The sequence below is a fragment of the Spermophilus citellus genome (assembly GCF_964194105.1).
Source record: "Spermophilus citellus genome assembly, chromosome: X".
Lineage (NCBI taxonomy): Eukaryota > Metazoa > Chordata > Mammalia > Rodentia > Sciuridae > Spermophilus > Spermophilus citellus.
In genome coordinates, this window is record NC_138190.1 from 133299769 (window position 1) to 133371857 (window position 72089).

Genomic DNA, 72089 nt, shown 5'->3' on the forward strand with positions numbered 1-72089 from the left:
ATCCACCAAACAAAGGTAGAGTGGAATTGCATATGGTGACAAACCATGCAGATGCAGACACAGCTAACTAGAGGAAATTTCTGGCAAACACATCCAGGTACCAAGGATTACTGAACTGGGCTGACTAAGACTGCCCTCCTGAGGGTTACTCACTGGTAGGTGACACACTGGTGTTTTATACTGGGAATCTACTTGAATCAATGTCCCAATCTAAAAGTGGAGGCTAGAAAATTATACATACACACGCACACACACACACACACACTCATAATGTATATATAATAATGTATATTTATGTATTAATGTATATTATGTATTATGTATAGTCTATTATGATTACTATTACTCTTGCAGTGTTGGAGATCGAACTCAGGGCATTACACATACTAGGCAAGAGCTTTACCACTGAGCTCACTACTTGTAATGGTTGACGTGAATTGTCAACTTGATTGGATTAAAAGATGCCAAACATTAAGAAGCTTCTGGGTATGTCAATAAGGGTGTGTCTAGGAATGATTGGCATGTTTGACAGCCAGCTGAAATGAAGACCCTCCCTAAACATGGACAGCACCTTCCAATAGGATGGTGGCTTGCATGGAATAAAAGTTGGAAGAACAAGGAAGCAGCAGCAAATGCAAGCTCAATTCTTCTTGAATGGGTTCTTGATTGCTGCTGGGATTGCCTGAGAACATCAGACTCTCTCTCCTTCACTATTCAAAAGGGGATTCTCCAGAAGTGTTTGGTCTCCAACTGGGGTAGCACAATTGGTCCTTTTTGTTCTGGGACTTCAGTCTCTTGGACTGCACAGCCACTGGTTCCTCCAGCTCTCTAGCCTGAAGATGGCCACTGTGGACTATCCAGCTTCTGGTTGTGTAAACCAATGTAAAATCCTCTTTTTATGATCATACTTCCTGTTGATTCTGTGCCTCTAGAGAACCCTAATACCTAGAAAAGATATTTCAGGATGGGGTAGTGAAGGATTATAATTACCATGCAAGGTTTTCTGCCACAGAACTTCATTACAAAGAACTGATTCTAGGTTTCAAGTCTCTATAGGGCCTTTCCCTTCTTTTCACCTTTTAATCCAGATATTCTCAATTTGGGAAGGAGGTGGGGGAAGACCTCACTAGGGCCTTTATTAGTCCCAGTGTTTACTTTAGCATTTAAAAATTACTTGTGCCAAGGGCTGGGCCTGTAGCTGTAGTAAAGCACTTGCTTAGCATGCCCAAGGCCCTGGATTCAATCCCTGGCACTACAAAACAACAACAACAACAACAACAAAACCCTGTTGTTGACTGTGGTGGCACAGGTCTGTAATCCCAGCTACTGGGGAGGTGAGGCAAGAGGATCACAAATTTGAGACCAGCTTGGGGAGTTTAGCAAGACTGTCTCAAAATAAAATAAAAAGATTGGGGATGTAGCTCAGAGGTAGAATGTTCTATAGAGGTGTTATGGTTTAGATGTGGTGTTCCCCAAAAGCTCATGTGTGAGACAATGCAAGAAGTTTTGGAGGAGAAATGATTGGGTTGTGAGAGTCCTAACATAATCAGTAAATTAATCCCCTGATAGCGATTAACTGGTAACTGAAGGCAGGTGGGGTATGGCTGGAGGAGGTGGGCATTGGGGGCGTGGCTTTGGGGTATATATTTGTATCTGGCAAGTGGAGACTCACTTTCTCTGCTTTCTGATCATCATGTGAGCTGCTTCCTTCCACCACACTCTTCGACCGCGATGTTCTGCCTCCCCTCCAGCTGGAGGAATGGAGAGACCTTCTGTGGATTCAGACCTCTGAAACTGTGAGCCTCAAATAAATTTTTCCTCTCTACAATTGTTTTGGTTGGGTCAGTAGCAAAGTAGCTGACTGAAACACTGGGTTAAATACCCAGTATTGGGGAAAAAAATTACATCCCACCAACTTAAAAAAATTTTTTTTCATTGTAAAAATTTTCTAAAATTACTTTGTTACCTTGAGACTTTGTCTCAAACCCATTCTCTGGAAGTAATCATAGTTAGATTGTTGTGTTGCCTTCTAGACATTATCTTTTCATTTACAAAATCATGACTCAGGGTCTCACATAGGCAAGGAAAATGCTCTGCTACTGAGCCATATCTGTGGCCCATAGTACAGTTTTTAAAATATAATATTGACAAAGTTGTGTTTTTTTTTTTTTTTTACTGTGCTGGCTATGGAACACTAGGTCTTGTGCATGTGGCAAGTGCTCTACCACTGAACCATGGCCCCCAGCCCTTTTTCTATTTATTTTATTTTGAGATAGCCTAAATTGGCCTCAAATGTGAGCTCCTACTGCCTCAGTCCCCCAAGTAGCTTGTATAATAGGCAAGGGTAAAATCAAACATTTTCTATATATTCTTTAATGAATAGCTTTTCTCATCTAACAATATATCTTGGATGTCTTTCCATGTTGCTACATTGTTCTTCTTCAAATAAACTTGTTCCATTTAAACTGTTGTTTAATACTGTTGTATTCCATTGTGTGGGTATGCCACAGTTAATTTTACCATTTAAATTTTTTTTGTAGTTGTAGATGCACACAATGCCTTTTTAAAATTTTTATGTGGTGCTGAAGATTGAACCCAGTGTCTCACACAAGCTTGGCAAGCGCTCTACCGCTGAGCTTCAGTCCCAGCCCCAATTTTGCCATTTTTATACTGATAGATATCTGTTGTGCTGAGGCTAAGGCAGTTGAAAGAAGGCCCCAGGCACTGTTGGGATGGTATTCATTCCTTTTTTTTTTTTTTTTTTTTTTTTTTTTGGTACCAGGAATTGAACCCAGGAGTGCTTAACCACTGAGCCCCATCCACAGCCCTATTTTGTATTTTATTTAGAGACAGGATCTCACTGAGTTGCTTAGGGCCTCACTATTGTCGAGGCTGGCTTTGAACTTGCCATCTTTCTGCCTCAGCCTCCCAAGCTGCTGGGATTATAGGCGGGCACCAACGAGCTGAGCTTTTATTTTTTATTTTGAAATAGTCTTACTAAGTTGCTGAGATTGGCCTTGAACTTGCCATCCTCCTGTCTCAGCCTCCTGAACCTAGTTTTGATAGATATGTAGATTTTTAAAAAATTGGTTCTTTTTAGTTATATCAAGAATCCAATTTTGATATTTGTTTGTTTATACCTGTAAACAATGTTGCAGTGAACATCCTAGACACTTGCCTTTATGCACATGGTGAAACTGAAGTATACATATTTAAATATTGCCATAGTTCCTGGACAGAGGGTGTAGCTCAGTGATAGAGTACTTGACTAGTTTGTGCAAGGACTTGGGTTTGATCCTCACCACTGGAAAAAAAAAATCTATATCATATCTATATGTTGTCATAGCTCCCTCTAAAGTGGCTGGATGAAATTATATCACCACCAATAATATGAGTGTTCTCTATATTTATTTATGTTAATATTTAGTTCTTTAAACCATCTGGAATTTATTTTTGCATATGGTGTGAGATAGCAATCTAAAGATTTCATTTTGTCAAATGAGCAGCCAAGTATTTCTATCCTGTTTCCTGAAAATCTCATTCCCCCCACTTATTTTAAGTGATAGTTTCACCATGTACTAAAATTTTCATGCATACAGGGTCTATGTTTTGACTTTAGTTTTCTGTGAAAAGGGCCTTATCCAACTACTATCACCACAGACATTGCATGGTATGTTGAGACAAATCCTGTTGATACTTTAATGCATATTCCATTTGTTCAAAGAAGGCCCTTTTTCTTTTCAGTATTGGGAATAGAACCCAAGGATGCTTTACTGGTGAAGTACATCCCCAGTCCTTTTTACTTTTTTATTTTGAGGCAGGCTCTCACTAAGTTGCCCAGACTTGTTTCACACTTGTGATCTTCCTGCCTCAGTCTCCCAAGTCACTGGGATTACAGGCATGTACCATGGTGCCCAGCTTCAAAGAACACTCTCAATGACATTTACTAAAGTTTTCTTTGTTAAACTAAGTAGTACACTAGTAAAAACATTTTGCATTGTGAATACTATATACACATGCTATAACCTCAGAGTCACTTTATTCTGATAAAAGAGTAATCATCATAGCAAAAGAAAATAACACTAAGATTAAATATTGGTACATGTAGTCACATTCTTATTTCTTCCATTAATATGAAAGCATATGCTGAACAGACTTTTTTTGGGGGGGGGATTACCAGGGGTTGAACTTGGGGACACTCAACCACTGAGCCACATCCCCAGCCTTATCTTGCATTTTATTTAGAGACAGGGTCTCACTGAGTTGCTTAGTGCCTTGCTTTTGTTGAGGCTGGCTTTGAACTCACAATCCTCCTGCCTCAGCGTCCTGAGCTGCTGGGATTACAGGTGTGCACCACCATGCCTGATGGTGAACAGACTTTTAATGTTAGAAGATAATTAACTTTTATAATTGATGAACTGATGTAAAGGACCCAAGATGGACCAAGAGTGTAGTTCAGTGGTAGAGCTCTTGCCTAGCATGCACAAAACCTTGGGTTCTATTCCTAGAACTGAAAAACCAATCAACCAACAAACCAACAACAAACAAAACAACAACAACAAATAAAAAGAATCTTAATTTAGGCACAGTGGTGCACTCCTGTAATCCCTGTGGCTCAAGATGCTGAGGCAGAAGGATCAAAAGTCCAAGGCCAGTCTCAGCAACTCAGTAAGGTGGTAAACAATTTAGCAAGACCCTGTCTCAAAATAAAATACCAAAAGGGCTGGGGATGTGGGTCAGTGGTTAAGTGCCCCTGGGTTCAATCCCTAGTAAAAATAAACAAACAAAACACTGCATATTATCTGGAAAGAGGACAAAGGGAGACAAGAAAAATAGCCAGGAGAAAAAATGGGGAGAAACAAAAGAGGAGGAAATTAAGCACAAGGTCCAAGGATTTGCCTCCCTTGTTACAAACCTAGCAATAGCAACCCTCCAAGTTGGCCTGTTTCTGCTGTACTGAATTTCAAGGAACTTCAGGGTGAAGAGAGGGAATTAGCACTTTCTGATTGTGTACCATAAGCCAAGTACAGTGTCTCATGCCTCACATACATATCTCATCTAGTGCTATCAAGAAATTTGCAAACCTGGATTTTAATCCCATTTTACAGATGAGGAAATTGATTAGTGAATGTTCTGTGCCCCCTACTGGCTAGCAAAAACAACATCAGTTGTTTTTCCACCTCTTTCCTAACTTTTTCCACCTGAGGGGTTTGAATCTCTGCATTTGTTTATCTTCTCACCTTTGATTGCTAAATTACATCTTGGGCAATCTTTCTTCCATACATATATACATATCCCCTACGCTGCTCCCCAAGGAGTCCATCTTGCTTTTCAAGAGGCTTCAATAGTGGGTGTGGTGCCTCTTGCCTGTGATCCCAGCAATTTGGGAGGCCTAGGCAGGAGGATCACAAGTTCAAGGTCAGATTCAGCAAGTTTGACTTCAACAATAGACCACTCGACCAGATGTTAAAAGTAAAGACACCATTTCACTTGAAGTGATGAGGAAAGACTTGTAAGGCTGTCTAATCAGAAAACTGCTTGGCTTTGTGTGCAACAATGAACTTATTTTTATGTAGTGTGAGGAGAAATGGCTGGTAGTGAGAAGAAATCTCCGTTTCAGAAAAGTGGTGTAAAATTCTCAGCAGCCATTTTGGTGTAGGAAAATTCGTGTTGTGATTCAGAGCTGCCTACCAGATCAACTCTTTTCTTTCTTTCTTTTTTTTTTTTTTGTGTGGTGCTGGGGATTGAACCCAGGGCCTTGTGCATGCAAGGTAAGCACTCTACCAACTGAGCTACAAAGATTTTCATAATGAAATCCTACAATGCAGAGATATTCTTGTGAGAAGAGGTATGAATGTGACCCACTAAATTTAAATGAAGGAATTCTGTGACTCACTAGGAAGCTGGAATTCATTTCTTAGGAACCCTCCTTAGATTCCACAAAAAAGGAGTGTGTATCTTTTCCTGGTCTTCCTTGGCCCATCCCTTATACAAAAGTAAGAGGTACAGGGGCTGGGGTTGTGGCTCAGTGGTAGAGTAGTTGCCTAGCATGTGTGAGGTTTTAATCCTTAGCACCACATAAATATAAAATAAAAAGATATTATATCCTCCTAAAACTAAAAAAAAAAAGTACAAGAACATTTCCCAATGTATTTTAAAATTATATTATCTGGTGCTGTGATTTCAGAGAGTCATTTTGGGGTAAGCATATATGAAGGAATTCAAGTGGCTGTGACTGTCTGTAGTTGATGTCTCTATCAAATTGAGAGGTCTCTGCAATATCTTCCATGTAAATGAGACACAAATACCCGTGACCTCAAGTGAACTAATGAGCTCACCATGAGGACTTGTAGTGTTTCATTATGTATTTCAATGGAGGAAATCTATTAAAGCCACCAAACTGAACTGCAATTAAAGCAAGGAAATGTATTAGAATGAAGACTGAGTGGGGGCGGGGCGAGGAAGCCCATGTTTCTGTTCTTTTCATTTTACTCTGTTTTCTTGTCTTAGATGCTTCTTTCCCCCCTGGCATAAGGCAGGTAAAAGATGTTTGTGGAGTTAAAAAAAAAATCAGGATCTTGACATTTATGATGATAAGAACAAACCCTTCAATCAGTGATACTAACGCCTTAAGTACCCAAGCACTCTATCATTAAATGCAGACAATTTTTTGCCGCAGGGAGTCAGGATGCTGGCCATACATTATTTAAGCAGTAAAGAAGACAAAGGGTTCTCATTTTATATCAAGTTCACTTCCTCATGATCTGCCCTCTTCCCAGATTACTCCAAACATGGACAGTTGCTCTTTTCAAATTGTGAGTGCTCCCTAAGCTTTACCTGCAAGGTATTTCCCTATAATAACAAGAAGAATGAAAATTGTGATACTGTTAATAAATAGAAGGCTATAGGTATAACTCGGTTGGTAGAGTGCTTGCCTTACATGTACTAGGCCCTGGGTTCAATCCCCAGCACCACAATAAATAAATAAACAAACAAACAAATAGAAACAACTTGCATGTACCATGTGGCAAGTGGCATGTCGGAAGCATTCTCTGGTATTTAATTTATTCCTCATATCAACCCTGGGAGATGAACTTATTTATTTCAATGTTATAGTTTGGGAAGCTGAAATTTAGAGAGGTAAAGTATCTTAACTGAAATTACTGAGCTAGAAAATTGGAATCTGGAAATAGGCTGAATGTAGAAGTGATCTCCCCCCCCCACCCCGCCCCCGGGCTTCACACATGCTAGGCAAATGCTCTACCACTGAGCTATACTTCCAGCCAGAGATGTGGTTTCTTCCCTCCCTCCCTCCCTCCTTCCCTTCCTTTCTTCTTCCCTCCTCCCCTCCCCCACCTTAGTGGTACTTAGGGTTGAACCCAGGGGCTCTCTATCACTGAGTTACATCCACAGTCGTTTTCCTTTCTTCCTTTCTTTCATTTTTTTTCTTTTTTCTTTTTTTTGAGATAGGGTCTTGCTAAATTGCTGAGGCTGGCCTCCAATTTGGAGTCTTCCTACCTGAGCCTCCCAAATAGCTGGGATTTCAGATGTGTGCCACCACAGCCCAGCTTAGATGTGATCTTAACTACTATACCAGGTATTGCTGCATAACTCCACTGGCCACATGGGTGCATGCATGTGTGTTCGTGTGTGTGTGTGTGTCCTAGAACATCTATGTATATCAGCAAGATAAAAAGGAAATAGCTTAATTTGACTTCACATCAATATTCAATTAGACAAAATAAAGGTGCATCAGTATTAGCACACGGAATGAATATTCAATGCCCTGAATCTCCCTGGAAGAGAGTTGCCTGCCTTGCCTGCTGCCCATCTGTTGAAACCCCACCCCAACTCCCTCCACCATGGGCTTTTTCCTTCAAGATTCCCAAACCTAAGACAGTGAACTCTTGGACCTCTTTGCCAAGCATGTGCTTCCCCTTGTGCCAACTTTGGGCTCTCTTGCCACTTACACTGACCATTCCCCAGAGAGATCAGCTATTCTTTACTATGTGAGTGCTATGGCTCTCTTCTCTTTCTCCAAATCTCCACCTTTCTTGGTCTCTCTCTAAATTATAATTTCCATGTTCACCATCTCTTATGTCTTTCCATATAGATATGAACTCTGTGACATAGGAAAACAGGTCCTTCTCGAGAATTTTACTGGTCAAATTCAATCTCCTAGACAAAGAAAGCCCATAGAAGCTACCTGTTGACCTGTTTCTATGATTTCCCTTGACGTGGCTTGAAAGATTGAATTTCTAGTGTGTGTGTGTGTGTGTGTGTGTGTGTGTGTGTGTGTGTAACTGGAAACTGAACCCAGGCAGGCCAGGTAAGTATTCAACCACTGAAGTACATCTTCAGGCCAACCTTGAATTTCTTTTTTTTTCTTTTTTAAACATTCATTCTCTAGGTGTAGTTGGACACAATACCTTCATTTGATTTATTTATTTTTATGTGGTGCTGAGGATCGAACCCAAGGCCTGGCACATGCTAGACGAGTGCTCTACCACTGAGCTACAGCCCCAGCGTCCCAACATTGAATTTCTATAGAGAGAGTGATATGGGAACAAAACAGTCCTAAAAATGGTTTTAAAATTTTATCAAGATAAATAATTAAAAATGTTCAAATAGTCTCAGTTCTCATTATAGGCTTTATTATTATTATTTTTTGCACTGGGGATTGAGCCCAGGGGTACTTTCTTCTAAGCTACATTCCTGACCCCTTTTTAATATATATATTTAAATTTAGAGACAGGGTCTTGCTAAATTGCCTAGGGTTTCACCAAGTAGCTGAGGCTGGCCTTGCATCTGCAATCCTCCTGTCTGCAATCCCCAGCTACTGGGATTACAGTTATGTACCACCACCAGCTCTCTCATTATAGACTTTAAAAAGAAAAGCTTTCATAAGTCATTTGGTGTGAACTGAGAAAAATACAGGAAAATAAAATTTTCTATTGAATTAACTATGGCAGGCCAAATTCTAAGATGGTCCCCAAGATTCCTGCTCCTGATGTACATGCCCTGTGTAATCTCCTGCCCCTGAATGTGGGCAGGACTTGCAAATATGAAGGGTTTTGATTCCTGTGATTAGGCCATTTTTCTATGGTAAAGGTGAAAGGATTTTGCAATCATAATGAAGGTCCCTAATCATTGTCTTTGAATTAATCAAAAGTAAGATTATTCTGGGTGGGCCTGACCTAACCAGGTGAGCTCTTTAAGGACATTCCAGGGCTTTTCTAGAAGAAGAGACTTAAAGCCAGAGAATTATTTTCCTGCTGCTTGAGGAAGTACAGCACCTCAGTTTTACAACCATAAAAACCAAATTCTCATATAAGCAGTAAATTTAGAAGAGGCCCCCAAGTCCTGTCATATATAATTATTTTTTAAATAATGTTTTTTGGGGGCTGGTGATGTGGCTCAGTGGTAGAGTGCACACCTAGCATGCATGAGGCACTGGGTTCCATCCTCAGCACCACATAAAAATAAAAAATAAAGATATTACGTCCACCGAAAACTAAAAAAAAAAAAAAATATATATATATATTTTTTAATATATATATATATATATATATATATATATATATATATATATATATATATTTAAAAAAATGTTTTTTGGTACCAAGGACTAAAATCAGGGACATTCAACCACTGAGCCACACCCCCAGCATTATTTTGTATTTTATTTAGAGACAGGGTCTCACTGAGTTGCTTAGTGCCTTCCTAAATTGGTGAGGCTGTCTTTGAACTCAAGATCCTCCTGTCTCAGCCTCCTAAACTGCTGGGATTACAGGCGTGCACCACCACACTCAGCCTGTGATGTATAATTAAAAAGAACCAATAAAAAATAAAATAAAACTCAAAAAAAAAAAAGAAAAGAAAAAGAAGACCTCAAGCCTCAAATGAGATCACAGTCCCAGTTGACATCTTGACTTCATCCTTGTGAGACACTCAATAAAGAACCCAACAAAACCATACCTGGACCTGTGACTTATGAAAAGCATTAGATACTATAAGGAAGTCATTTTAAGCTGCTTAAGTTTGTGGTAACTAATTATGCAGCAACAGAAAAGAACTACACTAACTTTGCCTTTCCTCTTATTCTTTTGAGTACTTTGTATGTGCAAGTAGATAGAGTTACCAGATCCACAATATCATTATCCTTTTCGAAGAGTGAAGTTTGATGGATATAGAGGTCAAATCAATGCAATATTAAAGATGAATCAGGCTGGGGATGTGGCTCAAGCGGTAGCGCGCTCGCCTAGCGTGCATGCGGCCCGGGTTCGATCCTCAGCACCACATACCAACAAAGATGTTGTGTCCGCCGAGAACTAAAAAATAAATATTAGAAAAAAAAAAGATGAATCACCTTGTTCAAAAGTAACGTCTCAGGGAAGTTAGTATTACGTGGTATATAACCCCTTTGCTTTAAATCAAAGACTCAGGATGTTTCAGGACTACACTACTTTTGTATTCCAATCCTATATGGCAGTTCCCTATCTGTTCTAAAATCCAATTTAAAAACATGATTCCAACTTTTAAGGATTCATGTGTGTTTGACATGGTTGCCACCCTTTCACAGGCTCCCTATCCTTTTGCCTCAACCTCTGCCTGCTCTCTACCTCTTCTCTTGCTTTCCCAAAGATGAACATTTTCCTTTCAGTGATGTGTCTATTATTTTAAATTCAATCTCCTGCCTACAGAGTTTTGTCACTTCCTCTCCTGAAGTTGTAAAACTTATCTTTCTGCAAAGGAATTACGGGAAAATAGTTGTATATACAGAATGCCAATTAAAAGTTTTAGACTATTTGCAGTTGCTGACTCTGAAGAAAATGAGCGAACCTCCATTTCCTCAAATCTCAGTTTTCCTCTAGATTTTGCTTTTGGAACTGCCATTTCATGTATTTTCTTTCTTTTTGGGGGGTACCAGGGATTGAGCCCAAGGTACTTAACCACTGAGCCATATCCCCAGTCTTTTTTATTCTTTATTTAGAGACCAGGCCTTGCTAAGTTGCTGAGGCAATCCTCCTGTCTCAGCTTCCTGAGTCATTGGGATTACAGGCATGCACCACCACACTCACCCACTTCATATATTTTGCTATGTAGCTCTGTGAAGTGTGTGATCAAGTCCTTCTGGAGATTCCCACCTAGCCAAAAGGAGTCTTTTTTGCAAAAGGAAGCCTATAAGGTCAGCTCTGGATGTGTTGACAAGATTGCCATCTCTAGTTCTCCCCAGTACAGGGGATGGAACTCATGGCCTTGTACATGCTGGGCAAACCTGCTAACAATGAGCTATATTCCCAGCCCAAGAATGCTTTTCCATTTTGTGTTTCAAAGACAGAAGACTGTCATCTGTATACTCTGATGTGTTAAGGCTTCAAACACTAAGCTACCATAAAAATGGTATGCTCTCTGTTTCCATTCAGTATAATTCTTTCAAAAGTTACTTGATTATAGAAATTTAAAAGGAAAAACATCAAGTATAGTGAGATCTTTGGATCTCAAGAAAAGCCTGTTTTTTCTTTATTTCTTTCTTTTAGTGCTTCAAGACTAGTAAAGAAATGGAAGTGTCAGAACAGAGTAGCTAGGTTGCTAAGGAATGAAGAACAAAATAAGACATCTATGCATTGAAAGGGAGATTGTCATCCAGAAAGACAATGGGATTCATCCCATTAATGGAAATATGTAATTAACAAGCTGCCGGATGTCAGTCTGTAGCGAGAGCCCTGGCTTGGGCTCTTGCCTCCTATAGAGTGGCAGTCTTGTCAGTGTCTTCTGGCCCCCAGTGGGGGTGGTGCAGATACAAGTGCAGAGAGGAAACGAGGCTCCCACCCTTGTAGAATATTACATTGTTTAAGACTACAGTCCAAGGGGAGCGGTTGTAGCTCAGGGGTAGAGTGCTCGCCTAGCATGTGTAAGGCCCTGGGTTCTATCCTCAGCACCACATATAAAGAAATAAATAAAATAAAGGTGTTGTGTCTGACTACAACTGAAAAATAAATATTAAAGACTACAGTTGAAGGTATGTGAATAAGTACATAAGGATGATGTTTTCTTCACAGAATATAATCTTTTTAAAAATTATTATTTTTAATTTTTTAAATTTAAATATGCATGACAGTCGAGTGTATTTTTAGATATGCATGACAGTCGAGTGTATTCTGACATATGATGCATACATGGAATATAATCTTTTGTATTTCAACTAATATGTTTTTATTGACCCTGTTAACTAAAACAATATGCACAAATGGTCTGCCAGTCTATCTTCTTATTATCGTCCATTTTGCTACTACATAATATACATGTATGATCGGGTTTCTGCTAGTACTGGCGTCATTTTGTATAATACATATGCTTTTTCACTTTCACGGGCATCATCTTATTTTAATTTTCACTATCAAAGCAACACTGAAAAATCAATATAATATGCAGGGCAGATATAATATTATCCCATTCGTGCCTATGAGGAAACAGGCTCAGATAAAGTTAGTAGTTTGCATAAAGTCATATAGCTATGAAAATTGAAGGAAGATAGACTTTAAGGGCTGGGGATGTGGCTCAAGCGGTAGCGCGCTCGCCTGGCATGCGTGCGGCCCGGGTTCGATCCTCAGCACCACTTACCAACAGAGATGTTGTGTCTGCCGAGAACTAAAAAATAAATATTAAAAAAAAAAAAGAAGATAGACTTTAAGCAGTTTTGATGAGCTAGGCACATAGGTGTGCACATCTGTAACCCCAGTGACTCAAGTGGATTACAAGTTCAAGGCCAGCCTCAGCAACTTGGCAAGACCCTATCTCAAAAAAAAAAAAAAAATAGGGGTATATCTTAGCTCAGTGATAGAGGACCCCTGGGTTCAATGCCTAATACCAAAAAAAGAAAAGGGTCTGGATGAAGAATGTCTGTAGTATACGTATACACACACTCTTTCTCATATACTTCCACACACATGCAGACTGTTCTCTTACCTCTTGTTTGGCAAACTAAAAATATTTCCCTTGGGGCCGCACAAATCCTGATGATGACTGGGCTAGCTGCACTTCCAGGAAAGGATCACCTGTGATATAGAGATAAGGCCTTCTTTGCCAGGTGATACTTAAAACATTAGTAACATTAATGACCTGATATCCTAAGAACTTTTCTGCTTTGGGGAGGACAATGCAGGGCTGGAAGGGGTGGAATTTGGGCATGGACATCTTTCCTTATGGATACCCATCCTTTTATCCCCTAGCCTGAGATGTCCAGGTTGACTTTGGTCTCAGGTCCAGATCAAAACTTCCCTACTTGACTATTGTGTGAATTAATTTAGTGATGTTACTGATATTCTATTTACAAGAGAAGAACAAGTCATATCAGTTTATTTGTTGTGGCTTGGGATTTGAGACATCCCCTTAAAGCTCCTGTGTTAATGCAAGAATATTCAGAGGTGAACCAATTAGATTATGAGAGCTGTAACCTAATCAGTGGATTAATCCATTTAATGGATTAATAATTTGAATGGACTACTGAGTGGTAACAGTAGGCAGGTTGGGCATGGATGGAGGAAGTAGCTCACCTGGGCCTGTGCCCTCGAGGATTGTATCTTGTCTCTGACTCTTAGTTCTCTCTCTCTGTCTGCTTTCCAGATGCCATGATCTGAGTAACTTTCATCCACTGCACCTTCCTGCCATGATGCTCTGCTTCACATCCAGCTCAGAGTAATGGAACCAACCAAGCATGGGCTGAATCTCAAACTGTGAGCCAAATCAACCTTTCATCCTTTAAGTTGTCCTTGCAGCAATGAAAACCCAATGAAAAGAAATTCATTTTCCCATTCTTGTCCTCAACCACATGGCCATCCATTATCCAACCTTTCCACTGGTTTCCAAGTACTTAACTAATAACTGAGAATAAAACCTTAAATAATATTTGATTCATGCTCAGGGATCATGCTATCAAGGGGCTTCCTCTGAAAGAGCCTACAAGAAATTAAAGTGACAAATAATGGGTTTGTGAATAGTCTTCTGTGCACTTCCTACTTTCCAATTGAAGTATCCCTAACAGTGGAGCACTGTAAACTCAACCCCCAAGAAGAGAGAGCAACACATTTCTTTAAAGGCTCTTTTTAAAATATTTTAAAATTAATTTATTTTTTATTAGTTACACATGACAGTACAATGATCTTGACATATCATACATTTTTGTGTGTGTGTGTGTATGCCAGGGATCGAACTCAGGGGCTCTTAACCATTGAGCCACATCCCCAGCCCTTTTTCATATTTTATTTAGAGTCAAGGTCTCTCTATGTTACCTAGGACCTTGATAGGTTGCTGAGGCTAGCTTTGAACTCACAATCTTCCTGCCTCAGCCTCCCCAGGTGCTGGGATTATAAGTGTGCACTACTGTGCCCAGCAAGACTCATTTTTTACCCTAGAGATTCATGAAAACATCTGTTTCATACTCCCAAATATGTGTGTGTGTATTTTGATAAACATTTTTCTTAGTGTCAATAAAAGTGCTGAGGCTTAGCTTATGGGCTCACATTACTCCTAGTGCATTGCTAGGGGAGTGAGTGCTCTAGTTTAAGTTCCTGAAAACTGTCATCCCAGGTCAATTCTAGGTGTAATGCTATGTTACTTTGTATGGGTCTATGGATCCATCACTATGCCCTTTTACCAGTATTTTATATCAATGTGCATTCCTCACCCCTATCCTGCTTATTCTTCACAATCAGTTTTTCTTTTATTGGAAATAAAAGGGGGTGGGTTTTCAAGATGATGGAATAGGTTTTTAGGAGGTCAAGTTCCTGGTGCTCTGTGGCATGAAACCAAGAAAAAGACAAGCAGCTTCTCAGGAAGGTGGGTGAACAAAGAAAAGTGGGGGAGACTTTACTGGAATTTAAAACATGACATTCAAAGCAGATCGGGGACTCAGGAAGTTGGATATAATAAAACAAGGCCAGCGGCCCAGCCACTGCAGCAGCAGGCTGGAAGCACTAGCCTGAATGGGTCCCTCTGTGAGCATAGTGGAGGAATAAGGAGGCCTGAGGTGTGTCTGTATACAGTGTTTAGAGATCAAGGACATTGCCCGACAAACCTGAAAAATGCCCTACACAATATCCATATGCAGGGAAAGAAGCCACCATCTCTCATATCAGTGTGTGGAGGACAAAGGAAGGAACCATTTTGCAGTTGTGACATGGGGGGCTGTAAATGAGGGAGCTAATCCCAGGCAAACCTGAGTTTGGCCAGAAATACAGGCCCAGTAAATACACACTGCATGACATAGAGTGTGCTTACGTGACCAGGAGAAAATCAAACATGGAGAGAGGTTTACACAGGGGACAACTGGTTGTGGAAACCCACCCAGCTCTACTTTTTCTCCTCCAACCTAACTGCTTGCAGGACCTGCTGAGAGAGACAAGTCTGGCTAGGAACACGGAAGGGTGGGGGCAGGAGAGATTGAGTTTACAGGACTGAACACAAGACCATGAAATGTGTGATCCACAAGTGACATAGTGGACCAAGAATTGGCTCCCCCACCACATGAGCAGAACTCAGGGAAGATCTTGGGATACAGTCTTCCAGCATGGACCAGCAGGTTTTAGGCACTGGAGGTGCACTGATTTAAAATCTCCAGACCAACTGGCATTCAGCAAAGAACCTGGAGCCAACCAAAGCCTAAACTCTGGCTCCAGGAATTCCACCTATGGGATTACCTCTCTCATTCTAGCAACCCCACCCTGAGGGTAGACCAACCATCATACTCTAGATGACCCCACCTAACATTGCTGAGAAGGAAAACTGAAAATCTTTTAAACTCCAATGGGAAGAATTTTTTAAACTTTTCATCAAGATTTTTTTTCCTCTCTTTTTTTACTTTTCTCTGCTTAATTTTGACCTTAATGGCACATGGACATTTATACATTTGTTTTTTCTTATTTCTAGCATTTTTGAAGCAAGTTATTTTTCATGGATCAGTTTTTTCAGGACTAGGATGGTTGATTAGTATATTTTAGTTTTGTTTTGTATTCTTCTATTTTTACTTTCCCTCTTTTTCCCTTTTCTTCTACTAACAGTCAATCTGTATTGTTTTCTCTTTCACTCTAATTTTTAATTCTATCTTCTCTCCTCTTCCCTCATAATCATCACATCCTACATCACTTCTGTTCTCTCCGTGTCCACGATTTGAAATTGTAAACCCTTTTGTGAACTTGCTGTTTTTATTAAAGGCAATAACTGATAATATCATTTCTGTTTATTATGATAATTAACATTGCAGACATCTTAGTAGGAACTATTTGATTTAATGCTGTATATTGTTTGCATTAGTTGGTATTATTGTTTGTCTCTCCCTAAACAGTGAGGTACTGGCAATCTTTAGGAACACTATAAGTCCACACGGTACACACTCTACTGACTACCTCAGATCCATACTGTTAGATGGGTAGACACAAAAATAACATGAAAAAGCAAGAGAACAAATCAACCCCAAACAAACCAAGATACTTCAATAACAAAATCTATTACACCACAATAGAAGAAATGTCAGAGAAGGAGTTTAAAATGTACATAGTTAAACTGATATGTGAAGTAATGAATGGTATGAGAAATAGAATCAGCGAGAAAATATAGAAAGTGAAAGATCACTTCAAGAAAGAGGCAGAGATTCCTAAAAAAAGGGAGAAATCCTTGAAATGAAGGAATCAATAAAACAAATTAAAAATTCAATTGATAGCATCACCAACAGACTGGATCACTTGAAAGATAGTTTCAGGCAATAAAGACAAAATATATAATCTTGAAAACAAAGTTGACTGTGGAGAAAAGATGTTAAGATACCATAAACAGAACTTCCAAGAAATATGAAATAACCTGAAAAGACCAAATTTAATATTTATAAGGATAGAAGAAGTCTTCGAGATACAAACAAAATGAATGCACAATGTATTCAATGAAATAATATCAGAAAATTTCCCAAACCTAAAGAATGAAATGGAAAATCATATACAGGAGGTTTACAGGATCCCAAATATACAAAATTATAACAGGCCCACACCAAGGCACATTACTATGAAAATACCTAACATACAGAATAAGGATAGAATTTTAAAGGCTACCAGACAAAAAGGACATATCATATTTAGAGGGAAACCAATCTGGACTTCAGCTGATCTCTCAACCCAGACCCTCAAAGCTAGGAGGTCTTGGAATAATATATATCAAGCTCTGAAAGAAAATGGATGCCAGCCAAGAATACTATACCCAGCAAAATTAAACTTCAAAATTGATGAAATAAAAACCTTCCATGATAAACAAAAGTTAAGAGAATTCACAGTTAGGAATACTCAATAGGATACTCAATAGGATAGTTCATGAAGAAGAAATAAAAAATAAAAGTGAAAACCAATAAATGGAGCAGCTACACTAAAAGAACAGTGAATCAATGGAGGAAAAAAATTCAAATTAAAACCAGAAATAGGCAGGTGGGGGTGGTGCACACTTGTAATCCCAGTGGCTTGAGAGGCTGAGGCAGGAGGATTGCGAGTTTAAAGCCAGCTTCAACAACTCAGTGAGGCCCTAAACAACTCAGCAAGACCCTGTCTTTAAATAAAATACAAAAAAAAAAAAAAGGCTGGGTATATGTGGCTCAGTGCTTAAGTGCCTTTGGGTTCAATCCCCTTTATTAAAACACACACACACACACACACACACACACACACACACACAAACCAGAAATAAATCAAGATGATGGGGAATAAAAATCCTATCTCAAGGGCTGGGGTTGTGGCTCAGCGGTAGAGTACTCGTCTAGCACATGCAAGGCCCTGGGTTTGATCCTTGGCACCACATAAAAATAAATAAATAAAATAAAGGTATTTGTCCATCTACAACTAAAAAATAAATATTAAAATCCTATCTCAATAAAAATATTGAATGTAAATGGCCTAAATTCATTAAGCAAAAGACATAGACTGGAAGATTGGATTAAAAAACAAGACCCAAGAGACTCTCCTCACTGGCAAAGACATCCACAGAGTGAAGGTAAAAGAAAGGGGAAAAAAGTATCATTCACATGGATCTCATAAACAAGCAGGGGTTTCTATCCTCAGATAAAGTGGACTTCAAGCCAAAGTTAATCAGAAGGGACAAAGAAGGACATTTCATACTGCTTAAGGGAATTATACATCAATAAGACATAACAATTGTAAATATTTATGCCTCAAGCAATGGAGCATCTACACACATCAAACAAACCCTTCTCAATTTCAAGAATCAAAGAGACCAGAACACAATAATACTAGGTGACTTTAACTCTCACCACTGGATAGATCCTTCAAACAAAAACTAAATAAAGAAGTTATAGAACTAAAAGGTACAATTAATTTAGACTTAACAGACATATATAGACTATTTTATCCATCAATGACTAAATATGCTTACTCCTCAACAGCACATGCATCTTTCTCTAAAATAGACTGTATCTTGTGCCATAAAGCAACTCTTAGCAAATAAAAAAAAATAGAGATAATACCTCGCATTCAATCAGATCATAGTGGAAAAAATTAAAAATCAACGATAAAATAAAAAATAGAAGTTACTCTAATACCTGGAGACTAAATAAGATGGTATTGATTTATGAATGGATAGCAGAAGAAATCAGGGTTGAAATAAAAAAAAAACCACTTGGAGATAAATAAGAATAGTGATTTAACATATCGAAATTTCTGGGACACTATGAAGGTAGTGCTAAGAGGAAAGTTTATTCCATTGAGCTCATTCCTTAAAAAAATAGAAAGTCAACAATTAAATAACCTAATATTATATCTGAAAGACCTAAAAATAGAACAAATCAACACCAGAAACAGTAGAAGAAGGAAATAATTAAAATCAGAGCTGAAATTAATGAAATTGAAACAAAAGAAACAATCCCCAAAACTTGACAGAACAAAAAGTTCATTCTTTAAAAAAAGTAAATAAAATTGATAATCCCTTAGTCATGCTAACAAAGAGAAAAACTCAAATTACTAAAATTTGTGATGAAAACAGAAATGTCACAATGGATACTACTGAAATACAGATGATAATCAGAACCTATTTTGAAAATTTATACTCTATTGAAATAAAAAAATATTGAAGACATCGACAAATTTCTAGAGACATATAACCTACCAAAATTGAATCTAGAGGACATGGAAAATTTAAACAGATGAATTTCAAGCAATGAAATTAAAAACACCATCAAAAGCCTACGAAGAAAGAAAGACCCAGGACCAGATGGATTCTCAGCCAAGTTCTACAAGACCTTCCAAGAAAAACTAACACCAATCCTCCTTAAATTATTCCATGAAATAGAAAAGGAGGGAACCCTTCCATACTCATTCTGTGAGGCTAGTATGATACCCAAACCAGACAAAGACACATCAAGTAAAGAAAATTTCAGACCAATATCCCTGATGAACATAGATGCAAAACTTCTTAATAAAATTCTGGCAAATAGCATACAAAAACATATTAAAAAGATAGTGCACCACAATTAAGAGGGCTTCATTCCAGGGATGCAAGGTTGGTTCAACATAAGGAAATCAGTAAATGTAATTCATCACATGATTATCTCAATAGATGCATTCATTTATGTTCAAAACATTAGAAAAACTAGGGATAGTAGGAACATACTTCAACATTGTAAAAACTATCTATGCTAAACCCAAGACCGACATCATTCTAAATGGAGAAAAATTGAAAGCATTCCCTTTAAAAACTTGAACAAGACAAGGATGCTCTCTTTCACCATTCTATTCAACATAATCCTGGAAACTCTAGCCAGAACAATTAGAAAAAGAAAGAAATTAAAGAGATATGATTAGGAAACTATTCATCACTATTTGCTGACCACATGATTCTATATGTAGAAGACCCCCAAAACTCCACCTGAAAACTTCTAGAACTCATAATTGAATTCAGCAAAGTAGCAGGATATAAAATTAATAATAAATCAATTGTGTTCATATACATCAGTGATGAATCAACTGAAAGAGAAATTAGGAAAAGTATCCCATTCACAATAGCCTCAAGGAAAATAAAATATTTTGGAATCAATATAACAAAAGAGGTAAAGGACCTCTACAATGAAAACTATAGAACACTAAAGAAAGAAATTGAAGAAGACCTTAGAAGATAGAAAGATCTTCCGTGCTCTTGGATAGGCAGAATTAATATTATCAAAATGGCCATAATACCAAAACTGTTACACAGATTTAATGCAATTCCTATTAAGGTTCTGATGACATTCTTAGTAGAAATAGAAAAAGCAGTCATGAAATTTATTTGGGAAAAAAGAGATCCAGAATACTCAAAGCAATCCTTAGTGAGAAACTGAATAGGAGGCATGACAATACCAGACCTGAAATTATACTACAAAGTTATAGTAACAAAAATGACATGGTATTGGCACCAAAACAGACATGTAGACCAATGGTACAGAATAGAGGGCACAAAGACAAACCCACATAAATACTGTTATCTCATACTAGACAAAGGTGCCAAAAACATATATTGGAGAAAAGTAGCCTCTACAACAAATGGTGCTGGGAAAATTGGAAATCCATGTGTAGCAAAATGAAATTAAACCTGTATCTCTCACCATGCACAAAACTCAAAATGGATCAAGAACCCAGGAATTAGACCAGAAACCCTGCACCTAATAGGAGAAAAAGTAGGTCCAACATTCCATCATGTTGGCCTAGGATCTGACTTCCTCAACAAGACTCTGAAAGTGTAAGAAACAAAATCAAGAATCAATAAATGGGATGGATTCAAACTAAGAAGCTTCTTCACAGCAAAGGAAACAATCAAGAACACAAAGAGCAAGCCTACAGATTGGGAGAAAAATCTTTGCCACCTGCACCTCAGAGCATTAATCTTCAGGATATATAAAGAACTCAAAAAACTTAACACCAAAGAACCAAATGGCCCAATCAATAAATGGGCTAAGGAGCTGAACAGACACTTCTCAGAAAAAGAAATATGAGTAGTCAAGAAATATATGAACCAAGGGAATGAGTAACCTGCTGAATGAAATAATTACAGAAAACTTTCCAGAAATAAAAAAGGAAACAGATATACAAATTGAAGATGCATACAGGACACCGAGCACACAAAATCACAGTAGACCAACGCCAAGACACATTGTTATGAAGATATCCAATATACAGAACAAAGAGAAAATATTAAAAGCTACAAGAGAAAGGAGACAGATTACATTCAGGGGTAAACCAATAAGGTTAACAACGGATTTTTCATCACAGACACTGAAAGCAAGAAGGTCATGGAACAATGTATTTCAAACACTGAAAGACAATGGATGCCAACCAAGAATTCTGTATCCAGCAAAATTAAGCTTCAGGTATGACAACGAAATAAAAATCTTTCATGATAAACAAAAGTTAAAAGAATTTGCAGCCAGAAAACCAGCATTGCAAAGCATTTTGAGCAAAACATTACATGAGGAAGAAATGAAAAACAATAACCAAAACCATCAGTGGGAAGTGCCTCAGTAAAGACAGAGGGCGAGGGGAAAGATAATCATGGAGAAACAAACTAATTTTTTTTTAAAAAGGATAAACAATCAAACATGGATGGAAGTTCAAACCATATATCAATAGTAACTCTGAATGTTAATGGCTTAAACTCTCCAATAAAGCGACATAGGCTTGTATCATGGATTAAAAAAACAAATCCAACAATATGCTGCCTCCAGGAGACACATCTGATTGGAAAAGACATACACAGGCTGAAGGTGAAAGGATGGGAAAAAATATACCACGCACACGGTCCTCGTAAGCAAGCAGGGGTGGCCATCCTCATATCGAATAAAATCGACTTCAAGACTAAGTTAATCAAAAGGGATAAAGAAGGTCATTATATACTGTTAAAAGGAACCATTCACCAACAAGACATAACAATTATCAATATTTACGCACCAAATAATGGTGCTGCGACATTCATAAAACAAATTCTCCTCAAGTTCAAGAATCAAATAGACCACAACACAATAATTATGGGTGACTTCAACACACCTCTCTCACCATTGGACAGATCCTCCAAACAAAAGTTGAATAAAGAAACTATAGAACTCAATACCACAATCAATAACCTAGACTTAACTGACATATATAGAATATATCAACCATCGTCAAATGGATATACTTTTTTCTCAGCAGCACATGGATCCTTCTCAAAAATAGACCATATATTATGCCATAGGGCAACCCTCAGTAAATATAAAGGGGTGGAGATAATACCATGCATTTTATCTGATCATAATGAAATGAAACTGGAAATCAATGATAAAAGAAGGAAGGAAAAATCCTACATCACATGGAAAATGAACAATATGTTACTGAATGATCAATGGGTTACAGAAGACATAAAGGAGGAAATCAAAAAATTCTTAGAGATAAATGAAAATACAGACACAACATATCGGAATCTATGGGACACAATGAAAGCAGTTTTAAGAGGAAAATTCATCGCCTGGTGGTCATTCCTCAAAAAAAGAAAAAAACAACAAATAAATGAGCTCACACTCCAACTCAAAGCCCTAGAAAATGAAGAGCAAAACAACAGCAAATGTAGCAGAAGGCAAGAAATAATTAAAATCAGAGCGGAAATCAATGAAATTGAAACAAAAGAAACTATTGAAAAAATTAACAAAACTAAAAGTTGGTTCTTCGAAAAAATAAATAAGATCGACAGACCTTTAGCCATGCTAACGAAGAGAAGAAGAGAGAGAACTCAAATTACTAACATACGGGATGAAAAAGGCAATATCACAACAGATGCTACAGAAATACAGAAGACAATTAGAAATTATTTTGAAAACCTATATTCCAATAAAATAGAAGATAGTGAAGACATCGATAAATTTCTTAAGTCATATGATTTGCCCAGACTGAGTCAGGAGGATACACACAATTTGAACAGACCAATATCAATGGATGAAATTGAAGAAGCCATCAAAAGACTACCAACCAAGAAAAGCCCTGGACCAGATGGGTATACAGCAGAGTTTTACAAAACCTTTAAAGAATTAATACCAATACTTTTCAAGTTATTTCAGGAAATAGAAAAAGAGGGAGCTCTTCCAAATTCATTCTATGAGGCCAACATCACCCTGATTCCGAAACCAGACAAAGACACCTCAAAGAAAGAAAACTACAGACCAATATCTGTAATGAACCTAGATGCAAAAATCCTCAATAAAATTCTGGCGAATCGAATACAAAAACACATCCAAAAAATAGTGCACCATGATCAAGTAGGATTCATCCCTGGGATGCAAGGATGGTTCAACATACGGAAATCAATAAATGTTATTCACCACATCAATAGACTTAAAGATAAGAACCATATGATCATCTCGATAGATGCAGAGAAAGCATTTGACAAAGTACAGCATCCCTTTATGTTCAAAACATTAGAAAAACTAGGGATAACAGGAACTTACCTTGACATTGTAAAAGCTATCTATGCTAAGCCTCAGGCTAGCATCATTCTGAATGGACAAAAGTTGAAGGCATTCCCTCTAAAATCCGGAACAAGACAGGGATGCCCTCTATCACCACTTGTATTCAATATAGTTCTCGAAACACTGGCCAGAGCAATTAGACAGACGAAAGAAATTAAAGGCATAAAAATAGGAAAAGAAGAACTTAAATTATCACTATTTGCAGATGACATGATTCTATACCTAGAAGACCCAAAAGGGTCTACAAAGAAACTACTAGAACTAATAAATGAATTCAGCAAAGTGGCAGGATATAAAATCAACACGCATAAATCAAAGGCATTTCTGTATATCAGCGACAAAACTTCTGAAATGGAAATGAGGAAAAACACTCCATTCACAATATCCTCAAAAAAAATAAAATACTTGGGAATCAACCTAACAAAAGAGGTGAAAGATTTATACAATGAAAACTACAGAACCCTAAAGAGAGAAGTAGAAGAAGATCTTAGAAGATGGAAAAATATACCCTGTTCATGGATAGGCAGAACTAACATCATCAAAATGGCGATATTACCAAAAGTTCTCTATAGATTTAATGCAATGCCAATCAAAATCCCAACGGCATTTCTTGTAGAAATAGAGAAAGCAATCATGAAATTCATATGGAAAAATAAAAGACCCAGAATAGCAAAAGCAATTCTAAGCAGGAAGTGTGAATCAGGCAGTATAGCAATACCAGATTTCAAACTATATTCCAGAGCAATAGTGACAAAAACAGCATGGTACTGGTACCAAAACAGGCGGGTGGACCAATGGTATAGAATAGAGGACACAGAGACTAATCCACAAAGTTACAACTTTCTTATATTTGATAAAGGGGCTAAAAGCATGCAATGGAGGAAGGATAGCATCTTCAACAAATGGTGTTGGGAAAACTGGAAATCCACATGCAACAAAATGAAACTTAATCCCTTTCTCTCGCCATGCACAAAAGTTAACTCAAAATGGATCAAGGAGCTTGATATCAAATCAGAGACTCTGCATCTGATAGAAGAAAAAGTTGGCTCCGATCTACATATTGTGGGGTCGGGCTCCAAATTCCTTAATAGGACACCCATAGCACAAGAGTTAATAACAAGAATCAACAAATGGGACTTACTTAAACTAAAAAGTTTTTTCTCAGGAAGAGAAACAATAAGAGAGGTAAATAGGGAGCCTACATCATGGGAACAAATCTTTACTCCTCACACTTCAGATAGAGCCCTAATATCCAGAGTATACAAAGAACTCAAAAAACTAGACAATAAGATAACAAATAACCCAATCAACAAATGGGCCAAGGACCTGAACAGACACTTCTCAGAGGAGGATATACAATCAATCAACAAGTACATGAAAAAATGCTCAGCATCTCTAGCAGTCAGAGAAATGCAAATCAAAACCACCCTAAGATACCATCTCACTCCAGTAAGATTGGCAGCCACTATGAAGTCAAACAACAACAAGTGCTGGCGAGGATGTGGAGAAAAGGGTACACTTGTACATTGCTGGTGGGACTGCAAATTGGTGCGGCCAATTTGGAAAGCAGTTTGGAGATTCCTGGGAAAGCTGGGAATGGAACCACCATTTGACCCAGCTATTGCCCTTCTCGGACTATTCCCCGAAGACCTTAAAAGAGCATGCTACAGGGATACTGCCACATCGATGTTCATAGCAGCACAATTCACAATAGCTAGACTGTGGAACCAACCCAGATGCCCTTCAATAGATGAATGGATAAAAAAAATGTGGCATCTATACACAATGGAGTACTATGCAGCAATAAAAAATGACAAAATCATATAATTTTCAGGGAAATGGATGGCACTATAGCAGATTATGCTTAGTAAAGGTAGCCAATCCCTAAAAAATAAATACCAAATGTCTTCTTTGATATAATGAGAGCAACTATGAACAGAGCAGGGAGAAAGAGTAGGAAGAAAAGATTAACATTAAACAGTGACATGAGATGGGAGGGAAAGGGAGAGAAAAGGGAAATTGCATGGAAATGAAGGGAGACCATCATTGCTATACAAAATTACATATAAGAGGTTGTGAGGGGAATGGGAAAATAAACAAGGAGAGAAATGAATTACAGTAGATGGGGTAGAGAGAGAAGATAGGAGGGGAGGGGAGGGGGGATAGTAGGGGATAGGAAAGGTAGCAGAATACAACAATTACTAATAGGGCATTATGTAAAATTGTGGATGAGTAACCGACGTGATTCTGCAATCTGCATTTGGGGTAAAATTAGGGGTTCATAACCCACTTCAATCTAATGTATGAAATATGATATGTCAAGAGCTTTTTAATGTTGTGAACAACCAATAAAAAAATAATAATTAAAAAAAAAGAAATACATGAAAAAATGTTCAACATCAGTAGCAGTTAGAGAAAGGCAAATTAAAACTACACTGAGATTCCATCTTGTACCAGTCAGAATGGCAATTATCAAGAATATAAGCTGGATGCGGTGGCACACACTTGTAATCCTAGCAGCTCGGGAGGCTGAGATAGGAGGACCATAAGTTTAAAGCCAGCCTCTGCAAAAAGCGAGTCACTAAGCAACTCAGTGAGACCCTGTCTCCAAATAAAAAATACAAAGTAGTGCTGGAGATGTGGGTCAGTGGTTGAGTGTACCTGAGCTCAATCCCTGGTACCAAAAAAAAAAAAAAAAAAGAATACAAGTAACTATAAATGTTGGTGAGGATGTGGGGAAAAAGGTACACTCATACATTGCTGGTGGTACTGCAAATTGGTACAACCACTCTGGAAAGCAGTATGGAGATCCCTCAGAAAACGTGGAATGGAGCAATCATTTGACCCAGGTATCCCACTCCTCAGTATAAATCCAAAGGACTTAAAATCATTATACTGTAGTAACACAGTGACATAAAATGTTCATAGCACCTCAATTCACAATAGCTTAGTTATGGAACCAACTTAGGTGCCCTTCAACAGATGGGTAAAGAAAATGTGGTACATACACACAATGGAATATTATTCAGCTAAAGGCCAGATGTTCTCTCTGATATGCGGATGCTGACTCACAATAGGCAGTGGGGGGGTGTTGTGAGGGAGAGTGAAGGTTCACTATATTGGACTGGTGGGAGTGGGAGGAAGAAAGGGCAGATGGGAATGGGAAAGACTGTAGAATGAGGCTGTATAAATTTCCTTCGTTTATATATGAATACACAACCAGTGTAGCTCCACATCATGCACAACCACAAGACTGGGAAATTATACTCCATGTATGTATGACATGTCAAAATACACTATATGTCATGTATAACTAAAAAGAACAAATAAAAAAAGAAAAATATTGACTGTTAATTGAGTGCTTAGTACCTGGTTGGTACTATGCTCAGTGTTATATATAATATTTATATATATATATATAATTATATATAAATATAATTTAGTCTTTTTTTTTCTTTTTGTTACCAGGGATTGAACCCAGGAGTGCTTAACCACTGAGCCACATCCCCATCCCTTTTAATATTTTTATTTAGAGAGAGTGCCTTGTTAAGTTACTTAGGAACTTGTTAAGTTGCTGGGCTGGCTTTGAATTTATGATCCTCCTGCTTCAGTCTCCTGAGCTGCTGGGATTACAGGCATGCACCACCGTGCCTGGCTCTGGTTTTATTTTGAGACAGGATATCACTAAATTGCTAGCACCTCACTAAGTTCTTGAGGCTGGCCTTGAATTTGGGATCCTCATGTCTGAGCCTTCAGAGTTGCTGGGATTACAGGCATGCACTACTGCACTCCACTCATTTTATCTTAAAATCCATCTTATGGGGTAAAGGAGACTATAATGTTCATTTTCCAGATGAGAAGATTAAGACTCAGAGGTTAAGTACATGTTAGAATAAAGTAGGGCATTTCAAAAAATGTTTTAAATAAACTACTGGCCTCTGAGCTATACTCCCAAGTTGCTGGGGGCATAGGAGCATTTGGGTGGAATATTTGCAGAAACAATAAACTGGCTGATATTTAAGGTTTTCTTCAGCTCTGACATTCTGTAATTTCATTGATCCTCTTTGCATTTAATTATGTTGCTTTTTCTTTCTGCCTCTTGCTTAGCTCAAAAATATATCCCTCCTTTGTCCACACATAGGAGATGGACTGTTGAATAGTCAGCACCATAATAAATACTTGTGATTATTCAGATGTCACTCTAAAATATTTATCATCTAAGTAAATTTAAAGCTATCACAACAGCTCATAGTACAACAATGAAGATTGTACTAACACCACTAAAATAGATACACCCGAGAATGATGCTTGTTAAGCTTATAATGATTCCATTCTCAAAGGACTTGCAATTCATGTCCTTTATGCTGCTTGATTGCCTCCCACATCCTGCAGGTTTGGACTGACTCCTCCTCGGTCTCACGTACTACATGATATTCACAAACTGCAATGTAGCCCTCATCATGCCAATCAAGAATGCAAATAGAGAGCCAGCTTACTGTGTGATCTGAATTTTCTGCTTGTTTAGAAAGATATAAACACAAGGAGAGCATGAATGTGCTGTGTAATGGCTTAAAAGTAATCAGACTTTTCATTAGAATTAATTCAGAAAAGGTTATTTCAATATTTCACTATACCTTTCATATAACCAGGTTTTTCATACATTGCTAAGTTTACACTCTGAGAAACACCTATAATTTTTTAAGTGGGAATAATCAGTAATTAGAATCATTTCAAGCCAGGCATGGTGGCACATGCCAGCAGCTCAGAAGATGAGGCAGGAGAATTGTGGGTTCAAAGCTAGCCTTAGCAAAAGTGAGGCACTAAGCAACTCATTGAGACCCTCTAAAAAAGAGCAGGGGATGTGACTCAGTAGTTGAGTGCTTATAAGTTCAATCACTGGTACCTAGAAAGCAAAAAAGAAAACAAAAGAATCCTTTTATTTGAAAAATTTTCTAAACATAAGATTATAGTACTTAGACATTCCAGCCTTTAAGCCTTTAATAATCTATGCTGTATATTGTAAAGACTACCCATGGTGGGTGGGCATGGTGGCCCATTCCTGTAATCCCAATGGCTTGGGAAGCTGAGGCAGGAGGATCTCAGGTTTAAAGGTAGCAATTTAGCAAGACTGTAAGCAACCTAGTGAGACCCTGGTTGAGATTATCACTCACCATGGACTTGGGAGACAATGGAAACAACATGATCTAAACTAGGCATAATTCCAAAGTTTTTTCTCTTTGGTGAGTTGGGAGATATATCAGCCTCTCGTGCTTAGCTTTGTAAATCTGAATTTTCTTTGTACACCAGATGTGGGAAGTTGGCTTGAGGATATATTGACCTGATGACATGGCCAAAAGTTGCTTCTTAGAATGAGTCCTGAGCATCAGTTTATTTATGTATCATTTATCTCTCTCAAAAGCAGAATGTATGATGTCCAAATTGCTAACCTCCTGGGTCACATCATGTGGGTGCCTGTCTGCAGACTGAATTATTGCCTCAAGGCTGAAGTGGGACTTTGCCAAGTTATTTGTTTCCTGCCAGTGTCCTTAGCTTGTCTTTTGACTTTATACTATTCAGAAACAATTTTTTGGTTATTATTTTTACATCCAGAGAATTTTTCGAGCAAATCAACTCTACTATTTCTCTAACCTGCATCAAGTTCATTGATTAGACAATTTCAAGAATTTACACTATGGTGTTATTTATTTGTTTTGGGTACTGGGAATTGAACCCAGGAGTACTTAACAACTAACTCGCATCCACAGCCCTTTTTACTTTTTAGTTTGAGACAAGGTCTCACTAAGTTATTTAGGGCCTTGTTAAGTTACTGAGGCTGGCTTTGAACTTGTAATCCTCTTGCCTCAGCCTACCAAGCAGCTGAGATTACAAGTGTGCACGACTGTGACTGGCTCACCATGGTGGTTTAGAATAAGAATTTATAATACTACACTAAAATCAGTATTTATTTGTTTATTTAATTTTTAGGTATTTTTTTAGTTGTTCATAGACTTTTATTTTATTTATTTATATGTGGTGCTGACAATTGAACCCAGTGCCTCACACATGCCAGGCAAGTGCGCTACCACTGAGCTACCACCCCAGCCCCAGTATTTATGTTATGTATGTATGTATGTATGTATTCTTTTTTTGCACTTTTGGGGATGGAACTCAGAGCTTTGTGCATACTAGGCAATGCTCTGCCACTGAACTACACCCTCGGCCCTGCAATCAGTTTTTGATGATGACATCTCTATCACCTACCTAGTGGTATATGGTCCCTTTATCTGAATTGGAAAAGGAACCCCTCCCCACAGACACAGCCCCTTGCTAAGGTGATGGCTTGGCGAATGGAGGAAGGACTGGGTTTCAGCCTATACTTGCCAACTTTGCTAAGTACCTTCATGTACTGAATAATCTGTGTAGCCACAAGAGGTGATTCATGCTCTGAACATCAACTAGCAGCTCAGAATTTCTCTAGTCCTCTGTATTAATCCATTTTTGGTTGCTACAAGGGGGTACTTGAGGCTAGGTACACAGAATAATCTCTTGGAGACAAATGTAGTCATATCCAAACCAGAGTATCCTCATTAAATATTTCTGTTTAAATAGAATGTTAGGTACAAGTGACAAAGAATAACTTCTTTGTGCTTTATTAGGACTAAGTACTGAATACTTCAACTCAAAGTCTTTTCTGCTAAACATTTGCCAAAATAAATAAAATCCTGGTCCAAAGCTTGATTGAGTCCATGACTAATCTTGCAGGCCAGGAGATGATAAAGATTATTTCTGATGGGAAGACCAGTGCTCCCTTCCTCTAAATGCTAGAGTAGCTCTTTTCTTAGAAACCTTTTATTTTTTTTAAGCAGTCCCTTCTGTAAAGGTAGTAAACATGATTAAACAATTAAAAAAAAAGTCTTGGTTTAGTCATGGAATTACATTGTAAACTGTGCAACACTTCAAGTAGTTCTGAAATTATTCTATCTGATAATTACCAAAGCTTTTTTCTTACATGAGTCTGTGACAGAAAGAACAATCAACCAAACTTTCTCCTGTCTTTATTAAATCCTCAGTGCTAGGCACCATGGTCCACACCTGTAATCCAAGGGATTTGGGAGCCTGAGGTAGGAGGATTGCAAGTTCAAGGCCAGCCCCAGCAACTCAGTGAGACCCTGTCTCAAAATAAAAAACAAAAAGGACTAGGGATGTAGCTCAATGGGAAAGCACCTCTGCGATCAATCCCCAGTCCCCCCCAAAATAAATATAAAAATATATTCTCAATAGTAGAATTATCTGTATTCTCAGTTTTCAAAGAGATAACTAAAATCTAGTTAGAAAATGTCACTAATAATCACACAAAAGAAGAAGAATGTGCCAGTGTGGTAGTACATGCCTGTAATCCCAGCGGTAAGGGAGGCTGAAGCAGGAGGATGGCGAGTTCAAAGCCAGCCTCAGCAATGGCGAGGCACTAAGCAACTCAGTGAGACCCTGTCTCTAAATAAAATACAAAATAGGGCTGGGGATGTGGCTCAGTGATGGACTGTCCCTGAGTTCAATCCCTAGTACCAAAAAAAAAAAAAAAAAAAAAAGGAGGGGGAGGGTGGGGGGACTAGAATGCAAGTATTTGGGTTCCCTGTCCAGGGCTCACTTGCTCTCATCCTTCTCTCTCCAAACATTCTCTAGGAATTAAAAATCTAAGTTTATGACTAGTTTAAGATCTTGGTTCAGAGGTGGTATTAACAGGGCAGGACTTGGGGGAATTTTAGGACTTTGTCCTATTCTTTGATATGCACAATTAATAGTTACTCAAGCTTACAAAAGTGTTTAGCAAACTGAGCTCTACTTTTTCACTTTCAATCAGAATGCCACCCCTGAGCCACCTGCTTTGTGGTCATTCTAAAGCTGTTCTAACCTCACAATTCCTGTACCATTTCCTCCTAAACTCTTTCCTATTTACTCTAGCTCTAGGACTCAGTGTGGCTATACCCAGGGATTATTAACCTTGGTGCTATTCACATCTGAGATTGGATAATTCTTTGTTGTGGGGGCTGTCCTGTGCATTTCAGGTCGTTTGGCAACATCCCTGGCCTTTTCTTACTAAATAGTAGTAGTGGTTGCAATGTCCCCTGTGAGACCAAGTTGTCTGGTTGAGAACCACCGAATTATACCTCACTGTCACAGGCCCATCTGAAAATGAAGTCAACGCCCTTTGTATGTCCTAGTTAGAAGTAGCTGTGCGTGTGAACATGCACACATGTGGGTGGCATTGCTGAAGGTTGTTTGGGTTTCTGCTACTTTTAACCAGATGAGTCTTGATTAACACACTGCAAAGGGCTAAAAATAAATATTGAAGAAGTTCAGGGAATGGAAAAGAATAAGACAGGGATTAAGATCCTCATATGGAAATGTCCTAAACAATTGCTAGAAGTGAGATTGTGATTTGATTCTAAGCTTCTCAGAGGTCAAAGGAAAGGAGGAAATCTAATCAAATCTATCAATCACATTATCTTATAAGATGCAAACAAATTCCTTTCCCCAAGAGAAGTCTAGCTTTTTTTTTTTCCCAGTACTGGAGATTGAATCTAGGATTGCTCCGCCACTGAGCTACATCTCCAGACTCCAGACCTTTTTATTTTCTATTTTGAAACAGGCTCTCACTAAGTTGCCCAGGGTGACCTTGAACTTGTGATCCTTCTGCCTTAGTCTCCCAAGTCGCTGTGGATTACAGGTATCCACCACTGTACCTGACTTGAAAAAGCCAATTTTTTCAAACACTAGGATCTCTGGGAAAGTTATTTTTTAGACACTTCAAAAGAGGATATTTTCTTGGCACTAATTCAGTGCAATATTTCTCTTCCTATCCTTCAATACTGGGTAATGGTCTAATGTTGGCAAATACTCTAGTAAAGTAATTCCAAGTATTAGCATCTGAGGTAAAATTCAGAATATGCTACCTAAATACCTATCTACAACACTTTTGGCAGATTTCCCTGGGCCTCTACTGGCAGTTGGTGGTGAAAGCAGTGGGTATTAACCTCTTGTCATTTCACTTGTAAGGAATGGTAGTGGTGGGATAAGTATCAGAGATTGCTGCTACTACACAAATCTCAACATGGGTTGCTATGGAGATTCCTTGGTATCTGAGTCTAAAATAGGAGAGGATTCTGGTTGGGAGACTGGGCTCAAGGGTCAAATGCTGGCTCTACTGCTTTCTAGATGGGTGATTTGGGGTAAGTCTTTTGACCTTGTTGAGGCTCAGTTTTTCATCTCTAAAATGGGGGAATATTAGTACTACTTTAATATATATTTTTAGTTGTAAGTGGACACAATACTTTTTAAAAAAAATTTTATATGGTGCTGAGGATTGAACCCAGTGCCTCAAGCATGCTAGGTGAGAGCTCTACCACTGATCCACAACCCTAGCCCAGTAGTACCTACTTTAGAATATTGTGAAAGTCATTGAGACCATCCCCATTAAAAAGCTTGGCACATCATATGTGCTCAGTAAACACTAGTGTTGTTTTTGTTTTAAGCCGTAAGTCCTCAAACAGCTCCAATGGGACAATGACTGTAGTCTTCTCACCAATGAGTGCACAATTTTCTTACATATTAAATTTGAACTTCCTTCGTCTTCTGGGCTCCTGCATAAGGGCTTTTAAAATAATAACAAATATGTTTCCTTTGAAGGTAAAATTTAGAAAGTTCTTTCTCTTTGCTGTGTTTTAATTTTTTAATGGTAAGAATAAACTTGTTTCATGCATTATAAAAATAAAGATGGCAATTTGTCAGTAACTATTTGTTCATAATACGGAAACAAAAAATATTATAAAAAAGGGAAATCAAAACCATGTGGTCTCATGTTCAGGGACTCCCAAGAACACATGCTGATCTGTAAATAAAGACATGTAGAAACAAGAATGTTCCCGTACCTAGAAAAATACACAAACCCATAACCAAAACAGATAGTCATTCTTCTTTCTGATCTAAATCTGATGGGCTCAAAGTGAGATTATAAATTAGTAGACAGTATGTTTAAAATAGACAGCTGCTAACAAATCATGCTAAATAATCATCCTTGAAAATTAACTGTGACAGGATGACACCAAACTAACCCTAACTTTGTCAGTTTTAGGGGCAAATATACAGGACTAAGGAACAAAACATTCCAAATCATTTTACAGATAAGAACTTTATTTAAATCTTTAAAAATAGATTACTTTTTATAGATTATTATGGAACCATACTCTTCTTTCTCTTAATTTAGGTAAAAGCTAAAATAGCACTAATTATAATACATTACTAGATTAAGCTTTTATTCTTTTTTATTTCTTTAGAAGTCATTATTACAATCTTGGTTTGATGGCCAACTCCACTACTTATTGCTCTGAGGCCCTGAGTATAAGTATATATTTGAAATGTGTTTTTTAAACTGTTGCTTTTTTTCATCACATTAAATCTTGTGCGTGGTTTTAAAAGTCAAATATTATTCAAAAGCTTATAATGAGAAACAGCAGTCCCCTGCCCTATACCTTCTCATTACCCAGTTTTATTTAGTATTTAAAAATTTTATTGTGTCTAAAAAATTATACAAGTACTATACGAATACATTCCCACTGGGAGTGAGTCAAGTCATTCACAAGTACAATAAGGAAAATGTTCAAGCAATCCTTTCACATTCTAACCCATCCTGCCCTCCTTTCTTAAGTAATCACTGTCTTTAATTTGGTGTGAATGTTTAAAGTCTGTTCCCAATGGATTTACACACACATACACACATACATATGTACTTACAAATTTGCTTACATTATTGAGATCATACTATAAAAACTGTTTTGCTACTTTTTTTCTCACCTAAAAATATACCTTGGAGGCCTTTACATGTTATAGACCTGCTTCATTTCTTTTAAACATTGCTTAATATAGATCTATTGTTATTTCATAACTTTTGAGCATTTAGATTTTTTTCTACTTTTTGCAGTTAAAAATAACACAGCAGGGCTGGGGTTTGTGGCTCAGTGGTAGAGTGCTTGCCTAGCATGTGTGAAGCACTGAGTTTAATCGTCAGCACCACATAAAAATAAATAAAAAATAAAATAATGTCATAAAAGATGCTTATATTAAAAAAAATAACAGCAGCTGGGTGCGGTGGCACATTCCTGTAATCCCAGTGGCTGCATGGGGGCATGGAAGCATGAGAATCACAAGTTCAAAGCCAGTCTCAGCAAACTTGAGGCCCTATGCAATTCAGTGAGAGCCTGTCTCTAAATAAAATACAAAATAGGGCTGGGATGTGGCTTAGTGATTGAGTGTCCCTGAGTTCAATCCCCAGTACCCCAAAACAAACAAACAACAATAATAACAACATCAAAAACACAGCAGCAAGAGCTGGAGCATGGTGGTGTACACCTGTAATCCTAGCAACTGGGGAGGCTGAGGCAGGAAGATCACAAGTTTGAGGCCAGCCGTGGCAACTTAGATGCTGTCTCTAAATAAAAAATAAATAAATACAAAGGTCTAAGGATGCAGCTCAGTGGTAGAGCACCTCTGAATTCAATCCCTAGTTCCAAACAAACAACCTCCCCGCCCAAAACTTCAATACAGTAACAATAAAAATGTCTTCTTGCCTCTTTGTACAAACATGTAAGCTTGGTCCAAAAACATGCATATTTCAGGCTTCTAGCAAAAGTAGAATTTTTTTACAAGTCAATGTACCAAAAAAAATAAATAAATAAATAAAAAGGTATTTCCAGTGTGGATCATGGTATATCTCTCATCAAGATTTTTTTTTGCGGGGGGCGGTATATGTGTGTCCTTTACTTAAATGTTTTAGTTAAAATATTTGTCTTATGGGCCCCTGATGCCAGTGTATTTCCTTTAAAGGCTGTGGCTTTTGTCAATCAGTGTGACAATGATATAAGTAGCTTTGAGCAGGTTTGTGCATATGTAGACAATGACTGCTATATTATGACTACTGCCGGGTGCTGTGGTGCACCCCTGTAATCCCAGTAACTTGGGAGGCTGAGGCAGGAGGATTACAAATTCAAGGCCAGACTCAGCAACCTATCAAGATACTGCCTCAAAATAAAGAGTGCTGGAGATGTAGCTCAATGGAAAAGCAACCTTGGGTTCAATCCCCAGTACAAAAATGATAAGTCATAACAACTCCTTATCCAATAGTGATTATAAGGTGCCACTGATTGTAAAAGTCTTTGTTTTAGTCAGCTTTTTCACTGTTGCGACTAAAAGACCTGACCAGAACGAGTATAAAGCAGGAAAGATTTATTTGAGGGCTCATGGTTTCAGAGGTCATAGTCCATGGAAGGCAGGCTCCATTCCCAGGGACTCGAGGTGACACAGAACAACACCACGGTTGAAGAGTGTGGCAGAGGGAAGTGGCTCACTTAGTGATCAGGAAGCAGAGACAGGTGTCCACTGACCATATACAAAATATATACCCGAAAGCCATGCTACCAATGAACCACTTCCTCCAGCCACACCCTACCTGCCTCCAGTTACCACTCAGTTAATCCCCATCAGGGGATTAATTCACTGATTGAGTTAAGACTCTCACAACCCAATCATTTTTCCTCCAAACCTTCTTGCATTGTCTCACACATGAACTTTTGGGGAACACAATCACATCCAAACTGTAAGAGTCTTCCTGATTTCAGAATGTGGAAAAATAAACATACAGTCTTTTTTTAATTAATTTTTTTATTATTAGTTGTTCAAAACATTACAAAGCTCTTGACATATCATATTTCATACATTTGATTCAAGTGGATTATGAACTCCCATTTTTACCCCGTATACAGATTGCAGATTCACATCGGTTCCACATCCACTTTTTTACATATTGCCATACTAGTGTCTGTTGTATTCTGCTGCCCTTCCTATCCTCTACTATCCCCCCTCCCCTCCCCTCCTCTCCCCTCCCCTCTTCTCTCTCTACCCCATCTACTGTAATTAATTTCTCTCTCTTATTTTTCCCCTTTCCCCTCACTTCCTCTTATATGTAATTTTGTATAACAATGAGGGTCTCCTTCCATTTCCATGCAATTTCCCTTTTCTCTCTCTTTCCCTCCCCCCTCTCGACCCTGTTTAATGGTGTTCTTCTTCTCATGCTCTTCCTTCTTATTCTGTTCTTAGTTGCTCTCCTTATATCAAAGATGACATTTGGCATTTGTTTTTTAGGGATTGGCTAGCTTCACTTAGCATAATCTGCTCTAGTGCCATCCATTTCCCTGCAAATTCCATGATTTTGTCATTTTTTAGTGCAGAGTAATACTCCATTGTGTATAAATGCCACATTTTTTTATCCATTCATCTATTGAAGGGCATCTAGGTTGGTTCCACAGTCTAGCTATTGTGAATTGTGCTGCCATTAACATCGATGTAGCAGTGTCCCTGTAGTATGCTCTTTTTAGGTCTTTAGGGAATAGACCAAGAAGGGGAATAGCTGGATCAAATGGTGGTTCCATTCCCAGCTTTCCAAGAAATCTCCATACTGTTTTCCAAATTGGCCGCACCAATTTGCAGTCCCACCAGCAATGTACAAGTGTACCCCTTTCCCCACATCCTCGCCAGCACTTGTTGTTGTTGGAGTTCATAATGGCTGCCAATCTTACTGGAGTGAGATGGTATCTTAGGGTGGTTTTGATTTGCATTTCTCTGACTGCTAGAGGTGGTGAGCATTTTTTCATGTACTTGTTGATTGATTGTATGTCCTCCTCTGAGAAGTGTCCGTTTAGGTCCTTGGCCCATTTGTTGATTGGGTTATTTGTTATCTTATTGTCTAATTTTTTGAGTTCTTTGTATACTCTGGATATTAGGGCTCTATCTGAAGTGTGAGGAGTAAAGATTTGTTCCCATGATGTAGGCTCCCTATTTACCCATACAGTCTTAATGAAATATGTTAATCAACAAAGGAGTTACTTGCTCTTTGCAAGTTGGCTGGTGTCATCAGTAAAGTTATATGGATCATGATGTTTTCATTTTTTAAAAATTTTTATTTATTGTTTTTAGATATACATGACAGTAGAGTGTATTTTGACATATTATACATATATGGATTATAACTTATTCTAATTAGGAACCCATTCTTGTCGTTGTTCATGGTGTGGAGTCTCATTGGTTGTGTATTCATATATGAATACAGGAAAGTTATGTCCAATTCATTCCACTGTCTTTCATATTCCTATCCCCCTTCATTTCCCTTTGTTTAATCCAATGAACTTCTATTCTTCCCTCTCCTCCTGTTCCTTATGTGTTAGCTTCTGCATATTAGAGAGAATACTGGACGTTTGGTTTTCAGGATTGGCTTATTTCACTTAGCATAATACTCTCCAGATCCATCCATTTATTGGCAAATGCCATAATTTCATTCTTCTTTATGAGGCTTTATTGAGAGCAAGTATTCTACTAGAATATCAGCATCCTTTTATGATTTGAGAGCTATTTAGGTTTTGAATCTTAAATCACTTTTCATAACTAATATGTTTCCTAGAAAACTATTTCATTTAGGTTTTCAAATCTGTTTGAATAAAATTAAGTATAATGTTTTTCAACATTTTAAAATAGTTACCTTGTGTTCTTAATCATGCATTCATTCATATTCTGAATTTTCTTTGGATATGTGGTGGGATGGTAGTGGTCATTTCATTATATTTGTTATAAACCAAAGTAATCATCAAATGCCACCATTCTTGGTATTTCCTGATATCATTCAGCAATTTGTTTCCAATTCTCCAGAAATAATTTTTTAAATTGAAATTGTATTTTTACCAAGTAACATATGGTATATGGTTTAAAAATCAAATGCTATAAAAGAAAAAAGAAACACTAGCACAAAGTTTATGATTGACCAAAAAAAAAAACTTCTCTTTTCCAGTCCTTTCCAATTAGTCTCTACCTCCCTCTATAGCGAAGCCCTGCTTACCAATGGCAACCACTTTTGACTCTTTAAACTGTTTCTTCCAGAATTTACCTCCATGATTCTCAATAGCATGCTGATACTGCTATTACTTATTTGTTGTTGTCATCCTTTTAAAAAGCAGGCTTAATCTATTAACTCCTTCACATGTATTATGATAATTTAGTTTTTCTTTTTTTAAGTTGTAGATGGACACAATACCTTTATTTTATTTGTTTATTTTTATGTGGTGCCAGGGATCGGAACCAGTGCCTCAGGCATGCTAGGCAAGTGCTCTACCACTGAGCCATAACCCCAGTCCCAAGAATTTAGTTTATCTTACACGAAAACCCCTGCAAAAATTTCCCTTCTTTAGACTTCCAATTTCACATTTTTTGGGGGGATGTGCAGTATGCAGTACTGGTATTGAACTCAGGAGCACTCCACCACTGAGCCACATCCCCAGCCCTATTTTGTATGTTATTTAGAGACAGGGTCTCACTGAGTTGCTTAGTGCCTTACTTTTGCTGAGGCTGGCTTTGAACTCGTGATCCTCCTGCTTCAGCCTCCCAAGCAGCTGGGATGACAGGCGTGTACCATTGTGCCCAGCTCCAATTTTTTTTTTAAAGAGAGAGGGAGGGAGGGGGGAGAGAGAGAGAGAGAGAGAGAGAGAGAGAGAGAGAGAGAGAGAGAATTTTAATATTTATTATTATTATTTTTAGATTTCGGTGGACACAACATCTTTGTTGGTATGTGGTGCTGAGGATCGAACCCGGGCCGCACGCACGCCAGGCGAGCGCGCTACCGCTTGAGCCACATCCCCAGCCCATCAAGAACCGCCCAGCTCCAATTTCACAGTTTTTGATTAAATTAATATTCAAAATTTACCTTATGATGATTCTATTGATACTATTCATAGTTGAGTTATGACTTATCTGAGGGACATGTGTCTGTATTCAACTTTTGGAATTTCTCCTAGAGCTAATAATTACCATTTTTGCTGTTTTTCAGTCTAGCTTGTTGACCTTTCTGTGTCTGTTGTAAACTTGGATCTAAATTGTCCCCTAAAGACCCATGAGTTAAAGGTTTAGTTCCCAGTTTGGTGCTATTGGGAGTGGTAGAAATTTGAAGAGGTGGGGCCTGGTGGGAGGTCTTCAGGTAATTGCAGGCATATACTTGAAGAGAACAGTAGGACCCTAGCCCCTTCTTCTTTCATTCTTGCTCTTTTGTGTCCTAGCCATGAGGTGAACTGTTCTGTTACATTACTGTTACATTACTATTCTTCCTATCCAGAGGCCTAGAGACATTGCTTCTGCCCATAGCTTGAGACCTCTGAAAGTTTGAGCCTAAATAAACCTTCTATTTATAAGTTGACTTTGTCAGGTATTTGTTACAGTGATGCAAAGCTGACTAATATGCTATATATTATTAATTTTCTCTCAGACTCTGACAGAACTATAAAACTTCTCTTGATATAATCAAACACTTCACATAATGCGTACATTTTTTCTTTTTTCCAACATGGAATTGAACTGTGGTAGGCAAGTGATTTACCACTAAAACTAAACTACATCTTTAGCCTTTTTAAAATCTTATTTTGAGATAGGGTCTCATTAAGTTGCCCAGGCTCACCCCAAATTTGTGATTCTCCTGCCTCCATTTATTGTTTTGAAGAAATTGCTTTCTAGAACCTTCCTTCCTCTTGTTCTGATATGAAATGATTTTGTTTTTGGTTGTGATTCAGCAATACAATGTTGATTATTTATGTATCTAATAACAGTTTTGATATAAATAAAGTGATAGAGAGGCTGGGGATATAGCTCAGTTGGTAGAGTGGCTTGCCTAGCATGCACAAGGCCCTGGGTTCAATCCCCAGCACCACAAACAACAACAACAACAACAACAACAACAAAATATGAGGGGAAAGGGGAAGGAAGGAAGAAGAGAGAGAAGAGACAATTGAGAAATCAAAAATCATGAGACTCCAAAGTATTTTTCATGACAATTCTAATAGACCAAATATATGTGTCTATGGGGGATTTAAATAATATGATTAGCAAATTCAATATCATAGATAAATGATTATGTAAATAACCTTGTGCTAAAAAAAGAGCAGATAATTTTGTTCAAACATATATGAAAAAGTCTCAGATATTGACCATGTGTGAAGCTACAAAGGCTCTACAAACCTCCAAAAGCAAAACCCATACATATTCTCGTCACATTCTCTGCCTTGAATGTGGCGAAATTACAAATCAGTAATTGAAGTATAAACAGAACTTTCTATTTACTTAGAATCTGCAAAAACCCCTTTCTAAATAAATCTAAGGCTAAAAAGAGAATCAAGATAATTTTGTAAACTATTTAAAAAGATAAATAACATAAGAAAAGTAGTAAATTTTAAGAAAAATTTAAGCCTTTAAATGTAGTTATTCAAAAGTGAGAAAATCTTAGAATACATGGAAAAACTTTTGAAAATTTTTTGGGAAAAAAACCCATTGGGGTTGTAGCTCAGTGATAGAGCACTTGCTTAGCATACGCAAAGGCCCTGGGTTCCATCCCCAACACTACAAAACAAAAGAAAAAAAAAAACAGAGAAAAATAATTTAAAAGGGAGAAATTAATGGTGATTCTTTTAAAAAAAATATTTATTTACTTTTGTCGGACACAATACATTTATTTTATTTATTTATTTTGATGTGGTGCTGAGGATCGAACCTAGGGCCTTGAAAGTACTAGGCAAGTGTTCTACTGCTGAGCCACAACCCTGGCCCTTAATGGTGATTCTCATGTGGTCATGTTTAGGAATTTCACTGCTCTTAATGCATGGATCAGCAAACTTCTATGAAAGGTCAGACAGATCATATTTTAGGCTTTGTATGCTATACAGTGTTTGTATCAACTGCTCAACTCTGCCATTGTAGGACAGAATCTGTCATAAACAATGGATAAATGAATCAGTGTGGCTGTGCTGTAATAATACTTGACTTACATGCAACTATGATCAAGAGAAATCAGTGTCCTTTGGGAAATCCTGCTTCAACATTATTGCTTGTAAATGCGTTGTTCATAAGGATTTCATGCAGAGTTTAATATTGTAATCATTGACAAGTGTCTAAAATCTCAATATTAATTGTTCCCTTAAACTCCCTGCACAAACTCCCTTTGTGAGCTGGAGTCTCAAGAAAAAGGGCTTTGACTGAAGAAGTCAGGAGAATCAAATTAAAAGCTTAGATATAGAAATTTGTTTCATATAAGAAACAACTTAGTTTACCTGAGTTGTAGAAGAATAAAAGGAACACAAAGTCGTTGTCTTCTCTTTCTCTTTCTCCTTTTCCTTTTTCTTCCCCTCTGTGCTACTGGGGATTGAACCCACAGCCCTGTACATACTGTGCAAGCAGTCTACCACTGAGGTACACACCCAGCTCTTTTTAAAAACAAATCATTTTGAAATGATCTCATTAAGTAACTTGAAGGCTTTATTAAGTGACTGAGGCTTGCCTCAAACTCTTGATCCTCTTGCCTCAGCCTCCCAGATAGCTGAGATTATACGCATGCACCACTGTGTCCAGCTACGTTAGATCTTCTTCTGGACAAAATGGGGTGCCACTGTGAGCTGATTTAAACCTATCTGACTATTCACAGTAACATTAGTTCTGACAATTAAAGGTGGTGCTAGTAATTTACCTCACCCATCAACCCCACGACCAGGTGGAATACAGCATAGATAGCAAGTCTGAGACTGAATATTGCAACAAGTATTGGGAAGCAGGCAGAAAACCTAACACAATAACCCTTTAGACATTCCCACAAGCACTTTGCATGAAAGGTTCATTCCGAGGAGGATGCAACCGATATTCTAGTGGCATGATTCACTGGTTTTCTAGCTGGAACAGAACTGTGGCAGATTTCTCTCTCTCTCTCTCTCTTTTATGCTGGGGATGGAACCAAGGCCTTGTGCACACTAAGCACACACAATACAACTGGGCTACAGCCCCAGACTTCTCTTTTAAGTGGGGAACAAATGCACTCAGGGGGCTCTTTATAGGTGTTCCCAGATACTTACACCTTGTTCATGGCAGGGAGGAGGTATCTGTTTAATCTTTCTTGAATATGATTAATTTTGAATTGTTTAATTATTTCTAACAGCCCTTATACTAAATAATGAACACTTGGGTGCATATTTGGATAGGATTTTAAAAGCACTTGCCATAGTCACGTAAGGGGTGTGGATTCCTGATTAGGGTCCTTCAAACACTAACTAATCTCCCCTGGAGTGTGGATTTCTGATTAGGATACTTCAAATGAAAACTAACTGCCCCTAGGGTGTACATTTAAGTCTGACTTACATACCCATATATATCATTAGGTTTATACTGTTTTTTTCCTTTTCATTTCATTGTTTTTCCAATTGAGGTATAAATTCTATACATTAGCATTTCCAATTTTAAGTGAAAATTATTTGATAAGTTTTGACGAATGTATATAGTAGTGAAACCACCACCATAATCATAATATAGATCATATCCTTCATGTCAAAATGCTCCCCCATGCTGCTTTGCAGTCAATCCCTTGGTTTTTAAGCTCATGTATATTTATCATTTTTATGTATTCTGGATGCATTAACTCTTTTGTCATTATAAAGTTTCTGCCTTTGGATTTATTAATATTCTTTGTCTTGAAGTTTATTTTGTTTGACATTAATGTAGCCACTCCAGCTTTCTTTGCTTAATAACATCATGGCATATTTTCCAGTCTTTTCCTTTTAGTCCTACTTGCGTCAGAGCATATATACATTTTTAACTCAACCTGACAATGTCTGCCATGTTTTTGAAGGGTTTAGTCTATCTCCTTACATTAAATGTAATTATTGAGATGATTGTATTTAGGCTTGAAATTTACTATTGCTTTTTTACTTGTCTCAATTTTTTTTGCCCTTGGTTCTTCCTTTTATACTGATCAAATGTACTTTTACTTTATTTTGATTCATACATATATGAATTAAATTCATATATACATTCAAAGATAGTCTTATAACTATATTTCTTTATTTTTAGAGACATTCAATAGAGAGTGCCAGGAGGAAGCCATGGTGCCTTTTTTCACCTACTTTCCCAAGTCCCACACCTTTACTTTTGCTTTACTCCTTTAAAAATGAGGCTGGGGGGCTGGGGTTGTAGCTCAGTAGTAGAGCACTTGCCTAGCATGTGTGAGGCATTGGGCTTGATCCTCAATACCACATAAAAATAAATAAGTAAAATAAAGGTATTGTGTCCATCTACAACAAAAAAAAATTCAAAAAATAATGAGGCTGGGTATAGTGGCTCATGCTTGTAATCACAGTGGATCAAGAAACTGAGGCAGGAGGATCACAGGTTCAAGGCCAGCCTCAACAATTTAGCAAAGCCCCAGGCAACTTAGTGAGATCCTGTCTCAAAATAAAAAGCAAAAATGTAATTCAATGGCAAAGGGTTTCTGGGGTTAATCACCAGTACTAAGAAAATAAAAATAAATAAATAAACAAACAAACAAATAAATAAATAACAAGAAAAACGAGTCACTAAGTTCAACCTACACTCAAGGTAAGACATATTATGTTCTTTTTTTCTTTTCTTTTTGTGGTACTGGGGTAATGGAGATTGAACCCAGAGTTGCTCTATCACGTAGTTACATCCCCAGCCCTTTTTTAATCTTTTGATTTTTGAGGCAGGGTCTTGCTAAATTGCTGAGATTAGCCTTGAATTTAAGATTTCCTTCCTCAGCCTCCCATGTACTGGAATTTTAAGCATGCACTACCACACCCATGTACTGTCTACTTCTTCAAGGGAAGAATACGAAAGAATTTATGATTATATTTTAAAACTATCAGAGGACAATATGCCCCAAACCTCCAATTCTTATACTTTGTAGATTTTTTAGATGGAATTTTTTTTTGTTCTTCTTTTTTTCTTCTTGGTAGTGGGGATTGAACCCAAGGGTGCACTACCACTTAGTCATATGCCCAGATTTTTTATTTTTTATTTTGACTCAAGATCTCATTAAGTTGCCTAGGCTGGACTTGAACTTGTGATCTTCTTGCCTCAGCCTTCTGAGTAGCTGGGATTACAGTGTGCACCACCACACCTGGCCCAGATGAAGTATTTTTGAGATTAAATTCTCCTCTGTGTTCTGTTTTTTTCGGGGGATGGGGTGGGTACTAGGAATTGAACCCAGGACTCAAACATGCTAGGCAAGTGCTCTACCACTGAGCAATTTTCCCCAGCCTTCTCTCTGATTTTTGATACTTTACTGTATTTTAAAACAGTTGTTTTTTAGTATTTTACCCAGTTTTCTTTTTTCCATGTTTTGCATTTGTTCTACTGAGTTATACATGACAGCAGAATGCATTTCAATTCATTGTACACAAATAGAGCTCAACATTTCAATTCTCTGGTTGTACACGATATAGAGTCGCACCATTCATGTAATCGTATATGTACCTACGGTAATGATGTCCATCTCATTCCACCATTTTTTCTGCCCCATGCCATTTCCCCTCCCTCCCCTCCCCTTTGCCCAATCCAAAGTTCCTCCATTCTTCCCACGTCCCCTGCCCCCCATCATGGATCAGCATCCACTAATAGAGAGAACATTTGGCATTTGGTTTTTTGGAATTGGCTTACTTCACTTAGCATGATATTCTCCAACTCCATCCATTTACCTGAAAACATCATAATTTTATTCTCTTTTAATGTTGAATAATATTCCATTGTGTATATATACCACAGTTTCTTGATCCATTCATCTATTGATGGGCATCTAGGTTGGTTCCACAATTTAGCTGTTGTGAATTGAGCTGCTATAAACATTGAAGTGATGCTTCCTACATCACTTTTCTTGCTAAGTATTGCTTTGGCTATTTTGGGTTTCTTATTTTCCCAAGTGAATTTCCTGATTACTTTTTCTAGTTCTATGAAGAATGTCATTGGAATTGTAATAGGAATTGCATTAGATCTGTATAACAGTTTCAGTAGTATGGCCATTTTGACAATATTAATTCTGCCTATCCAAGAGCATGGAAGACCTTTCTATCTTCTAAGGTCTTCTTCAATTTCCTTCTTTAGTGTTCTATAGTTTTCATTGTAGGAGTCTTTCACCTCTTCTCTTAGATTGATTCTCAAGTATTTTATATTTTATGAGGCTATTTTGAATGGGGTAGTTTTCCTAATTTCTCTTTCAGTGGATTCATCACTTATGTATAGCAATGCATTTGATTATAGGTATTGATTTTATATCCTGCTACTTCACTGAATTCACTTACTAGTTCTAGAAGTTTTCTGGTGGAATTTTTGGATCTTCTAAATATAGAATCATGTCATTGGCAAATTGTGATAGTTTGGGTTCTTTTTTCCTATGCATATCCTTTTAATTTCTTTTGTCTGTCTTGATTGCTCTAGCTAGAGTTCCAAGGACTGTGTCGAATAGAAGTGGTGAAAGAGGGCGTCCCTGTCTTGTTCCAGTTTTTAGAGGGAATGTTTCCAATTTTTCTGTTTAAGATGATGTTGGCCTTGGGCTTAGCATAGATAACTTTTACAATGTTGAGGTATGATCATACTATTCCTAGTTTTTCTACTGTTTTGAACATGAAAAGGTGCTATATTTTATTGAATGCTTTTTCAGCATCTATTTAGATTATCATATGATTCTTGTCTTTAAGTCTATTGATGTGATGTATTACATTTATTGATTTCCATATGTTGAACCAACCTTGCATCCTTGGGATGAACCCCACTTGATCATGGTGCATTATCTTTTTAATATGTTTTTGCATATGATTGGCCAGGATTTTATTGAGAATTTTTGCATCTGGGTTCATAAGGGATATTGGTCTGAAGTTTTCTTTCCTTGATGTGTCTTTGTCTGATTTTGGTATCAGGATAATGCTAACTTCATAGAATGAGTTTGGAAGGGTTTCCTCCTTTTGTATTTCATGGAGTAATTTGAGGAGGATTGGTATTATTTCTTCTTGGAAGGTCTTGTAAAAGACCTTGGCTGAGAATCCATCTGGTCCTAGGCTTTTCTTGGTTGGTAGGTTTTAGATGGCATCTTCTATTTCCTTAGTTGAAATTGATCTGTTTACATTGTGTATGTCCTCCTGATTCAGTTTGGGTAGATCATATGTTTCTAGAAATTTGTTGATGTCTTCAAGATTTTCTATTTTATTGGAGTAAAAATTTTCAAAATAATTTCTAATTATCTTCTGTATTTTAATAGTGTCCATCGTGCTATCTCCTTTTTCATCATGAATTTTAGTAATTTGAATTTTCCCTCTTCTTCTCTTCATTAGCATGGCTAAAGTTTATCAATTTTATTTATTTTTTCAAAGAACCAACTTTTCATTTTGTCAATTTTTTGAATTGTTTCTTTTGTTTCAATTTCATTAATTTCAGATCTTATTTTAATTATTTCCTGTCTTCTACAACTTTTGGTGTTGATTTGTTCTTCTTTTTCTAGGGCTTTGAGATGTAATGTTAAGTCATTTATTTGTTGACTTTTTATTCTTTTCATAAATGTGCTCAATGCAGTGAACTTTCCTCTTAGCACTGCCTTCATAGTGTCCCAGAGATTTCGATATGTTGAAGCAGGAGGCATCATTATATCAGAACTTAAACTATACTACACTAGTAATAGTAACAAAACTAGCATGTTATTGGCATCAAAATAGACATGCAGACCAATGGTATAGAATAGGAGATACAGAAACTAACCCACATAAATAAAGTCATCTCATACTAGACAAAGGTGCCAAAAACATATATTGGAGAAAGGATAGCCTCTTCAACAAATGCAACCAAATGAAAATAAGCCCCTATCTCTCACCATGCACAAAACTCAACTCAAAGTGGATCAAGGACATAGGAGTTAGACCAGAAACCCTGCACCTAATAGAAGAAAAATAGGCCCAAATTTTCATCATGTCAGATTGGGCCCCAACTTCCTTAACAAGAGTCCAAGAGTGCAAGAATTAAAATCAAGAATCAATAAATGGCATGGATTCAAACTAAAAAGCTTCTTCTCAGCAAAAGAGACAATTATTGAGGTGAAGAGAGAGCTTACAGTATGGGGGCAAATTTTTACTGCATGTATATCAGATAGAGCACTAATCCGTAGGATATATGAAGAACTCAAAAAACTTAACACCAAAAAATCAAAACCCAATCAATAAGTGGGTTAAGTAACTGAACAGACACTTCTCAGAAGAAGCTATATAAGCAATCAACAAATATTTGAAAAAGTGTTCAACATCTTTAGTAATTAGAGAAATACAAATGAAAACTACTCTAAGATTTCATCTCACGCCAGTCAGAATGGCAGCTATTAAGAATACAAACAACAATAAGTGTTGGCGAGGATGTGGGGGAAAAGGCACACTCATACATTGCTGGTGGGACTGCAAATTGGTACAACCACTTTGAAAAGCAGTGTGGAGATTCCTCAAAAAACCTGGAATGGAACCACCATTTGACCCAGCTATCCCACTCTTTGGTCTATACTCAAATAGTGACATAGCCACACCAATGTTTATAACAGCTGAATTCACAATAGCTAAACTATGGAACCAACCTAGATGCCCATCAATAGATGAATGGATAAAGAAAATGTGGTATATATACACAATGGAATATTACTCAGCACTAAAATAAAATAAAATTAGGGCATTTGCAGGTAAATGGATGGAGTTGGAGAATATCATGTTAAGTAAGCCAATCCCCCCCAAAACTAAAGGCTGAATGTTTTCTTTGATTAGTGGATGCTGATCTATGATGGGGTGGGGTGGAGCATTGGAAGAATGGAGGAACTTTGGACTGGGCAAAGGGATGGTAGGGATGAGTTATGAGGATAGGAAACATGGTGGAATGAGATGGACATCATTACCCTAGGTACATGTATAATTGCATGTATGGTGTGTCTCTATACTGCGTACAACCAAAGAATTGAAATGTTGCACTCCATTTGTGTATGATGAATTTAAATGCATTCTGCTGTTATGTACAACTAAGTAAAACAAATGAAAAATGAAAAAAAAATAGTGTGGCTGTGTCACTATCATATGCTGTTTTTAAGTCTTTTGGGTATATACTGAGGAGTGGGATAGCTGGGTCAAATGGTGGTTCCATTCCAAGTTTTCTGAGGAATCTCCACACTGCTTTCTGAAGTGGTTTTTACCCAGTTTTCATAATTATAATCTGTTACAATCTGTGGGGTATTTGTGTGACCTTTTCGCTCTTCTGCTATTACAGGAAATACTTTATACTGAATTATTTAATGTAAGATAGAGACAAGATAATGGGTGGCCTAAACTTTGTGACCATAAGAGGAAGAGATACAGCTCCTCCTGTTAATTTATGGTGTCCCAGTTAATCAGAGCCAGGGCACAGATCAGTGTTGAGAAAAAAAAAAAAAAAAACAGAATGTACCCCAAATCTGTAGGCAACCATCACATTGAGGAATCCTGTTAAACTATAAATTTGGAATTAGAATCTAAGAACTTAGGATCAAAAGCAGGAGTGGTTGAGAAAAATTTACCATGACAAAAATAATGGGCTAAGAACATTTGTGGCAAGAGCCCAATGGCGAAGAAATTGTTCTTTATGAGCTCTGATTTCCATACTGGCATCTATGAGCCATGGAGGGGGCTGGGGGTATAGCTCAGGGGTACGTACAGTACAAGCCTAGCATGAGCAAAGCCCCAGGTTTGATTTCCCAGTACTGCCAAAAAAAATTTAAAAAATAGCCATAGAGGTCCTTGGGAGAGGGATGAGAGACTTCAGTACCAGGCCTAACCTGGTGGTGTTTCCTTTTCTTCCTGACCCTATGCTGCAAGTTGATCTTTCTGGCTGCTTCTTTTAAGGTTTTCGGCACCAGCATTTTTAATATCAACACAAATAAGTCTTTTGCATCTACTAACTTCAGCAAGCACTGGACCAGAAATGGGGGTTCTTTTAGAAATATCATTGATGTGCACATGAAACCTCGCCAGATGATCTAATACTTTCATGTGCAGGATACAACCATGTTCAATAGCTTTAACAGAGCAATAATAATAACCACTATGAATTGCTGGGTATTGTTTGAGGCACCCTGTTGTATCCAGCTAGCTTACTGAAAACACTGCACACTTAAATTTTATTAAAATGACAACTAGATGCCATAAATTCTGAAGCACAGACCTCGGGTACAGAGCAGACACAACTGGGACCATATGTATACACAATTCTATCCAATTTGCCCAGATACCTACAATCAAACAATTGATATCAGGCTTAGATTTCCTCATATAGGATTGAGAAAATTCACAATTTTGGCATTACAAATTTCATCCCATTTCTATCCATCTAGCCTGAATACACATAACATGACATCTCAGTTTTTGGCTTTTGAGTTTTTATTTTCTCTTAAACATGTTCTAAGCTCCTTCCAAATCATAACTCTTTTAGTATCCACAATAGTCCTTTGAAATAGGTATGCTGTACAATTGTTTCCCCAGACTAGGAAATCAAGATATAGAGAATTTAAATTACATGGCTAAGTGACAGATTTGGTATTTCAAATTCGGGTATGCTAGCTCCAGAGCTTGTATGCTTAACCAAAGCACCAAACTCTGCCAGTACTGAAGAATTTGAACAAATCCATTTCAGAACTCTGACACTCCCTGGACAAGGTAAAGTTGCACTGTCGCACCAATAGTTTCAAGTTCTTATCAAGATATAAATGTTACTGGGGCTGTGGCTCAGTGGTAGAGCACTTGCCTACGCTGTGTGAGGCCCTGGGTTCAATTCTCAGCATCACATAAAAATAGATAAATAAAATAAAGGTTCATCAACATCTAAACAAAAAATTTAAAAAAAAAAAGATAAATGTTAAGCCATGTGCAGTGGCACATGCCTGTAATGCCAGAGACTTAGGAGCCTGAGGCAGGAAGATTGTAAGTTCAAAGTCAGCCTCAGCAATTTAGCAAGGCCCTAAGTAACTTATAGAGACCCTGTCTCAAAGTAAAAAGTAAAAAGGGGTGGGGATGTTGCTCAGTGGTTAAGCACACCTGGGTTCAGTCCCTGGTACCAAAAAAAAAAAAAAAAAAAAAAAAAGAGCCAGGAGGTGGGGGGAGGTCAGAAAACAGAATGGGGTTTGAAGAAAATAATTCTGCTAGGTTGGAACTCGCTCAAGGATTGAGTGGACTGTGGGACAGAAACAGCTTCCACAGTTGAGAGGAGTAAGACTTTGGCTCCTGGTTACCAGGCAGAAGAGGTTCTAGTCCAGAGAGTTGCTACCATCACTGTGCAGAGAGCAGTCTAACTTGGTATTCACAAAGGTACAGGGAGAGCAGTGGACAGTTTGAAGGTGAAAAAAAAAAACCTCTTTTAAAAAAAAAACCCTTTATTTATTTATTTATTTTTATGTGGTGCTGAGGATTGAATCTAGGGCCTAGCACATGCTAGGTGAGTGCTCCACCGCTAAGCCACAACCCCAGCCCAATACTTCTGTTTTTTTTTCAAGCATTTCTGTACCAGAGAAAACTGGCACAATCCACCAGGAGTGGAATAATATGAATATATGATAAACACAAGTAATCCAAAGAATCAGGGGATGGGCTGGAAAGCATGGTCAGGAGCAGTTTTACTCCAAGACTGCACTGAGGCAAATTTACAGATAGCAAATGCCCTTAAACTGACCTCAGATAGTATTGCAGTCAATTGTGGGGCAGGGAAACTACTGGGGAAATGAATTTATGGTGCTTTGTCCCCTCAATGGTGGCTGTGCAATATTGTCTAGAGACTAGGCACAGCTGAGGGAGAGACTGCCTTTGGGGACTATCTTGGAATTATGCTTGATCACATTTCTCTACTTCCTTTGAATCTTTGCTGCTCCACATCTTATTTAAAATGGCCACTTCAGGAGTGTGGGTCCTTCTGCTGGCTCCCATCATCTCTTTCTCAGCTCTGGCAGTTTACTCTTTGGTGAACTAATCAGTTACATGCTGGTTGAATTTTGTTTTAACCTCCTGTCTTGGATCTACCTTAGTTTCTGTCTCACTGGTTAGTTCAATTGTTCAGCATTTGATTTTGGATAAAATATGAACTAATGTATGTATATGCTTTTTAAAATTTATTTAGAACCCTGAGCTCTTAATCACTAAGTCTCATCCCCTAGCCTTTAAAAAATTTTTTTTTGGTACTGGGGATTAAACCCAGGGGCCCTTAACCACTGAGCCACATCCCCAGCCCTTTTGTATATTTATTTAGAGATAGGGTCTTGATAAGTTGTTTAGGGACTCACTAAGTTGCTGAACCTGGTCAAACTTGTGATCCTCCTGCCTCAGGCTCCCGAGTCGTTGGAAATACAGGTGTGTACCACTGCTCCTGGCAAGGATATATATATCTCCACACACATACACACACACACACACACACACACACACACACACACACACATATATATATATATATAATGTATTTTTAGCTGTTGATAGACCTTTATTTATTTATTTATTTATTTATTTAATATGTACTGAGTGCGGTGCTGAGAATTGAACCCCGTGCTTCACACATGCCAGGCAAGTGCACTACTGCTGAGCCATAGCCCCAGCCCCAACACTTTATATTTTTTTAACATGATCTGGTATATAATATCTTATTTAGTTCACCCAAAATCTGTGATATACAGCATCAGTCATGGTGCTTGGAGGAATAGATGGTATGCTCAGTTGGAGTAATTGAGAAGTTTCATAAAGGGATTGTTTATACAGGTGTGGCACAAGGTTAAAGGGAAGTTCACAAGTGGTTCTGAAGCACTCTTAAGAGGTACCCATTACTATTTCTAAGCTTCTAGGCTCCCAGGCAGGAAGGCAAGAGAAGAGAGTAGAGCATATAACTGTTTGGGGACAGCCATCAGAGAGGAGGAAAAAAGATGTAGCCAACCCAGTGAGGCCTACCAAAGGGAACTGGGGGAATAAATGCCTCAACCTTACTCTCTAGACTACCTCTGACTTCCTGCTAATGGCTCTCATTGAATGAACCCAACTGAAAGCCAAAAGTCAGGGAAGCCCACAGATGTGGTTCATACAATTAGCTTCCTGGTCACAAAGAAGAGAGGAAAAGCAAGCAGTTAAGTATCTGAAGGGACAAATGAAAGCTTACCTAACTTTTTAGGTTGGTCCTATATTATTAGCTTTATTTTCCCATTTAACATGAGTAAATAGAGATAAAGCAATACATTACAAAGCTCTATATTAGGGGCAGGGGTTGTGGCTCAGTGGTGGAGCTCTTGCCTCGAAAGTGTGAGGCACTGGGTTTGATCCCAGTACCACATAAAAACAAATAAAGGCATTGAGTCCCTATACAACTAAAATATATTTTTAAAAGGCATTATATTGGCCAGGCATGAATCCCAGTGGCTCAGGAGGCTGATGCAGGAGGATCACAAGTTCAAAGCCAGACTCAGTTGTTAAGCAACTCGGTGAGACCATGTCTCTAAATAAAATACAAAATAGGACTGAGGATGTGGCTCAGTGGTCAAGTGCCCCTGAGTTCAATCCCTGTTACCCCCACCACCACCAAAAAAAGCTCTATATTAAATCCAAAGATCTGACTACTATTATGAAAGTATTGCCCATAATTTTCAAAAAAGTTTATTATCACTGGGTGCCATGGTGCATGCCTATAATCCCAGCTACTGGGAGGCTGCGGGAGGAGGATTGCAAGTTTGAGGCCAGCCTCAGCAACTTAATGAGACCCTGTATAAAAATAAAGAATAAAAAAGGGCTAAGGATGTAGCTCAGTAAAAAAAGCACCCCTAAGTTAGATACTTAGTTACCTGTCCCCCCAAAGTTCTTATCTCATTAATCAAGAGAAATTCTGAGACTCTCTAAGACCAACAATGATTAGTAAATTTTTATAGACTAAATAGAATGAGACCCTAAGTATAGAAAATAATTAGTTTACAGTAACCTTTCATCAAAGAATTACATAAAATATTAGTTTTAATTTTAAAAAATATCTTCTTCACAACACACATTGTTTGCTATATCAGTAGTAATACTTTTATTCACAATGATAGTCTTGAATTACAAAGCAAGATCTTATTTGTGCCTCAACTGGTAAATGGACAACCAGAATGCACAGTTCTCTTGGAGAATACTTTTCTAATGTTTATGCTTGCCACTGGTCATCATGTTCTTTCCTTTAGGGCTCACTTGATGATGCTGTGAAAAACAAATTTCTATTTTCAGCCTTAAGAAACATTCTAAGCCAGAATGTATACCATCCCATTGTTGTGAAATTGTTTGCTTCCTGTTCCAGAAATATCATTAAAGTCAACATTTGGCTTCTTCCAGCTAATTAGAAAATCTGTGTATATATTCATTTCATTGATGAGATCTAGAAATAGATTTTAGAATATTCAGGAGGTCGTTTGGTTCCATTCCTTGGAGGAATGGTATAATAGAAACAATCATTCATAATGAAAATAATCATAATCAAAGTCATGCTTTCTTAATATTGAAAGGACAGCATGTTCCAATACTTTGAACAATGTGAGTCTGGAAATTCAAGTCTCTTTCTTAGGTCCCAGCGGCTTTTTCCCTGAACAGGAGTCCCTGGAATGCAAAGTATTCCTCTTGAGCTTTAAAGGTGGCTTTACATATGCATCCTCTGGACAGGACTCAAAACTAATTTGCATGTGTTATATATGTAAATAACTATTGTAATGTCTTTCTTATACAGAGATGGTACTGCCAGCCAAAGTTACTAGGGAATTTTCCTGTGTGTGGTGCTGGGGATTGAACCCAGGGCCTTGTGCATGCGAGGCAAGCACTCTACCAACTGAGCTATAGCCCCAGCACCTTAGGCATGTTTTTAGAGATATACTTTTTTTTAAAAAAAATATTTTTTAGTTGTTGATGGACCTTTATTTTATTTATTTGTATGTGGTGCTGAGAATCGAGCCCAGTACGTCACACATGCTAGGCAAGCGCCCTACCACTGAGCCACAACTCCAGCACTCCCCCACAAGATATGCTCTTTTTTTTTAAGATATGCTCTTAATAGTAGGCAACTACACAACCTCCCTCTGTTTTGTAATCAGTTGGGCACAGGACTAGGTGGCAAAAATAAAGATCAAGAATCTGACTTTGGCATCAGCGATATGATAGTTTATTCAGAAAACTGCTTGGTCAAGTATAATCTCTTTCTAAAAATAATTCCAACAAATTGTGGACATCAAGGTGAGGAGTAAGAATCAGAAAAGATGGGAACCAGACTGAGAACATGGAGTAGACTAATTACTAAGCTGAGTCAGAGGGTTACAGGTGAAGCAAAGTCATAGGTCTGGAAGCTGCTAGTCAATTCAAAATAATGATGAATTCATACTGTAGGCAAGAATAAGTCTGTGGGTCACATGTGAGTAGAAAAATCAGAGTCGAGGCATGGAAACAATAAAGGGAAGAACTAATCAAGGGCCAGAAGCCAGACAAGACATAGAAGCACAGAGACAAGAATCAGTTCAGGCAGAGACAGGAATCAGCAGAATAAAGACAACTAAATTGAAAGGAAGATTGGAAATTTGAAATCAAGGGTACATGGAACCAGAAGATCTGCAGGAACTGAAGGAAAACTTTAGTAAGGGACACAGTAAAATATCAGTAACAAAGAAGCACCTAAAGCTCAACCAGTTTTGCTATTCCTAGTCCACAACTTTGATATATGTTCTCATTGGAGTGTGTTGCACAGTAAGTTATACAGTCAGAAGACCCAGTGAAATAAACAAGCTCTCAACTAGGTACCTTTTCTATCTATAAAGCCACCATGAGATAACTAGATGCAAGACAAAGAAAACCAAAGCTGTGGTTTATCACTGCTTGGGATTTGAGCTTTAAATCCCAATGTGAAAGCCAAGTAAGCATGATTGAAACACATTGGGCATTTATTTCCTTTTTCCTGCTCTAGAATCCTAAGTGTTCCTCTTCCCTATATATAAAATCACATCTCAGAACTTCACCTTTCAAGTGAGACATTAAACTATGTTGGCTGGTTTTTGAGGGAATAGCAAGATATTGAGTCACTTGCTCCAGTTAGGCTCATGCTTCTTCATCCTCCAAAGACCTTACCCACTAGAAAATCAAACCCAATTAGTGCCTGGAATCTGATTCAGTAGATCATCATTGCTTTCATTGAGGGGATGTCTTACTCCATTTTGTAAGGCTATATCCAAAAGAATACCTGAGACTGGATAATTTATAGAGAACATAAAGTTTGTTCTCTTACAGTTCAGGAAGCTGGGGAATCCAAGATCAACTGTAAGCAGGTTGAGGCCTGATCTCTCTGTTACTTCAATTGTACCTTGAATGCTGGGTCCTCATATAGCAGAAGAGCAGGAGAGGGGGAATTTATTCTTGCAAGCCTTTTAAATAGTGCATTAGTCCATCTTTGAGAGAGGACCCTCATGACTGAAGAAGGTTCACTAGTCCCTACCTCCCAACACTATTGCACTGGAGATTAAGTTTTCAATACATGATTTTGGAGGACACATTAAAATCATAATAGAAAGAGTATGAAAATGATAGGTGAAAGGAAAATAGGCTGACTTTGAATTCATTTCCTTAAAGGTACACAGTTCACATGGCAGAGTGGTGGAAAGTATAGGAGGTAGGCCTTGACCTTTTGGGGTCTCCTCTCCATAGTGTCTGTATGACCTAGGAAAAATAACTTAAACTCTTGGAGCTTCAGTTTATTTGTCTATACCATGGGGATTCTACTGCCATCTACTTAAATATATTTGTTGAGCTTCTTGTATCTAAAAAAAATTTCCAAATTAGATAAACATAGAGAATCCACAGAAATAAGAAACTCAACAAATCCTAAGTTCGAGCTCAAAAAATATAAAAAAAAATATACAAAGGCACATCGTAATGTACTTGCTCAAAGTCAGTGATAATGAAGAAATCTAAAATTATCCAGAGGAATAAAGATATTTTATTTATATAGGAAGAAGAATTCAGATGACAGCAAATTAATTGATGGAAATAATGCAACTGACAGACAACGGAGTAACATATTTTAAGTGCTAAAAAAAACTGTTATGGTTTAGATATAAGGTGTCCCCCTCAAAAGCCCATGTGTGAGAAGATGCAGGGATATTTAGAGGTAAAATTATTGCATTGTGAGAGTTGTAACCTAATCAATGGCTTAATCCACTGACATGGATTAATTGTAGGCAGGTAGGGTGTGGCTGGAGGAGGTAGGTCATTGGTCGGGTTTCTTTGGGGTATATATTATGGCCCTGATGAGCAGAGCTTTCTCTCTCTCTGCTTTCTGATGCCATGTCCTGAACTGTTTTCCTCTTCCATAATATTCTGTTTCACTTTGGGCCCAGAGCAATGGAGTCAGCCTACCATGGACTAAACCTCTGCAACTGTGGGATAAAATTTATTTTTTTCTCCTCTGCATTGTTCTTGTTATGTCTTTTGGTCACAGCAACAAAAAAGCTACTAATAAAAACAAACAAAAAGTTTTCCAATTTAGAATACAATGTGCAACAAAAATGTATTTTTTTTAAAGAGAGAGAGAGAGAGAGAGAGAGAGAGAGAGAGAGAATTTTTTCAATATTTATTTTTTAGTTATCGGCAGACACAACATCTTTGTTTGTATGTGGTGCTGAGGATCGAACCCGGGCCACACACATGCCAGGCAAGTGCGCTACTGCTTGAGCCACATCCCCAGCCCCAACAAAAATGTATTTTTAAAAATGAAGATGAGGCTGGGCATGGTGGTGCATGCCTGTAATCCCAGAAGCTTGGGAGGCTAAGGCAGGAGGATCACAAATTCAAAGCCAGACTCAGCAACTTAGCAAGATCCTGTCTCAAAATAAAAAATAAAAAGGGCTGGGGGTTGGGGATGTGACTCAGTGATTAAGTACCCCTAGGTTCAATCCCTGGTACCAAAAAAAAAAGTGAAATAGTGACTTTATCAGATATACATAAAGTGAAAAATTTTATCTCCAGTAAATCTTCACAATAGGAAAGGTTAAAAAAGGCCAGGAATGAAGCTCAGTGGTAGAGACTTGCCTAGCATGTACTAGGCCCCCAGGTTTAACCTCTGGCACTGCTAAAGAAAAAAAGAAAAAAGAAAAGAAAGTAGAAAATATTTCAGGCAGGCTGAAAATAAAACCAGATAGAAATCTGGATTTCTACAAAAAATGAAGAGTACTTAAAATTATAATGTGAGTAAATATAACAAACAAAATTTCTTATTATTTAAACATCTTTAGAATATAATGGGCTATTCAAAAACAGATGAGGTTTACAACATATGTAGAAGTAAACCGTATAACAATACAAGTAAATTGTATAATGGCATTGAAGGCTGAAGAGAAATGCAAAGAAAATATACAACAAAATAGCGTAAAAGCTGGCATGAGAGAAATATAATGTTTTAAGGTTCTTGTAATGGCATAATTTCATTTGAAGGTACACTGTGATAAGTTAAATAAGTATATGATAATCTCTAACCACAAAAATAGCACAATAAAGTCACAGCTACTGAGACATATAAGGAGATAAATTGAATGATTAAAAATAATCTAAAAGCATGAAAAAAAGAGGAACAAATAACATATAGGACAGAATAATTATAAGAAGATAGGTTTAAATCCAAACCATATTAATAATCATTTGAGATGTAAATAGTCTATAAAGTCCAATTAGAATGTATAGATTGTTACACAGGATATATGCTGCCTATAAGAATTCCAGTTTCAGGCTGGGGTTGTGGCTCAGGGGTAAAGTGCTCACCTTGCATGTGCGAGACCCTGGGTTCAATCCTCAGCATCACATAAAAATAAATAAATAAAATAAAGGTATTGTGTCCAACTACAACTAATAAATAAATTAAAAAAAGAATTGCAGTTTCAATATAAAGACAAATAAGTTAAATATAAAAGAAAAACGCGTCAAAGATGCCATATTAGCTGTACTAGAAAGAAATTTGGAGTGGCTATATGAACATGATGTAAAGTATATTTTAGAGCAAAGAATATTAATATACATAAAGAGAAGTACTTTATGATAAAGGTTTCAACTAATCAAGAGGACATAAAAATCTTACAGTCTATTAAAAACAAATATTCAGCATATATGAAGAAAAAACCTAGAAGGAGAAAGAAATAGACAAATCTACATTTATAGTCATCTATCTTTCAATAAATGATAGGGATAAAAACAGAAAGAAACTCAACATTATATGACATTGGAAAACACTATCAACCAACTCAACCTAGGTGAAATTTATAAAATACCCACCCAACATTAATAGAGTACACATTCTTACACATTCATTTATTTATTGTGGTGCTGGGGATTGAACCCAGGGCCTTGGGCATGTGAGGCAAGCACTGTACCAACTGAGGTATATCCCCAGCCCCAAGAGTATGCATTCTTTTTGAGTACATATAAAGCATTTTTTAAGATCAACCAATTTTAGAGGCATAATACAAGTCTCAATAAATCATTTTCTCAGGATTCAAGCAGCAGAAATACTGCTTCCCTGCAAGAGGAGGTGAAACAGGGATTTCACTAAAACTCATCATTGGACAATCAGAGTGTCTTAGAGACTCAGAAATTTGAGTAAGTTGAACAAAGAGGGAGAAAGACTATATTGGAGCCAAGCCCATTGTGGATGAAGTAGCAGTAGCAGTGGTAGTGGTTTTGGTTCAGCACAGAGAAAGGGAGAATACAGAGATAAACACACTAGACAGGTCTAATACAGAAAACCCAGAAAAGCAGGCTGCCGTTATCTGATCCAGGGGCTGCACTGTGCACTAGTGCTTAAAAAGTGCCCTCCATTTCCCAACTGGCTGTGGAGAGCTGAGTAGCTGCACTGCAGCTGCTGCTACTGCAGGAGCTAGAGGATCTGAACAAACATAGCTACACTGTACTGGCAAGCATCTTCCAGGTAGTCTCGGGTGTATATAGTAGAACAGGTGTGAAACAGGCACAGAGAATATTTTATCCAGTAGGATTCAAGTCAGAAAAGCAAAGGGGAGCCCCACTTTCTTCCCCCTTTGAGTCTAGTGGCTCACGTGACCAGCTTAAGTGGGTCAGGAATCTGAATAGGCAGGTGTGAATACACTCAGGGACTAAGCCTGGAAAGCCTGGGAAGGCTGTGTTCATGGGCAACAGAAGCAGGTGAAGGATTGGCTCCCTTGAGTAGAATCCTTGGGAGGCTCTCTGAGATCCAGACTCTCAGCAGAGATCACCAACTGCCTGGCCCTAGGGGTATGCTGATCTAATCTCTCTAGAGCAGACAACACCCAACAAAGCTCCTGAGGCCAGATTAGACCTAAACCCTACCTGCTGGAACTTTGCAGTGGCTCCACCATGGGAGTGCACTGATCTGATCTTATAGACAAAACTTCAGCTGTCTATAGTTCCATTCCATCCTGCCTCATACTGGTATGAAGACAAGCTGAGAATTATTTGTACCAGCTTCAATCTTAGGCCACTCCAAACTGGCAGCTTGGAGAGCAATACCAAAAGAGGAAGGGGTTAACAAACCCTAGTGCTTACTCTTTCTCTCAGTACATAGCTTGAGAAGAAACAGAAAGACAGTTGAGCATCAACACTGACCATCTATCCCTGACAACTATTTTGACCAACTCAGTGAAAAAAATTTCTTTAGTTTTTCATTAGAGATCATCTTCCTTCCTTCCTTCCTTCCTTCCTTCCTTCCTTCCTTCCTTTCTTCTTTCTGTCTTTCTTTTTTTTTTCCGTGTGTTTGTTGATTGTTTCATGGACATACATACATAAACACATTTGTTTTTCTCCCCATTTTTAGCGTTATCTAAATGTAGTTATTTTTCCTTGTCTTTTAAGAGTTATTTTTGATTAGTATATTTTGATTTGTTTTTTATTATTTTCATTTGTCTGTTTCTCTTTCTCCCTTTTCCTTTCCTGCTAACAGTCAAATTCTGTTGTTCTCTGTTTCACTCTTCCTTTACTCTGTAACTCCTACTTTTTTCCCTCTTCCTTGTAACCATCACATGCTACATCTCTTCTGCATTCTCTTTGTTCACTTTTTGGAATTGTGAGCACTTTTATACCTTCCTATCACATTTTATTTTTCTCCTAATTAACTGTACTCTCATTAGCACTAGTTGGTTTATATAATTCCTGTTCCCACCATTAATGCTGTTGCAGTTATTACTGCTGTTGATGACATAGTTGACACCTGTTGTTTAATACCAAATGTTGTTCATGGATACTTATTATATTTGCTCTTTTCAAGTGCTGACCTTACCATTTCTATATTTTGTGGCAATTAACATTGTAGTGGTCATAGTAGGAACCAGGTATTTAGTTTAATCCTGTATATTATTTGCATTGGTTGTTGCTATTCTTTGTTTTTCTCTATTCTGTGAGATTCTAGGATCCTACAGGGACACTACAAGTTCACAGGGTAGAAACTCTGCTGCTGCGCTAAATCAATGAAAAGATAGCACATTTTGATTCACACACAAATTAATGACATTCATCTTCAGCTATACTTTAATACAAAGAATAGAAGAGACAAAACTGCAAAACAATGACCAGACCTGAAGTAGAAATGTCGAGGGGTGGGCCCCCATGTCCCACCTAAGGATATACATTGCAACAAAGAGGCTATGGACACCACACCCATGAGGGGGGTCTCAATATAGATCACCCAAGACACTTTGGCAAGTAAAGAGTGTGCCCTAAAAAGTCCTGCCCATAAAACTGGAAGAGAAATCTCTTCCAACAGATGCATAAAATCTAACCTAGGAATGTAGGAAATACAAAAAAAAAAAAAAAAAAAAAAAAAAAAAACAAGTGAACACAATACCTCTTAAAGTTTATAATTCACCTGGAAATGACCCCCAAATATTGAAATGGATGAAATATCAGATAAGGAATTCAAAAGAATCATTATTAAAATGATCAATTAATTTCAAGAGAACACAGAAAAACAACTGAATGAATTAAGGAAGTCAGTAAAGAATATGAATGAGAAATTCAATAAGGGGATAGAAGTATTAAAAAAGAACCAAACGGAAATCTTAGAAATGAAAGACACAATAAATCAAATAAAATGTTCAGTTGAAAAGTCTCTCAGAGCTGGAAGACAAAGTGGCCAGCCTTGAGCATTCAGACAGTATTAAAGAAAAAAAATGTAACCATATGCTGAATATATAAGAACTCTGGGCAATATGAAGAGACTAAATTTCAGAATCATTGGAATTAAGGAGTGCTATGAGATATGGGCTAATGAAATGAATAAAATCTTCAGGGAAATAATAGTAGAAAATTTTCCAAACCTTTAGAATGAGATGGACAACCAGAAATAGTTTGCATTCAGAACCCCAAATAGACAAGATCAAAAAAGAATTCTCCATGACACATTATAATTAAAATGCCTAACATACAGAACAAGGTTAGAATTTTAAAAATCTTAAGAGAAAAATATCAGGTCAATTTATAGGCAGGCCAATCAGAATCATACCTGATTTCTGAGCACAAACTCTACAAGCCAGGAGGACTTGTTCCAAGTCCTGAAAGAAAATAAGTGTCAACCAAGACTACTATATCCAGCAAAGCTATCATTCAAAATAAAAAATGAAATAAAGAGCTGGGGTTGTGGCTCAGCGGTAGAGTGCTTGCCTATCACACGCGAGTTTGATCCTCAGCACCACATACAAAAACGAAATAAAAACCTTCCAAAATAAGCAGAAACTAAAATAATTTGACTACTAAACTGGCACTATAAAAATTACTTAAAGAAGTACTTCACACAAAAGAAACCAAAACAAACCTTAGAGTTCACAAAAGAATAAATCTAATTTGAGGAGTAGCTAAGCAAATGAAATCAGGACCAAATTAAACACAATAAATAAATCAAAATGGCAGGAATTAATAAACATCTCTCTATAATAACATTGAATGCAAATGGTTTCAACTCTCCAATTAAAAGACATAGGTTGGCAAAATGGATTAAAAAACTGGACCCAACTATATATTGTTAGCAAACTCTCATATCTGATAAAACATATTTCACACCAAAATTAATCAGAAGAAACAAAGGAAATCACTACATATTGGGAAAGGGAACAATCTAAAAAGAAGATATAACAATAATAAATGCTTATGCCCTCCAAACATGGGTGCAACTAATTACATAAAAGAGACACTACTCAAATTTAAGCCTTTGATATACTCCAGTACAATAATACTGGGCAATTTCAACACACCTCTTTCACTATTAAATTGGTAATCTGGATATAAACTCAGTAAAGACTCTTTGTACCTGAAAAATGTTATAAATTGAATGGGCCTAATACAGATCTGTACAATATTTCATCCAACAATAGCTGAATACACTTTCTTCTCAGTGGTTCATGAAACCCTCTCCAGAATAGACCATATTTTAGGCCACAAAGGAATTTTCAGCAAATACAAAAATGTTTATATAATTCCATGCATCTTATCAGATAATAATGGAATGAAATTAGAAATCAACACCAAAAAACCCCACAGAAACTATAGACAAACATGAAGATTGAACATCACTCTTTTGAATGATGAATGGGTGATAGAAAAAAATCAAGGGAGAAATTTTTAAAAAATTTTAGACTCAAATAAGAATAGAGATACAACATACCAGATCCTCTGGTGTACTACAAAGATAGTTCTAAGAGGAAAATTTATAGATATGAATGCCTACATAAGAAAACCATAAAGATTCTAAATAAAACACCTAATGATGCATCTCAAGGCTCTTGAAAAAGAACAAACCAATTCCAAAACCAGTAGAAGGAAGGAAATAATTAAGATCAGAGCTGAAATAAGGAATTTGAGAATTCAAAAAAATGCAAGGGATCTATGAAACAAAGAGTCAGTTCTTTGAAAAGATAAACAAGATCGATAAGCCCTTAGCCAAACTAACCAAAAGAAAAAGATAAAAACCCAAATTAATAGAATTAGAGATTAAAAAAAAAGAAATCATCACAGACATCTCAGATATCCAGCAGATCATTAGGGACTATTTTGCAAACTTATACTCCAATAAATTGGAAAACTTATAAGAAATGGACACATTTTTAGGCAAATATACTAAAACTGAATCAAGAGGACATAGAAAACCTAAACAGACTAATAACTTGTAGTGAGATACAAGCAGTAATAAGAAACCTTTTAACAAAGAAAAGTGCAGGACCAGATGAATTCTCAGCTGAATTCTATCAAAACTTTAAAGAAGAATTAATGCCAATACTCCTCAAATTATTCCATGAATTTAAAGGGATGGAAGACATCCAAATTCATTCTATGAAGCCAGTATCACACTCCACCAAAATCAGATAAAGACATATCAAGGAAAGAAAACTACAAACTAATATCCCTGATGAACTTAGATGCAAAAATGCTTAATAAAATATTAGCAAATCATGTTCAACAACATATTAGAAGATTGTACACCACAACCAAGTTTGTTTAGTTGCAGAGATGCAAGGATAGTTTCATATACACAAATCAATAAATGTAATTCCTCACATAAACGGAATTAAGGACAAAAAAATCACTTAGTAATCTCAAAAGATGTGGAGAAGACCTTCAACAAAATTCAGCACCCATTCATGATAAAAACACTGAAGAAAGGAGGGATACAGGGAACACATCTCAACATCATAAAGGCTATATGTGAAAAACCCAAAATCAACTTCCTAGTACATGGGGAAAAACTGAAAGCATTTTCTTTAGCAATTAGGCAAGAGAAGGAAATAAAATAAAAGAAATTAAAACAGGAAGGTAGAGTGGGTTGCTTTGCTTGGGTGACTATACAACATGTGTTTTCCAAGTGTGGTCCCTGGACTACCTGTGTAGTCTAACAAGCACCTGGGAACTTGTTAGAAGTGCTCTTTTTTTTCCTGATACTGGGGATTGAAATCAGGGGTACACTGAGCTACATCCCCAGCCCTTTTTTCATTTGACACAGGGTCTTGCTAAGTTGCAGAGGCTGCCCTCGAACTTGTAATCCTCCTGCCTCAGCCTCCCGAATCACTGGATTACAAGCATGTGCCACTTGACCTGGCTAGAAATAATTCTTGAGCTTTACTCCAGACCTATTGAATTCCAATCTCTGATGGTGGAGCCCAGAAGTCTGTGGTTTAACACATCCTTCAGGAGATTCTGAAAGACTCTCAAGTTTGAAAGATACTATATAATTATCCCTAGGTCTGTTGGGGATTGATTTCAGGACGCCCCACTCTACCTCCCTGTGCAGATAACAAAATCTGTGGATGCTCCAGATCCTTGCATAAAATGGCATAGTATTTGCATATAACCTACTCACATCTTCCAGAATGCTTTAAATCATCATTGTATTGTAATACCTAATGCAATGTAAATGCTATGTAAATAGTTGTCATGCTATATTGACAAGAAAATGTGTATGTGTTTAGTAGAGATGCAACTTATTTTATGCATATTTTCAGTGTGCATTTCGTTGAAGCCACAGATGCAAACAGTGGGTATGAAGAACTGGCCACACTGGGGCTGGGGATGTGGCTCAAGCGGTAGCGCGCTCGCCTGGCATGCGTGCGGCCCGGGTTGGATCCTCAGCACCACATACAAACAAAGATGTTGTGTCCGCCGATAAAATAAAAAAAATAAATAAATATTAAAATTCTCTCTCTCTCCTCTCTCTCTCTCACTCTCTCTTAAAAAAAAAAAAAAAGAACTGGCCACACTATACATATTAAGGGACATCAGGTAGGAGACCATTACATAATCCAGTCCCTGGGCAATAAGGACCCTGATTAGGATCTTCATGTCACTAGTTAGATAAATAAACCAGTGTCTTGAGAGTATAATCTAGTGATTTTTCTCACTTCCGAAGTAATTAGCTGATTGATGGAGCTATACAATGATGTGTACATAGGCATTTGAATATATGTATTACTCAAATATGTGAGAAGGTAGGGTAGCCCACAAACAAAATTGTTTGATGACTGGAATTTTTAAAGAGCTTTTGAATTTCTCTGCATGCTCACCAGGTAGCTATTTATCTTACTCCTACATTTTTTTGTGTGATCTATAACATTATAATATCGTCCAGGTTTTTTAGATAGAGGCTAGTCATGACTCATCCATAGAACACTACTGGAGACTCTGGGCTCTCTGATAACCTGTTGTTAATTTCTCCAATGCCATTTTTATGGTCATCATGTGTTTTGGATTTCCTTAAGTTTAAAGTCATGTTTATTGCATTTGGGAGTTTGAGGAGGGGTGTCCTGCAAGTACAACATGTACACTATGTCTGCATGGTACCAGACCAGCTGGTCCGTCCAGTCAGCAGAGGCCTGGAGATGGGGTTGGAGAAAGGAACTTTGGAATCTGGAAGCTTAGCATTGAGATAGCAAAGCAGTTAAGTTGCTGAATTTCTAGTCTTTCACAAGATATTTTGCTAAAAGAAAGGCCAAAATGCTGTCTTGGAATTAAACAAACAAAAAAAAGAATATTGATCTTTGGAGTCAACAGACCAGAGCTTGAATCTGTGCTTTACCACTTCTTGAGACATTTACTTATCTCTCTGGACTTTGGTTTCCTTATTTGTGAAGTAGGGAGTGATGGTGTTTCAGAGGGAGATTATAGATAACCTTTGACAACTGTGGGGTGTAGTACAAAGTTTATCTGCTAGTGTAATTGTTTGCTGTAGATTTAGTGGTGCAATGCTTAATTAGGCAACAGAGCCTACAAGAATAGCAGAGTCAATTCACCTCAGCCCATGGCTTGATCCTTGTGCCCTCAATCTGAGCTACTGATAGTTCTAGTTACTGGCATTTTCTTTGATTGATAGAATAGTGCCTCTTGATGATTTAGTAAACATCAGGGTAGTTTGATTATATAATATGACAGTAGCTTGATTTAACAATAAATTGTTCTTGGTGTCCTTGAATTCATTGTTTTCCATAACTCAGTTAGAATTCCAAAATATCTGATATTCAAGGATATTTAGACAACAGATGAATAGAAATTTTATTTACTTCCAAGCGAGGGCTGGGGATGTAGCTCCAGGTTAGAAGGCATGCTGAGCATGCATGAAGCCCTGGGCTCAACCTCAGCACCACAAAAAGCAAAACATAACAAAACAAAAATCCCAACAAAACTACAGCTGGAGGTATGGATTAGTAACCATTTGCCCTGACTCAAGTTTTTGCAAACAGATTCCATTCAGAAGGCAGCGTGGTCTGGTGAAAAGAGTAGTGCATTTAGAACAACACAGGCCAATGTTTGAATCCCATTTTGACCTACTCTCTGAGGCTTAGTTTTTTCATGTGTGAAATGGGGATTATGTTAGGACCCACCTCATAGAATTTTTGTATTAAACTAAAAAATAGCAAGGATATGTAATCAGTCTAAATGTCCGTTAATAGATGAATGGAAGAGAAAATGTGATACATGTACACAATGAAATACTATATAGCATAAAAGGATGAAGCCCTATCATTTGTGATAACAAGAAGAATATAGAGGCAATTACGTCAAGTGAAATAAGCCAGGTGCCAAAACATAAATAGCACTATGATTTACTCATATATGGAAAAAAAACCCTATCTCACAACAGTTGAGAGTAGAATAAGTGTTCCCACAGACTGTGGAAAGTAGGGGAGGAGGTGGGATGGAGAGGTTGGTCCAATGAGTGCAATATTATACTTAGTTAGGGGGAATACATTCTGGTGATCTGTGATAAAGTAGGGTGAACATAGTTAGCAACAATGCATATATATCTCAAAATAGCTAAGAGAGGATTTTGAATGTACCATCAGAAATGGGAGAGGTATGGGGCTGGGGATGTGGCTCAAGCGGTAGCGCGCTCGCCTGGCATGCGTGCGGCCCGGGTTCGATCCTCAGCACCACATACCAACAAAGATGTTGTGTCCGCCGAGAACTAAAAAATAAATATTAAAAATTCTCTCTCTCTCTCTCTCTCTCTCTCTCTCTCTCTCTCTCTCTCTCTCTCTCCTCTCTCACTCTCTCTTTAAAAAAAAAAAAAAAAGAAATGGGAGAGGTTTAAGTTGATGGGTATGTTACTTATCCTGATTTGATCATCAAACAATGCATATATGATCAGAACATCACATTATTCACCAAAAATATGTACATTAAATACATGTGAAAAATATATGTACAGAGGTCTTGCACATTGTTTGTGAGTGCTAAAAGTTCTATTTTTCAGGGACACAGTCCCCAAGTATGGGGTAAGCATAGCTTCTCAGGACTTTTTCTTTCACTGGACCCCAAGTCCTATGGGGTTTATAGTACTGAAAGCATTTTCACAGAACATAGTTCTGAGACTATGATAAATATTGCTGTTAAAATCTTCAAGAATCTGGGGATTTAATCTTTGCTCTATATTTTTCTAAGCATAATATTTGCAACACAGAAGGATTACTAATTTCAGGCAGTACCTTAGGTTGGAATTTGAGGTTCGCTTCTTCTAGTCTCAATTTGATCTTCCACTAATCCTCTGAATATGTTCCTGTTGATGTGGTTTCTTCATTGTTTCCCAAGCATGCGAAACAGTTTCTACTTCCGTATCTTTGCTCAGGGCCACCCTTATTAAGAAATGTCTTTCCTTCTTCCTCTACTTTTATACAATCTCCATCCTTAAGACTTCAGAAGTACCTCCTTCATAGAGTTTTGCCTATGAGATGACCACTTCATCTCCCAGGGGATTTGTTCAGCCTATGAGCTCTCACAGAGTTCTTATTACATATGCTGGTTGAATGGAAGGGTCAGTTAGGTGAATGGCCAATGCTTACACTAACCCAAGTCCATGAGTAAGGAAGCCTGCTGGCTTTCACATTATATCATAAGAAGGTACATATACACTTCCTCAACAGGAATATAAGTCTTCTGGGAGCAAATGACATATGTACACATACAGGAAAGGTTTAATGGCATTATTTACAGAATTAACATGTTGGAAGGAAAATGGAGTTGGTCAGGCTCCCTTATCCAGATGTCTGGGAAGTAATGACTAAAATGTCTTATGTAAGAAGCAACAGTGCATGTGTAGTCTTATGTAACCGATGATGTCATCCTTGGCATACTGCGGGCTTTGTTGTAATCCTGCATATAAGCTAAATGGGACTTTTTACTGTGCTGCTTGCCCACCCATTGAGTAAAGGCCTGTCAGATCTCCTTCCAGCTCATTGTATCTTCTTCAGGCTGCCCAAATCTCAAGTTCACCTGCTTGGGATCAAACAGTTGTACTACATACATGCATCTGGTTGAAAATCTACCTTTCAAAAAAAATAGCACATATTCCCAAATTGGGGCTCCAGTTGCCTTTTGGGTAAGGTTGAGAGTCATCTTCTGGAATAAATGCATGATTATCCTTTGCTATGATTCAGGTCTTAAATGTCCCCCAAGGGACTGGGGTTGTAGCTCAGTGGTAAAGCACTTGCCTAGTATGTGTGAGGCACTGGGTTCCATACTCAGCACCACAGAAAAATAAATAAATAAATACATAAATAAATAAAATAAAGGTATTGTGTCCATCTACAACTAAAAAAAGTATTTAAAAAATGTCCCACAAAGGCCCATGTGTTAGGGGCTTTGTCCCCAGTGTGGCACTATTGGGAAATAATGCATGCTTTAAGAGGTGGGGCCTAGTGGGAGCATGACCTTGAAGGAAATAGTGAGACCTCAGCCTCTTACTCTCTTTCACTTCCCTGCCGTGAGGTGAGCAGTTTTGTTCTGCCATGCACTCTTGCCATTATGTGCCACTACAGCCCCCACCCCCGCCAAAATGGGCCAGCTGATCATGGACTGGAACCACAAGCCAAAATAAACATCTTCTCTTTATAAGTTTTATCTCAGGCATTGACTATAGTGATGGAAAGCTCACCCCCACATCTTCAAAGCCTTCACATGTAATTGTATGTGCAGAAGGAATAAGCACATATTTTTCTGAGCAACCTACATGGTAACAAACATTTTTTCAGGTAGCTGCACAAACTACACAACAACAAATAAGCCACAGACTGCTTCAAATTAGTTACTTGATTTCTTGTCACAACACCGACAAGAACACAAATAGCTAATTTGTGCCAAATGTTGGGAGGAACCAAAAGATATGGCATGGCGCTTGGCTTGTAGTAGGTGCTAAATAAATGTTCAACAAACGAATTCATGCATAAATGAATAAAATCATGCAAGGCTCAAAATGTAGCCTGTAATGTCTTCAAATTTTTCTTCCAGAAATAGAGTCAGTCAGTCCCCATTTAACATTTCAGTCAAAGATAAAAAGTCCCAGCTCTTTCAGCCAGTCATTGAGCTGCCCTTTTGTGCCTGGCTTTATGAAGTTGTTAAAAAAAGTTTTCCTTGGAAAACTTTCACCAAGAAACTACCTAATGGGGGCCAGCTGCAGCTCCAGGTTTTATGAACACTTTGATAGAAACCACATTAAATAGCAACACTGGTTCACACATCAGTTTTGCCATGTTAAATCCCAGCTTGGGCACGTGGGGAGTTCATGTGATATTGGCTTTTCATCATCATTGAAAAAAATATTATTTGGTGTGGCTCAGTCATTAGCAGATCCAAAGTAGAGTAAGCTCAAAGTGCCTTAAGAAAACTCAACCTAGTCACAAAGTTTTTTCTCTCTTTGGAGTTCAGTGAAGCAGATGAGGGTTAGGGATTACCAGAGAAATACTCAAATGGTTCCCTAAGTGGTAGTGGTAGTTGATCTGTTTCTTCTCATTGCAAACTTTGGTAGCTGTGTGGCCTCCCCAGTACTGACAGATTTTTTTTTTTCTTTTGCTGATTGCCACTGCTTTGGTATTTCCCTTTGGTGCAATCTCTGAACTTCATTGGATCCAGATGTCTCACCCTTTTGCTTCTATTGGCACCCAAGTGGGAGAAGGTACAAATGGCCCAGCAACCACTTAATAGGTCCATATGGAGAAAAAAATAGGTGTGTCTTTTGAGCTATAGAGACTTAGATTAGAACCCTGATTCTGCAGAGTCCTAGCTGTGTGCTATATGTAAACCACATAAGTGGGAAGAACTTCAATTTCTCCATTTGTCAAATTGGGATAAATAGTATCCTGTGGGTCATTGATCTGGGCTAAAGAGTGGATAAGGACATTGGTTTAGAGACAAGCTGTTCTGGGTCTGTCTCCTAGCTGTATTTCCTACTATAGTATTGTGTGTGACCTTGTTGAAATTTTTGATTTTTCATCTGCAAATTAGGGATAAAGAAGCTTTCACAGAGATGTGGAGAGGATTAAATGAGATAATACATGCACAGTGTCTAGCACATAGTAGGTACACAATGACAATAGGTATTGTGACTATTTTATAAAAAAAGGCAAAAGAGGGCAGGGTATATGGTTGGCTGTGGCAGAAGTTTCTGATAAAACATTACTCCAATTCAGTGGTTTTCAACAAGGGGCAATTTTGATTCCCTAAAAGACATTAGCCAATATCGGGAAACATTTTTGGTTTTTACAACTTGAAGGATTTGCTACTGTTATATAGTGAGCAGAAGCCAGGGATGTTGCTAAGCATCTTGCCATTAACAGAGGAGCCTCTTGTCCCCAAGAACAAAGCATCCCCTGCAAAATGTTAACCATACTGAGATCAAGAAACTCTGCTCTAATTTGAGAAACACAATTTACTGGGCTTAGAAAATAATTTAATTTATTGGCCAGCCTTATATATTTCTCTCCCTTCCATAAATGGGGATTATGTAATGTACTTTAAAATATCAAGTTCATCCATGATCATAGAGTCCACCAGGGAAAGTTTCCTTTGCAATTGTATGGCCTAGTGGGTTCAATTTCTTTCCCTTGTGTTTTAGTCAGCTTTTTTGCTGTGTGACTAAAAGATCCCTAGACAGTGGGTTCCATTCCTCGAGGCTCAAGGTGAGGCAGAACATCATGTGGAAGAGTGTGGCAGAAGGAAGCAGCTCATATTGATGATCTGGGGAGGGAGAGGGAAGAGGGAGGGGGAGGGGGAGAGGGAGAGGGACTCCACTCTCCAGATACAAAATGTATACCCCAAAGCCATGCACCCAATGCCCACCTTTTCCAGCTACACCCTACATGGGGACTCTTGGGAATGGACTAAATATATTTTGCATCCTGAGATGGTTGTGAGCTTTTGGGGGCCAAGGGCAGAATGTTATGGTTTAGATGTGAGGTGTCCCCCAAAAACTCATGTGTGAGACAATGCAAGAAGGTTTGGATGAAAAATGATTAGGTTATAGCCTTGACCTAATCAGTGATTAATTCCCTGTTAGGGATTAACTCAGTGGTAACTGAAGGCAGGTGGGGTGTGGCTGGAGGAGGTGGGTGTTGGGGGCATGGCTTGGGGTATATATTTGTATCTGGGGAGTGGAGTCTCTCTCTCCTTTCTGATTGTCATGTGAGCTGCTTCCCTCTACCACACTCTTCCTTAAGCCTGGAGGAATGGAGTTTGCTGTCTGTGGACTGAAACCTCTGAAGCTGTGAGCCCTTAAATCAACTTTTCCTCCTCTACAATTGTGCTGGTCAGGTCTTTTAGTCACAGTGGCAAAGAAGCTGAGTAAAACGCCCTGTAATATTCTGTTACAAGAATAAAGA